The sequence below is a fragment of the Chelonia mydas genome, chromosome 2 (genome assembly GCF_015237465.2).
Source record: "Chelonia mydas isolate rCheMyd1 chromosome 2, rCheMyd1.pri.v2, whole genome shotgun sequence".
In the NCBI taxonomy this organism is placed as follows: Eukaryota; Metazoa; Chordata; order Testudines; family Cheloniidae; genus Chelonia; species Chelonia mydas.
Window position 1 is genome coordinate 222,296,043 of NC_057850.1, and position 72,089 is coordinate 222,368,131.

At 44.1% G+C, this 72,089-nt stretch overlaps 1 protein-coding gene and 1 pseudogene across 2 annotated transcripts; one reads left to right on the top strand and one right to left on the bottom strand.

The window, feature by feature from the left end:
- The first annotated feature begins 4,544 nt into the window (after positions 1-4,544).
- Positions 4,545-5,582, top strand: LOC102932645 (annotated as a pseudogene).
- An 824-nt stretch (positions 5,583-6,406) lies between these two features.
- Positions 6,407-55,999, bottom strand: ST8SIA6 (ST8 alpha-N-acetyl-neuraminide alpha-2,8-sialyltransferase 6). Of its 2 annotated transcripts, XM_007072779.4 has the most exons (9): positions 55,799-55,999; positions 55,287-55,394; positions 36,021-36,116; positions 33,811-33,897; positions 26,527-26,671; positions 21,283-21,395; positions 18,998-19,090; positions 16,289-16,761; positions 6,407-10,094 (listed from the first exon to the last, which is right to left on the bottom strand). In XM_007072779.4, the coding sequence occupies exons 1-8, from the start codon at positions 55,891-55,893 to the stop codon at positions 16,293-16,295; spliced, it is 1,206 nt and encodes a 401-aa protein (XP_007072841.2). In that variant the 5' UTR covers positions 55,894-55,999; the 3' UTR covers positions 6,407-10,094; positions 16,289-16,292. The 2 variants fall into 2 exon arrangements, with proteins under 2 accessions (XP_007072841.2, XP_043397212.1); XM_043541277.1 differs by lacking the exons at positions 33,811-33,897; positions 36,021-36,116; positions 55,287-55,394; positions 55,799-55,999 and adding an exon at positions 28,091-28,606.
- Between the last annotated feature and the right edge of the window lie 16,090 nt (positions 56,000-72,089).

Here is a 72,089-nt window from a genome sequence, read left to right on the forward strand (position 1 = left end):
TATCTAATATTCAGAAAGGGAATCTAGCACCTGCCTTCCAGATTGAAACATCCTCAAAATTCAGGAGTGCTCAAGCTCAGTTTAGGTTGCTGTTACTTCATTTCTCCCAAATCTAATATTCCAATCCACTGTAATTTGCTGTAGAAAAAGTAGGATAAAATTGAGCAACAAATGCTGGCATCGTCCCAGTGCTAACTAGGGCTGGAATTGCTATTTTCAACAGCCATTACCATTTTTTTAATTTTGCTTGTTTAAAAGGAAGACAGTAATATTGCACTGGCAAATTCCCCACAGAAATGAAGAGTGGAAAAAAAGAATAGCAAAGACACCTCAACTTTTCCTCATTTATGTAGGACAGTCTTATAATATGGATCCAGATATCCTCCAATCACACAAGCTGAAACTTGTTCCACTTTAGTGTAGTTTTGTAACCATGCGGGAACCAGTCCTGTCTGTGTTCTGTGCACATCCAGAATTCCTGCTGAATTCAGAAGTGCCTTGCTTTTGTAACCATACTACCCAATATTTTCAGCCTTTGTAAGCAAAGCAGGTTTACATTTAGTAAGTGGGTGGGAAGCCTCTCAGAAAATGTTAGGTACCGTAGGAAGTGTTGCTTATTCACTAGGTAATGTGAGACCTTCTCACAACAGTAAACCAGTGCAGCATAGAATGAACTTTGTTCCCAGAGTCTAGAATGGGGTCCTTTGCTTCTATACACAGCCCAATAAAGACAATGAAAACACTCCCACTCACTTCAACAGGCTTTGGACAGAACTGGTTATACACGGGGTAACTCCACTGTCTTTATAGGGTCCTGGTCCCACAGCAGGGGGGGGCCATGTGAGCTTGTTAGACATATTACACCGTTTTTACTTGCTTGTTGCCTAAAGATGTTTTGAAATACCTGGAAAAGAAAGAGGAACGTATGATAATAATAAAGTTATTCCATTTTAAACCCTTATTTCATTTGCACCTGTAACCCTTCTGCCCGTCAGAGTTGGCAGCAACAAGGGCCGGGTTCAGTATCTAGGGGTTCCATTCCAATAACACAATGCAAAACCGGCTCGAGCCCCCACCCAGTGACCTGGGACAAATATATACGACCCGCGCTGGGCGCCTCCAAGAGGCAATACTTCCCCTCTCGCAAGCACATAGTCTGAGTGTAGCAAAAAGCCTTTTAATAACAGAGAGAAATAATGTGGCATTATGTTGGGGAAACACCACCAACAGGATTCATAACACAACCCACGAGCAAAACCCACCCCAAGCAAATTGGGGCATGTCCTTTCCCTTTGGTTCTTGAGTCCAGCAACCCAAAATCACCCAAAGTCCCAAAAGTCCAACGACCCAAAAGTCTCTGTCCTTGGTCAGGGCAGTCCCAGAGTTCAAAAGTTTATCTGCAGAGTTTTTACCTCCCAACCTGGGTGGAGATTGGGGGGGGGGGTGTTAAGGGGCACCTTACATGGTCCAACACTGATGGCCCCACCTCTCCATGGGGCTCTGCTCTGCCAGCCGCTCTGCTCGCTGTCCCACAAACTGCTCTGCCAGCTGCTCTGCTCCGTCAGCTGCTCCGCTCACCGTGCTGCAAACGGCTCCCCCACTACTTAACACGACACTCAGCGATTTCAGCTCTTTTGTAATTTCAGCTTGTAGTAGGGGAGCCACAGTGCTGGTGCACCATTAGCCCAAAGTGAATTCAGCTCAGCAGCCTGTAACTAGACTCCTAATGGAATCAAAATTAGCTCTGATATTCCACAGTGGAGAGAGGAGGAACTGCAATTAGCATGTAAGGCCCTCAGCAGCAGGCCCATACCACCAGGTATTAATACCTGTTCCCAGCCTCTCTCAATTTACAGCGTTTTGGAACCCATGTCCCTTGCCTAGCGAGTGCTACTTAGTTGATGGTGAGTTCCTCCATCATAACAAAAGGCCAAGTACAGTTCCACTGTCCTTGATTCCCAGAAACAGGGTAATAACAATTTATTCTTCTTGCCCCAATAATAGAGACACTGGGGATCCCACAGCAGCCAAAGTGACCATTTGGGCAGCTATGGCCTCATTCTAGGTGGAGTGGGTGTGCCTATGCAAATGAGATCAGCCCCTGAAGTTCTTTTCCACAACTTGCCACACCTCACCACCAGATGTCAGGGTGGAGCTCATCCTGACTCTGCTTACACACCTAATACCCAGGATTTCCTCTTACTTTGCTAGATAAGTGACACTATGAATCAGTTTAGTGTCCCTGATAGGAAGAAAGCACAAAGACAGTGGTGCACATTCAGTCCTGAGTTACTGTGAGTGTAATGGGAATACTCGCAAGGATCTGCCCCAAGTGAAATTTGAACTGTAAAGCCGTAGAACTTTCAGGACTGTATCACGTTTCGCTCACGTGGTTAAATAATTTCAGACCCATTTACAGGCTCCAGGCTGAACAACATTTTAATTTTGGCAAAATTCTACCATCCAGTATCCAGGTGGCTCAATCTAGTGCTTTGTGCGCTACTCCATTCCATACAGGTTCTTAGAGCATGTTCATCGCCATAGTATCTGAGATAACGTGAGACATTAATGTTCATATTCTTTTTCTTCATTCTTGCCAGTCACCAACCAAAGAAAATAGCAGTGTGCTGATTTCTATAGTTAAGACTAATTTCACACAAAGAAGGGACACCAATTTTTCTTCTTTTTTAAACAGGAGCTTAGATTCTGAGGGAATCACAAACTTTGTGGGAAAACTTGTTGACATACCTACTCTTACTTCTCTCTGAGGAGACTACAGAGACCTACTGCCCCTAGATTAACAATCCATCAGGTTTCATTACCAATAAGGGAGTGTTTTCAAAGACAGGTTTTAGTTAGCAAGCAGGATTATATGTGAAAATATGCCTTAAGGTCACAACAGCTGAGAAACTGGCATTTGCATTTCTGAATATTTGGCAATGCTTTGACATCAGCATAGCAAATAGCATACCCCATGGTGCTCTTATATTTCAAAATTAGTGTATGATATCTCCAGTCAAATGGCATCTCATCAGATAAACACTTCAGCTTGCTTAAGTGCTCTAAAACATTCTAGAGAATTTTCTTTTTGATGCAGAAAGGCATATCTGATTAGCAATGCCACATATAATTGGGACCCATTATTCTCTTTGTTTCTCAGGTATGCATCTTCAGTTGTTTGCATAACAAAGAAAAGAAATGGTTTGTTTTTAAACATTGTCAGAAACTGACAAAAATGTATCCTTTCATTACTAATTCTCTGGTCTGATTCAAATATGTTTTGGCAATTGCAGTTCAGTCCCTAAGGGGCTCTAGAGAAGTGGTTCTCAAACTTTTTTCATGGACCACTTGAAAATTGCTGAGAGTCTTGGCGGACCACTTAATGATCTTTCCAAATGTTGTTTGTACTGTTAGCTAACTATTGTAAAGCACTTTGGATAAAAGAACTATATAAAAAAAACACAATAATTAGCTTTTTTGTTCTAAAAATAAAAAGCACCCAACTCATATTTTAATATCAGTAGTCTTACCTTTCTAATGCGATGGACGTGGCCTCTCTCCCCTGCCATGGCAGCCCCCGAGCTGGGCTGGGAAGAAGCGGGGGGTCTCTCCCTCTCTCCCCCACCGTGGCAGCCCTCAAGCTGGGGTGGAGGGGGGTATCTCCCCCACCACAGCAGCCACATTGCTGAGGCTGGGAAGGAGGGCCATCTTTCCCCGGCAGCTGCAGCCCTAGAGCTAGGGAAAGTCACCTCTTTCTCTGGCCGTGGCAGCCCTGCATGTCCCAAATTCCCCCCATTCCCTCTTCTCCCCCCACTGCTCCCTCCCACCTACACCCTATTCCCACCAAGGCCACCACCTCACCTTATATGTGTGTCTTCTCCAGGATCCAGGCACCTAATTAGTGGAGCCAGGCCTGCACAGCTTCACTAATTACCTGGGTGGCCCTTCATTGTCTTGCGTGCAGCCACCAAGGCGCACAACTTAGAGGGAACTATCCGCAGACCACCTGAATGGAGCTCCGTCTGCAGACTACAGTTTGAGAACCTCTGCTCTAGAGGATAAAAGTTCACATCACAAAAGCCACACCCACTACATGTACATATTTGACCTAATTTTATAAAACAGTCAGATTCTATTTGGAGAATCTCACAAATAAGTAGCATAGAAGCTAAATCACCTGCTATTCTCTTAGACTGAAAGGCAAGGAGTGTAAACTTTCCCTCTGAAATTCATCCACTTGGGGGTTGTTTTCTTGTATGTGCCAACTTAGAACTATTGTGCCCTAGATTTCTATATGATCAAAAATGACTTTAATAAAGAAGCCATACTATTGTCTTACGGTACTCACTAAATACCTTCAAACCAGGTGTTTGTCACATTTTCACTTAATTGCTGTTTTGAAAATGTTTAACCTTTCATTTTTTGAAAAGAGAAAAGCAGCAATGATTTATTTTTTAAAAATCTTTGCTTTCTTTTAACCAATCCACTAAAATAAAAAAAGGCATTTCCAAGTCGTTCAAAACAATGAAGCAAAGAAACAAAGGGTATCCCCACACAGGAATGGAAAATATTTGCTTATGGTCTGCAATTGCTGGTATTTATGGAACAGAATATATATACACATACATTTATTGACTTGAAGTACAGTCCAATTTTTCCCCCATCTCTATTTGAGAGCCTCAGTAAATATACAGACCATTGATAACCTTGCAGTAGAGGTAAGTCTAGGGCATTATTAACCTACTGCGCTAGAAGCAATGGGATTCACAGGACCACTGAAATATAACAAATGGAAGATTAAGATAACGGCTCTGCGCATATCCACTTGCTGTGTGGAGAGAACGGACTACGAGGAATTCTTTCACAGGTGCCATATGCCCGATACATTGAACTCATGGTTTCTAGTAGCCCCACTTCATGTCTGTATATGTCTGGTACGAATGAAACAGGAGGGTGAAGCTGGGAAATACATATGTCGCTATATAGTTCATTCTATGTGGGAAGATGTTGAACAGCATGGTAAGGTGATGGGGATTGATTCGGTTACTCTAAAAGAAGCATGACAGAAAATTGCTATGCAGCTCTATTTGGGTATGATGAGGGGATTTTGTCTGATGACCATGTACTGGCAGCAGCCCTTTGGAGAATCCTTTTCAATAAGCACGGAGGGCCCCAGGCAGCTAGTGGAGTATGTGCGCAAGCAGTTGCAGTACCTGGATGCTATAAATGGAGAGGACCGGCTACTGACTGGTGAAGTGGCTTGGCGCCCTCTTGTGGAGAGTAATGCCCAAAGCATCCTGAAGCCAACTTCCCCAGCGTATAATAATGAAGGACTCTGAGACCTTCAGTCAATGAACAAGGTGTTAAAAATCAGCTTGTACCTAAAAGTGAGGTTCTTATTCTGTGGGGTACCCAAGAAGGGAAGAAATAAATATTTGCTGTTGAAAGAATATATTTAAATAAATAGCCTTTTTGTATTGATTTTACATGTTGGTAACCTGACAGCAGTACTCTTTTGAATATTCTATCTGGGATTAGATGCTGCTAGTTCACTTGAGGAACGCCTGGCTGTTGCAGAAGCATAAAGTTGACCCTGTAGGTAGGTTCTGAGAGACAGCGTCCATCTTTTGAAAAACCAGATATATTACCAAAAGTGATAGCTACCTCAAGAACCGGGTTCTCTGCTCTTTAACTGGCAAGAGGGGAGCTTCTTCCACAGATACGACATTACTCTTTCTGCTCCATGAAAAGTTGCTAAGCACAAGGCTGAGTTCTGCGTGTTCTCAACATTGATATGCCTCTATCCTGGCTTTGAGGGAACATAGTCTATTTTTGCATTAAAATGCTTGGGAATTGGCTGAGAAGATCTTGAAATGATTTTTGATTAAAGCCCAGGTTAGGGTCAGACTGTGACTGGCCCTTTGCACAGATGCACAAGGAGAGGTAGGTGCAAGGAGCTGGAGCCAGGGCCAGGCATGTTCACAGTCCTTGCTAACCTCCTTGGGTACTAGCTAGCCGTAGGGTAGGACTATGGCTAAAAGTCACTTTAGAGTCCTTATTGTTTCAAAGTAGCTGTATCTTCCTGAAATGCTTATATTCTTTCTAGAGCTGTGCTCTAGTGATTGCTGCAGTACAGTAACATCTCAATGGTCTATTCATGTTCTCTAGGGGATAAAACTATGCTCTACCCACAAAGAAGAGGTTCAAGACCTTTTCTAGTTAACATTTTAACTAGTTAAGCAGGCAATTGTTACCCCAACAGTATTATTCAATGAAAACCTGCACCAAATAAATCAACAGAAAGTAGGGCTTTATTGCATAAACTAAAGGTCAACATGGAGTTTCTAGTTCAGTGACTGTGTTTTTTAATAGGTACGTCTTAAGGATAAAAAAAGCAGCCCACAGGTATGTCTAATAAGTCTTTATTTCCAAACAGAAATTGCAAAAATATTCCATTACAGAACAATATGGAACTGGTACAGTGTCCTAAGAATGCATCATAACTGTGAAACCAATGTGTGTTTGACATAAAATCATTAGGCACTTAAAATCAACTGACTGATGTCTCAACAATAAAACTTCACCTCAGTTTCCTGTTATAAAAGCAAGTGGTGATGCACACGTACAGTAGAGGGGCATTGCATGCCTCCTCCTAAATGCTACAGACAGACAGTTATACATTATACTGTAACATCTTAATATGTGAGAACAGACAATAGCAAGTGCATATCTTAAAGCATAAGAATGTACAATGATCGATTTTTAAGAGACCTTTTTGGAAATAACATTAGCAGAGCTTACACCATCAGCATCATTTTTTCTGGTGAAATGCACAGTCCTAACAGCTCAAAGAATGTGTAATAACTAGTGTGATATTCACATACAAAAGAAACAAAATAAAAGCAAACCCAAACAATACACATTTTGGAGACATTGAAACCTCAGGCAAGGGACACAAGTTTTAAACCTTTCTGAGACCATAGTTATGTGTTATGATGCATGGAATTATCTTGAAAATGAAAATGTATGTTCACTTATAACCTTATAAACTGTCATGTAGTTTAGAATCTCCCCATTTACCACTCTCCCTTAATTTCAGTCTGTGAATCACATGGACTAAAACAAAAGTAGAGATGGTCTGTAAAGAAGCTTAACTCCTAAATCTGCTTCAACCAGTATCTCAATTTGCAACCATGATTTTGCACCTATCAGTTTTGCAATTGTCTATAGGCACAATTAATCTCACCAAGATGTCTAACTGATATGTACAATCAGTTAGCTGGATTTCAAAGAGCTAGATTCTGGAACGGGATCTACCCATACACACCCCTACACCTGTGTCTATCATCTTGGATTCCGCAGTGTGTGAATTCGGGAGAAGGTCTGCAGGGGTGCACTCGGGTGATCCAGTTGCAGATTAGGATGTTAGGTGATGTTATTTGAACTCACAAACTATCCTTGCAAATGGGAGGCTAGGTTTTAAAATCTGTCCCTTAGTATGTCTGTAAGAGTTTTGTACTGGGTCATTCTGTAATAAACTGGGGGAGTCACAGGAAAGGCAAATTTTGGGGGGGAAAACCCAAAGTTTTTTCCAATGGATTAACGCCTATAAATAAAAAGGCAAATGGAAGAAAGAGTCTCTCACTTCTGAAACCACCAGGATAATGAAGTCTCTTGGTGTAACATCGGTCTTTATTTGCTCTGACTTTTCTAGAGGAAGTAAATCCAGGAAGCAATTGTTCACAATGACAGGTGAAGAGTTACTTGTTAATGCAGAATTCAATGAGATAATCTCAAAATTCTGCCATTGGGATGCATCGCTTTTTTTTCCTTCTATTTTTGGAAAAATATTTTGTAACTTCTTGGTCTCATTCTAACAGAATTTAATTTAATTAGGTATTTGATGTAATTAACATTAAGAATATAAACATAAGGGCCAAATATGAAGCAGTTATAAAAATGCACATATAAAACATGTGTAAATTACAAATATATTAAATATACTTCAATTTCACAGGAGTGTAGGAATATTTCTATAACAGATAAAATTTAAAGAAAAAACAGTAATTTTTTTTACACTTTATTTAAACAGTCTTTTCCCCAATACTTTGCTCTCAGCTAAGCTCAATGATTGGAATATTTAATGTTTAATCTAATGTAGAATGAAGAATTAGTGTTATCTGGTCAAAGATATTTAGTAAACAAATATCTGAGATTTAGCGGAATATGTACAAAGGATAAGAAAAATTATATATTTGACTTGATCATTCAATAGACTCTCCAAGAGATCATGGAGATTCTGCTGGTAGCAGAAACGGGTTATTAGAATTTTGTCCTATTCTATATTAAAATCTGTGAGTAATAATGTGCAAAGGAACATCACTTCCTGTAAATCAAAAGCACAGGAACAAAGGCTCAGTCCAACTCCCACTAACGTTAATAGGGCTCTTTCCAGTGGGGCCAACTTTGCCTCTGCTCTCGCCCCTATAATCTCCACTGGTGTTTAGGGACCATACAGGAGCCACAAGGGGCCAGGGGAGAACTGCTTCATCAGTATGACTTCATCAGAACTGCTTCATTGTGTATGACAGCCCCATACACAACCCCACCTCCACTACAATCCCTGGCATAGGGCATGTGGCTTGGGGCAGGACACTGGAAGAGCTCTACTGGGGAGTCTTAATGGAATGCATCAGACGTCCTAACTCCTTGGAAGGTTTTATGCCTGAATGTCAGTGAGTTGAGGAAGAAATGTAAAGGGTGACTGAGGTTTTGCAGTTGGTTTCTTTGGCTGACAGGTCCATTTTGTATACGGGCCGGGATGCACATCTGGGGTGGAGGAGAAATGCCCATAGTGGTGTGCACTACCAGGGTTCTGGGAGGCACAGCACAGAATTTAGCCCATTGTCCTTAGCAGGAGTTGAACTGAACTGAGAAGAGAATACAATTAACTAAACTGGTTTAAAAAAAACAAAACAAACAACCATAGGCCTCTGATCCTGCAAACACTTACACACATTCAAACAAGTAGTCCCATTACATCCATGAGTTTACTCACAGTACATAAAATTAAACACATGGGTAAGGGCTTATCTACTTGGGGAAACTGACTAGTGGTATAACACCCTAGTGTGGGTGTAACGCCAACAGATGCCCATTGTCAGCGGGCAGAATCGAACTGAGGACCTCTGGAGCTCAGTGCATGAGCGTCTACCGCTCAAGCTAAAAGCCAACTGACTGTTAGCTAAGGCTATAGAGCAGTCAGTCAATCAGTCTCTCTCTACACCCCCCCGCACCACCACTAGAGGGGACAGAACACCACGCCCAGAAGGTGTGTAGGTTACATACTTCCCCTAGCTGAGGAAGCATGTCCTGAGCTTCAGAGTCTTCTTCCGAGTTGAAATCCTGGACAAGCTCCCACTTGTAACACCAACAGACCCTGGTTGTCGGCGGGCAGGATTGAACCTGGGACCTCTGGAGCTAAATGCATGAGCCTCTACTGCATGAGCTAAAAAGCCAATTGCCTGTTAGCTAAGACTGTAGAGCAGACTCATTTTATCTCTCTCTTTAAGTGGTCTCGGTGACACTAGAGGGCACGGGCACTCTATTCCACAATCAAAATGACTTTTTTCTGCAATAATTACTCTTAATGGAGGAATTTGCAGGATCAAGGCCTTCAGTAGAAAAAGTTAATTGCCAAATGTAAACACATCAGACCGTAGAGCTAATAAATACACACTTTTGTCCACCTTGTGTGAAATGAACAAAAATGTCAAAACATTTTTAAGTTATAATAATTTGACAAGCAAAAATTACAAATGTCACATAGTGGCACCATCTTAAGATTGTGCTTTGTTAAATTTAACCAATAGTCCAAAGATTTTCCAGATAACTTTGTTTGCATAAACAATTTTGATCACAAGAAGTTCAAAAACATAGCAATCACTATGTCAAAAATCATTCACTTTTCTCCTTAAGTGTAAAATATTCCCAAATTATAATAGTGCAGTTTAATACTCACAAATCATCATCATATCAAATCCAATACCAAACTTCTGATATACACACAAATTTTCTCCTTTGGAATCACCACCCTGGAATGAAAAACAAACAAACAAACAACAACAAGTGTCACTGTTTCTTGTACATAAATAAACGGTATATTAGATTCAAAATAAGCCAATTTTTTACAGTTCTTGTAACTTAAGCCTGTTTTGCCTCACACATCTGTATTCAGCCTTATGTTAGAATAGAGTCTCAGACATTTGTTATACAACATCATAGACTCATAGAATCCTCAGGGTGTGGAAAGGACTGATAGTGAGCTATCTAGTTCAAACATCTGTTCTCTTTAGAGGAGGGCTCTAAGATCACTAGAACATCTCCAGTAGTGGTTATTCAGCAGTGCCTACAGTTAGGCCACCGCATGGTATGCCTCTATCACCTCATCAGCAGCTCCTTTCAGCTAAGCAGGGTCAGGCCAATGGGCCTGTACATGGGAGATACAAATATAAGATGGCTATCTGAATTTTCTATGTTTGTAGAGGTAACTTTCAGCGTTTCAGATTCTTGCATTTCTTCTGGAAGATGGTTCCCTCCCCTTCCTGATTAAAGTTAGCAGAAATTAATTGTAAATAAAATTGTTTCCATTTACAATTTCAGATCCATTATATCTATTCTGAGGCTTGCTAATTAGACAAGAACAATTTATCTTCACCAGCATTATCATTCCCATTGCAGCCCAGATCCAGCATAGCACTTCAGCACATGCTAACCTTTAAAGTGTGTGAGGCGTCCCACTGAGTTCAGAGAGTCGACTCATGAGCTAAAAGTTAAGCACATGCTGAAGTGCTATGCTGGATCAGGACTTATATGCAGTACTATAGCAATGGCAGCTGCTGCTAAGGTTGCATGGCTCCATAAGTTGCTACATAGTCTTCTCTAGCTTGGCTGGAAAGTCACATTATTGCTTGCCTTTTTATCAAAACTAGCTGCCTTTGGACCATCTGACTATAGCTGAAAAGCCCAACCCCAATTATTAGGCTCCACAACCACCACTGACCTCAAATATTCAAACTGAGGCTCAGATGAAGGCATATTCAGCTGTACCTTTCTGTCTGGCCCTACCTACCTAGACTTTGCTAGCATCAATGATATCCATCCCCTTCCTCGCCAAGGAGCAGCTCAACTCCATCACTCTGCTCAGCCCCTCCTCCTTTTGCCCCTCCTCTAATGGGCAGCCCAGTAATATTAACCTGCTTAGCCACCTCTCCTCCTCTTACCTCTGAGGTGGCTCAGTCCTCCCTGCTTCACTCCTGCTCAGCTTCTCTGGTCAGCCACCCACCCCAGTGAGCAGCAGCTTAATGCTATGTCAGATACCCTTCAGTGTGGAGCCAGTCTCCTTGTCTCTTTCTGGCAAGCAGAACTTCTGGCACGTTTGCTTATCCAGGTATTTGAATGAGGCTTCTGAACAATAGGATTTTTGCCAGACTAATTAATTTATCATTTGACATTTTTTCTTGAAGCCAATTCTTCTTCCTGCTATTTCTAAGCATGGAAAGGGGCTATTTTTCTCCTCTGGAACTTATGTTTATTTGAATCCTCCAGGCTTATCTGGTTTAACCAATGAGCAAACAAGACTGCTCAACCACAGAGCCATAGCAAAAATGACTTAGTTATCTAATACAAAATAATCCAGTTCAGTGATTCTCAACTTTTTTGATACCAGGGACCAGCTCACTGCCTTCCTCATCTGTGTCAGGGAGATGTCAGGGACCAGTGCCGGTCCATGGACCGGTCATTGAGAAACACTTCTAGATCATTCTTTTAATATAATTCCAGGATTCTGCTGCATCTCTCATTTTCTCTCTCTGTGACAAAGTCTGCATGTATTCTAGTGCAAATACGTGTGTGCCTAAGGACGTGCCTGCATGAGGGTGTATTTAAGTAGATGGAGCTCCCATACTGCTCTGAACTGATTCTACACATACTAGCCATCAGCTGGTGGAAAATGGTGCCGCTCCATTGACATCAGTGGATCTGTGCCAAATTACACGGCTGGAAGATTTAGCCCACAGCATGAAGTGCAATCTTCCCCTCTTCCTGGGGTTTGCCTTTATGGGTGACTCAAGCTGCAATGGAAACGTAAACCTCAGGCTAAGCTTTCTTCCTGACTACTCCTTGCGTTTCCCTGACAACACATCAGTAGCCCAAACCATAATTTCCTCTCTCTAATTTCTTTCCCTTATCGCCAGGGATGCTTTTTTTGCCTCTGTTTTCACTAACAAGGTCAGCTCCCAGACTGCTGCGCTGGGCATCACAAAATGGGGAAGAGATGGCCAGCCCTCTGTGGAGATAGAGGTGGTTAGGGACTATTTAGAAAAGCTGGACGTGCACAAGTCCATGGGGCCGGACGAGTTGCATTCGAGAGTGCTGAAGGAATTGGCGGCTGTGATTGCAGAGCCCTTGGCCATTATCTTTGAAAACTCGTGGCGAACGGGGGAAGTCCCGGATGACTGGAAAAAGGCTAATGTAGTGCCAATCTTTAAAAAAGGGAAGAAGGAGGATCCTGGGAACTACAGGCCAGTCAGCCTCACCTCAGTCCCTGGAAAAATCATGGAGCAGGTCCTCAAAGAATCAATCCTGAAGCACTTACATGAGAGGAAAGTGATCAGGAACAGTCAGCATGGATTCACCAAGGGAAGGTCATGCCTGACTAATCTAATCGCCTTTTATGATGAGATTACTGGTTCTGTGGATGAAGGGAAAGCAGTGGATGTATTGTTTCTTGACTTTAGCAAAGCTTTTGACACGGTCTCCCATAGTATTCTTGTCAGCAAGTTAAGGAAGTATGGGCTGGATGAATGCACTATAAGGTGGGTAGAAAGCTGGCTAGATTGTCGGGCTCAACGGGTAGTGATCAATGGCTCCATGTCTAGTTGGCAGCCGGTGTCAAGTGGAGTGCCCCAGGGGTCGGTCCTGGGGCCGGTTTTGTTCAATATCTTCATAAATGATCTGGAGGATGGTGTGGATTGCACTCTCAGCAAATTTGCGGATGACACTAAACTGGGAGGAGTGGTAGATACGCTGGAGGGGAGGGATAGGATACAGAAGGACCTAGACAAATTGGAGGATTGGGCCAAAAGAAATCTGATGAGGTTCAATAAGGATAAGTGCAGAGTCCTACACTTAGGATGGAAGAATCCAATGCACCGCTACAGACTAGGGACCGAATGGCTAGGCAGCAGTTCTGCGGAAAAGGACCTAGGGGTGACAGTGGACGAGAAGCTGGATATGAGTCAGCAGTGTGCCCTTGTTGCCAAGAAGGCCAATGGCATTTTGGGATGTATAAGTAGGGGCATAGTGAGCAGATCGAGGGACGTGATCATTCCCCTCTATTCGACACTTGTGAGGCCTCATCTGGAGTACTGTGTCCAGTTTTGGGCCCCACACTACAAGAAGGATGTGGATAAATTGGAGAGAGTCCAGCGAAGGGCAACAAAAATGATTAGGGGTCTAGAGCACATGACTTATGAGGAGAGGCTGAGGGAGCTGGGATTGTTTAGTCTGCAGAAGAGAAGAATGAGGGGGGATTTGATAGCTGCTTTCAACTACCTGAAAGGGGGTTCCAAAGAGGATGGCTCTAGACTGTTCTCAATGGTAGCAGATGACAGAACGAGGAGTAATGGTCTCACGTTGCAATGGGGGAGGTTTAGATTGGATATTAGGAAAAACTTTTTCACTAAGAGGGTGGTGAAACACTGGAATGCGTTACCTAGGGAGGTGGTAGAATCTCCTTCCTTAGAGGTTTTTAAGGTCAGGCTTGACAAAGCCCTGGCTGGGATGATTTAACTGGGAATTGGTCCTGCTTCGAGCAGGGGGTTGGACTAGATGACCTTCTGGGGTCCCTTCCAACCCTGATATTCTATGATTCTATGATAGGGTGGGGTTAACAAGCCACACCTGCTACAAGGATTTATCAGGAACCAGTTACCATCTCCCTGCAGGGTTCGAACACCTCCTAAAAAGGGTGGGTCAACAGGAGAATCCTGCCACTTTGCTACAGTATATGAGAGCATTGCTCAGTTGAGGTCAACAAAACACAGTGCTAATTTACAGCCGCAGAGAGAACACTGTGGGCAAGATTATGGCTGAAACCTCTGTGGGTGCCCCAAGTGGGAAGAGAGTCTAAGTAACCTGCCCCAGTTGCACACACATTCAGGGAACAGACCCAGACCTAATCCTTGTGCTCTCCAGAGTGGAATATTTTAAAAAAAATTATGAAAACATTTACAAGATCATTTTTCAATGAAAAGCTTCATTAAAAATTTCAACCATCTCTACAGGATATCTTAATAAAACATTTCACTTCTTTGTTGTTAAAGGATTAAATTCTTTCCTTTTGGAAATACAAGCCATGAAGTCAAAAAGTTTCAGTGTTACGGCAGTGCAATTTACTCCTCAGATTGTTTTTTTGCAGTTTACCATGCAAATCTGGCCACAGAAATGGTTTTCAGATCCTCAATCTGTCAAGCATTGACAGTGTTTAATTCACCCATACATATGCTTAAGCTTTTTTGTGACTCCTATGTGCTCCATTCTGATGAAAAATTCATAAATGGCTTCCTATTCATTTTCCTAGCTGGCATAGTTACTATAATTAACGTTATATGGCATAGTTATCATGATTAATATTATATGAAGTGCAAACAGGGGAAACCGCAGGATGTAAAAAGCATAGCAACTGTATGTGTGATTACAAAATATATTATGTATTTCTCAACATTCCCTATATGCCATTCCTTTTTACAATTAAAAAGTATAACCTAGTAAAGTGTGTACCTCCCCATCCCCCATTCTATTAGGTATTGTAATGTTATGTATAAGCAATCCTCATTCTGTTTTCTTCTTTTGAACATGGGAAGATCTGAAACCACTGGAAGAAAATTGTGCTTATTTGGCTTGGCCCAGCAGTCTGAAAATTTAAAAGGTAGCAATCTTATCGTTATGAAGCAACTGTGAAATATATATTTGAAAGTGCGTTTTCTAAATAGCACTGAACACCATTTTGAAATAAATTTCACAGTCTAAGCAGAAGAAAAAGTATTTCTTAGCTTTTGAACTTTCAGATTGCTGGGCAGTTTTCTTTTATATAACTTGAAAAATACTGGAGAAAGATTATATCAGTCCAATTAAAATACTATATTCAGGTCTCATTGTAACCTATTTATTGGTGTTTGGACTCCCATCTTTTGGAGAGTCAAAGTCCTAGTGACTAGGAGTCATTTTGGAGAGTCATAGTGAGTAACAGTACGAGATGTTGAGCTGGAAATTTTGACGTAGCTGAAGTATATTGTCAGGTTGTGTTTTGTCAACAGGTCAAAAGAATCTCACAACCAAATCTTTCCACAGCCAACTGTAATTTGCACTCAGTAAATTGGCTCAAGATCTGGGGCCAAGTTCTGTGCTGCATCTCTTAGGATGCAGAACAAAGAAGATGCAGCCCAGGCAAAGAGGGTGCAGTGCTTCGTGCCTCTATGATTCTGGGATGCTCTGTGGGCCAGTGCAATCCCCAAAGTAAGTTACAGCAGTCCCAAGAGCTGCTGTAACCTATGGCAGCTTCTCCACTTTCATCAACCAGCTGCTCTGCAGACCAGAACTGCAGCAACACGGAGTACTGTAGTCACTCCCTCTCCTTGTGCCAACCTGGCATAGCCACTCTGCAGGGACATGTGGGTGGGGGACACAAGGTTCCCTACACCTGTCATATGTTGCCTCTTCTCTGGGTGAATTTCTCCATGGACTGCTTGGCCCTTTTTATGGTCCTGTACACTGTTGGAGCAGTGTAGAAAGGTTTAGGCAGCACCAAAATCTTGCCTCTTCTCTTTCAGGTGGTAGAATGTGTCGGTCTTAAATAAAATAGCCCACTTTTAGTCAAAACAGGACACCTTGGGGAATCCATCACAAAACACAGAAGACTGGCGGGCACAGATCTGGGGCAATAGAACACTACTGATAGACTGAGTTGTGGCAATCATGGATGGTGCTGCCAATCCTTCATGTATGCAGCAATGCACCCTTCAGAAGTTGACAATGTGGAAGAAAAAGCTGGAGTTGACCCGAACCTTGGGTACGGTACATGTAGGCAGAGGAGTCAATCCTCCCTCTAACTCTCATAGACGCTTTGGGAATAATGTGCATATCTGGGGAACAGCACCTGGTTGCAGAAAAGGCAGTTTTGCCCTGAAACTTAAACGGAAGTGTTTTATCTTTGAGGAATCTGACGTACCTTTTTAGTCTGAGTCACATTTACCAAACTGCAGCTTCACAATGCCCTTCCCATGAAGTTGGAGAATCTGGTTGTATTCTTTGGGCATCGCGTGGAAACCCGGCTTGGGCAGCTGGTTGTCATAATAGTGGTGACTGATTGGCATCTCCTCTGTGGTTTTAGAGAAAGGCCAGAAGCCATACAACTTCACATTCTCACACAGTTCAATAGCAGCACTAGCAATCATAAAACCAGAAGATAATCGGTATGCTTTCACGCCCTTAGTTCTCCAGAACTGGGCTAGACTTTTCAGGTACCTGGGATGAAAAAATATCGCCCTCTGTTTTGCTCTGAACTCCTGTAGAGTGTGGTATACTTTGAAAGAAGCAGCTGTGTTGCTTTTGAAGGAAAACGCTGGCAATAAAAGGAAAGCATTTCCATAACTTGCAATGTTCTCCAGAAATGTCACCTTCTTTTCATTCAGCTTGTTGTATCTGTCAAATAAAATGACTAGTGAACTTATCAGTTTTAGAGGGAAAAAATGCTTGAATTCAATATTCAACAATTTATTGTTGCAGGCCAGATTTTCACAACTGCTTGAGCACGTAATCTGTGAGCACTATTACTACATGTACAGATTAAATGGCAGTAACTGTAAATGATATGATCAGTTTTGCATGTGCTATTATGAAAATCTGGCCTTATATGAATTATTTAATAATCACAAATTCACTATGCAATTTACTTAATTTCACAGGAGTTGCCATACCAAATCAGACCTGTGGTCCACCTAGTCCAGAATCATGTCTTATAAGGAAGGTGCGAGAAACCCCACACATTTAAAAATGTGCACATTAGCATATACCATAAAAATCTTTATGCAAAGTAGTCACTACACATGTGATAGCTGCTTTACAAATGTAGGCTGCAACCATGCAAAGACTTGTGCATGTGCCTAACTTTAAGTATGTGAATAGTCCTCATGGAGTTAAAGTTAAGCACACACTTAAGTCTTTGCAGAATCAGAACCGTAGCTGCTTTTTAAATACTACTGGACTGATTTTCCAAGCCGATGACACCCAAAGCTCTCACTGACTCAGCACTTTTGAAGATCAGACCATACTTCTAATGAATTGCCAGATCTCATGTCAAACTGTTGAGCCCTCCAAAATTCTGCAATATAAGAAAAATGGTCAAAGTGATTTTGCTTTGGGACTTTGTTTCAGCCCTGCAATAGTTTTTACATCTGTACTGTAAATGCCTTGAAAACACAGTTCATAACAGAATGGCTGATATAACTTCAACTACAGTGTTGTGAGAAGAGCCCCACACTTAGCTTGCTAATTAGAAGTGATTAAAATTAGAGCAGTTCTCTAGACAACCCTTTCCCTCTCCTCCTTCTAAGGCACTTACAGCTTTCCCTGAAAAATACAATCATTGAAATGGCCAAATCCCAAAGTCCTGACTCATTTTTACTGAGTCCTTATGAAGGTTGACGCTGTTAACTTCAGTCGAGATTTGCCTGAATAAAAACCGGAGTAAAAAACTTAGCAGAACATCATGATTAAGCCCAAGAGCAATAAATAGCTTCGATAGCCACCAACGAAACTACCTTCTTATGCTAAACCTCTGCTTTTGCTTTTAATTGCAACCCCACTGAAGTCAATGGGCAAAATTCACTGCTGGTATAAGCCACTAATACATCTCCATTTACATCAGTAAGGGTTGCAAGCGCATCAAAGCGGAATTTATTCTAAAGACTCCAGCTATCTCCTTGATTCAATGACAAACTTCTTTTAGAGAGACAAGATGGGGAGGTAATAGCTTTTACTGGACCAACTTCTGATGCTGAGAGACACAGAAGCTGGTCCAATAAAAGATATTACCTCACCCACCTTCTCTCTTTCTAATATCCTGGGATCGACATGGCTACAACAAAACTTCAGTTTTCTGTGTATTCAATTGTTTTCGTCTCACTTTTAAGCTAGAGTCAATTTTGTCTGGTTGGTCTGTTTGAGGAATACAGAGAAGACAAACTGTAAGATGCTGTAAGATTATTAAGCAATAAATATCAACATACCACACTGATTCATTTGGCAGATAAGCACTAGCTAGAACAGCTAATGGCCCAATGTGAAACTGAAGGTTATACAATAATTAGTAAGTTCTAATCAGACTTTTGTTGTTGTTTTCTTCCCAAGAAGGGGAAGCAAGCAAAACACGTTGGAGGAAAAAAAAGGGAGATCTACTTTCGGTTGGATTCTTTAGTGTTCAGACAATGCATTACAGAAATTTAGGCCCCAATTCAGGAAAGCACTTGAGCATATTCTTCATGATAAGTCCCACTGATGGACCCTAAATGATAGTCAATAAGCAATAAGCTCAGTTTTTTGCTTAAGGGCTTTCCTAAATCATGGCTAGAATGCCAGCTTTAGAGAATGAACTTGAGATGAGAAATGCTGCTGTTGCTCCTGGTTAGAAACATGTGGTGGGTGCAAACAGAGGCACTGCTCATCTCTGTATTGTTGACTCATTTCTGTCCAAAAGGACTTGTTTAATGGGCTTCCATTTGCTTGTATGGCTTTTACCTGGGAATTAAGGATCACTAATGAAGTAATCAGAATGCATTGCCCACCGTGATAGCTTCCCAAAGGGTTTAATAACAAAATCTAAAGCACGTCCAACAATTAAACAACATTACACAGGAACAAAAATTGGGGTGATACTTACTTCTGTGCTATGATACTTGGATTAACAGTCACGAGATTTGTTTTATTGCCAACATCTTTGCTAACACTTCCTGTGGTTGGGGGAAGGTTACACCTGAGATTTAGAAACAGTTATTTAAACAGAACCCCAGCACAAATGCCCTGCTGTTATTCTATGCAAATTCCTCGACTGCACCATAACATTTACATGTCACCTCCCTCTAAGCACCCGATAAATAAATAAATATTAATGAACCCTTACTACATGCCTGAAAATAAGTATTTAACCGGTTTTACAGATGGAGTACACTGAGGTACAGAGTGTCTCATTTTCTCCAAATTACACAAGTCAGTAGTCAAGCTAACAACAACCCAGGAAGTCCCACCTCCCAGTTCCCCTGCTCTAACCACTAGACTATATCCTGCCACTATGTCCTTCCAAGATAAAGTAATGCAGCTCCTCTAAAGGTTTTCTGTAGTTTTCTGACTAAAAACAGTGAGATTAATACTAAAGATGCAATTGGCATAGTGATATGATTGCCTGCATCAAAGATGAAAATGGAAAAGTGTCCAACTACTAATGCATTCCAACTACTGATTCAGTAGTAAATACTCAATTTCTATTAAAGGTAAAAGAAAAAAAAGTTTTAGTCTGAATTATGTTTACCAACACTTATGTTCTTTAAAAACCTGCTACATTTAGGTTTAGCATCACTTCTATTCAAGCCAATCATCTAAACTAGACATGGGAAGGCTTCTCTTTTGTCTTGTTTACAAGCACAGATGTAAGTCAAAAATAAAGAAAGGTGACAAAATCCAGTGGAGATGGGTGTGGACTCAGAGGTCTGCCTGCAAGGTTGTTGCTCGTTCACATATTGGAAAGTTTCTGGTGGAGAACAAAGTGGAATTTTACTTCCACAACCTGGAGTGAGACTCAAAAGGAATCTCTGCCACCCAAGCTCAGACCCACGGTGTCAGGTGGGCTCGAGAGCCCAAGCTGCCACCCAAGCTGCAACATCCACACTGCTATTTTTTGTGTACTAGGTCAAGCCTCACTAGCCCAGGTCTGTCTGCCCGGCCTGGGAGGCTTGCTCTCAGCTGCAGGATAGACATACCCTTAGGCACCTCAGGAGGCAGTTAGGTGCCTATAGGGATTTTCAAAAGTGCCGAGGTGCCCAACTCCCATTGGGAGTTTGAGAAGCTATTTAGGTGCCTATCTTTAGGCACCTAAAACCTTTAAAAACCTTTCCCCTAGGCCTTGCTCCACTCAGCATTGCAAGGCCTAAAAACCTTAAAAAACCTAAGCCCAAGGCCCCAATCCTGCAAAACATGTAACCATCTGCTTGACTTTATATCTGTGAGTAGTCCCCTGAATGTCAATTGGTAACATTTTTAAAAGTACCCAAAGTGACTTAGGCTCCTACAACCAGTTTTCAAAGGTATCCGAAAATGCCAGTAGGGGCCTAGGGGATTTTCAAAAGTGCTCAAGAAGGTTAAGGTGCCTGGCATGAAGACTAAGGCAAGGGCAAGCATGTAACATTTAATGCTAGCTTGGGTCACAATAAAAAAAAACAAACTCTTCTCCTGATCAAAAGAAAAATACCCCTCAACCCTAATGATGCTCAATAAGCAAAAATCGGAGCTTCTCAGAGGCTCAACCCCCAAACTAGAACACATCCAGGTTCATAGACTCAGATTTTATTGGCAGAAGGGACCATCGTGATCATCTAGTCTGACCTGCACATCGCAGGCCACAGAACCTGACCCACCCACTCCTGTAATAGACCCCTAACCTCAGGCTGAGTCACTGAAGACCTCAAATCATGATTTAAAGACTTCAAGTTACAGAGAATCCACCATTTCCATGACCTGTGCCCCATGCTGCAGAGGAAGATGAAAACCCCCCAGGGTCTCTGACAATCTGATCTGGGGAAAAATTCCTTCCCCACCCCAAATGTGGTGATCAGTTAAACCTGAGCATGCGGGCAAGACCCAGTAGTCAGACATTTGGGAAAGAATTGCTGGCATTCCCTGAAATCGCAGGTGTGTGAATACATGTGCGCTTTTCTTTGCTTCTGCTCTCTTCTTATACGCACTCAGAGTAGTGAAATTTACAGAGCAGAACATGATGCGTGGCTATTGTGTTGAAAAATGGGGCAGACAGGCTGAGAGGATGGGGAGACGGGGATGGTGGGGATGTGCATGCCAATTAACCATAGCACAGCCATTTGGTTTACTTTTTGGCCTACCAATCTTGACAGAGTCCCTTCAAGCACTCTAATCCCAATAGTGTTTAGGAGCTCTTACCTAAATACAAAGTCAGACTTATCGATTTCAGCTCCGCAGCTGGAGTTTTTCAGAATGCCCCCATTTCCAACCACTGCACAGTGCTTAAAAGGATAGTCCAAAAGGGGTGGGGACTGAAAAGAACAAAAAGAGCATGAACAGAGTTTGGGGTGGGGTGTTTTGTTTTTGTTTTTTTTGGCAGTTCTAGTGATATGGAATCAGAACGAGAACTACTTGCAGGCTAACGCCAGTAAATTACAAAGAACGCACACAGAATGCGGTACATGTCTGCCACAGGTAACAGAGAGGTGCAATGAGCAAGAATGGACTGTGAGCTTATCTTTGCTTTCAACAGTTTGGGGAAGTCACTTTGCATTGTTAAAATTGAAAAAAAAAAAAAAAAAAAAAGATAAATAACTTGCTTTGTGTCTTTCCTCAGAACATATTTGATATATGTTTACCATATAACACTCCTGTTATGGACAGCATCCCCTGAGGGACACAGGGTATGTCTACCCTGCAATGTAAGCCCAGGGTTAGCGGGACTCAGGGTTAGTGGGACTTGAGTCTACTGACCTGTTAAGGAATCCTGGGTTTAAGCATCTACACTGTTTTTAAAACTATGTTAAGACTTTTCTAATCCATGCTTCAAATTGGGGCTCTGGCATCCACACAGCTACGCACAGACCTGAGCCAAACCAACCATATCCCAGAGTCACAAGTGCTGCTCTAGTCCTCTGACCGTGGGAAAAAACTTTACTGCCCACCCTTCCTCTTACAGGAAGTCTGAACAGCCTGAGCCTGTCGAGCAGTCATTGTGGTTTGTGCATTCCTAATGACTGGAGCCAGTGGCATGGAGGAGACGCCTTCTGAAGAACTTCTCTTGCTTGTAACTTTCACTTTTGTGACTGGCAAACCATCCATGAGGCACTGGTGGACATTTCAGCAGCATTTTCTGTCCCACCAAAGGTACCGGACGGATTTGCTGATGGAGTAGCAGGAGGAGTACCCTGGCATTGCAGACTCACACTGGCTGCTGCTGCTTGGTACAACTGGCATAGCCACTGATGCCCCATATGTAGACCAGAGTTTCTGGCACAGGGCCATGAGCACATTGTCATGAAGACCTGGGAGGACCAGCAGTGGGTCCAAAACTTTTGCATGAAGCAAGCTACATTTCTGGAGCTTTGTGAACAGCTTACCCCAACCCTCCTGTGTAAAGAGACAACTGAAGTCATCCTTGCTGGTCCAGAAGCAGGCTTCTATAACTGTCTGGAAGCTGGCTATTCCAGACTGCTACAGGTCCGCTGCCAACCAGTTTGGGGTTGGAAAGTTGACTGTGGGTAAAGTGGAAGCAGAGATCTCTGAGGCAATCAGATGTGGGGCTCTTTGGTGGAGGAGAGGGTTTCAGCGAGGAAGCAGACACTTGCAAAGCGGCTCCTGGAACAGGAGCGGCAGCTAAGGGAGGACAGAGCTCAGAGAATGGTTTCAGCAATTCCTCCTGCCTTTCAGCATGCCGCTGCTCCAGGCTTCCATCCCTCTTCTTCTGGTACTGGATCTGCTGGTCTGCTGTGTCAAGAACATTGATCATAACTTATCATGGAAATGCTTTGTTTGGAATGGCCCGTGAGCAATTCCTGATGAACAGCAGGCAGTAGAGGTGGAGTGGCCTGAAATAGGACAAGAAACAGAGGGATACTGTCTAAAGTAGCTCAGTGGAGGAGCACAGAATTAATTCTTGTGGAATCGCAAGGACATAAAACAATATATTTCGAAACTGAACCGACATGTATTGTGAAGGGGATGCTTCAGTCTACATTCTCTCTGGCCACAGCCTGGTTATTTGCAGTTACAGCACCATGGTTAAAATTACAATCGGTTTTCTGTTTTATAAACATTTTATAACAAGTGGCATATGGAGCACATATGTGGGGGAGGATAGTGCCCTTGCTGCTAGGCTTCCCCCATCATTTCAGGCCTTTCACACTTCGGAGGACATAAAACTCCTCTTGTGGTGCCCTATTGCCACAGGGAGATGTTATTCCAAGCTGCTGGTGGGAAACCTGTAGTGTATGCAGCAGAAGTAGTCAAATCTACAGTGACGGAACAGCACATCTGTGAGTGGAGTGGGCTAGTCAGCTGCTGAGGTGGCCCTGGAAAATATACCCTTCCCACAGTGTAACTGCATATCTGGAGTTCCTGCTTCAGGAAAAAAGTTATCAGTAACCAGGACTGGGTCTGAATCCATGAGGGAATTAACAGGATGCTGTGTTAGCTCACACATGGCTGTGCCCGGTTATTGCTGCATGCAAGCATGCGGAACTCCACAGCATTCTGCCTCCCTGCACCCACCACAGTTCTGGACAAAAACTGACATCCCACTTGTACTTGGGAGAAATAATTTGGTGACCACAGACTGCACTGACTACCTATGACTGAAATGGACTAGATTTGGAAATAGAATACTATTTCTCTCTCTCTCTCTCTCTCTCACACACACACACACAGTTTTCACTGTTTCCAGGTGGCTCCACAGAGCAAGGAGGAATGATTACGGAATGGCAAATTTCAAGCCCTTACTACTGAAAGGAAAAACATGCATGACCCTGACAAACATCTGTGACTACAGTGAAAATACCCTTTACAGCTGTTTATGACTGACTGTTTGAAATTCCCAGTCTCCATTTTGAACTCCACCTGATTGGAGGGGGCAGGGGAGAGAAAGGGGACACCAAGGCGCTGTGATACAATCCACCATTAGTGAACACACACTGGTAGCCAGGGCTGATCATAACTTGTGCATTGCTTCTAGAGCAGAAATCCCGCCCAATACTGTAATAAACTGTAAATCAGAGTCAAACTTACCAGGCTCCAGGGTAGCTTCTGTCTCCACCGGGTTTGCTGTAGACTCAGCAGTGGACTGTTCTCAGAGGGGGAGAAATCAAACAGCTCTTCTGAGTTGGGATCTTGAATTTGCTGTTGATCCTGATACACAGCTTCCTCTGGGATTGGTTTCATAAACAGTCACTTTATGCACCTCTCTTGAAGCCTGCTACTGGCTCTCATCAGTCCCCATCCTGGATTCAGGGGCCAGCAGGGCACCATCCCAGCTCACCAGATTATCATTCATGGTTGGCTCCATGCTGGGTGCAGTGCCCCACACACGGTCAAACTCCTCATAAGACATCCATGATGTTAGCAAGTTGCCTGAGGTGTGGTTCTTGTCTCTGGTCTTCCAGTACTTGCTCTTAAGCCTCTTACTACGCTCCCTGCACTGAGCATCCATCTAAAGCTGCCAGCTTTTTTAACGCTATCTGCTGGTACACATGGTCATTCCTGGTACATTTGCTGAAGTTCACCGTTTTACTGGCCTTGCACCAGAGAGTCACCAAAATTGGGCTGTGCTCCCGTGACTATGAAGCAGCACGATTTACAAAAGTCTTGCCCTGCTCAGTCTCCATTGCAAACCCAGGAGGCTCTCTGACAGTGTGCTGGGAGCTTGGTGTTCAGAAGAGAAGGGGTTAACGCTGACCTGAGCTGCTACCGTACGCCAAGCGGGGTGATTTCCATTTTCAATAGAGTCGACTGGAAATTGTTGAGATAGCAAGGACTACGGAGGTTGGCCCATAGAATTGTGGGACACTTCTGGCGGACTCCCAGGACAAGACTGAAGCAAGGCTGCAGCTACATTGCAAAGCAATAGAGCTTGAACCTGGGGTCCTGGCTTGACTTGTGCTCAGACCCTGCAGCCCTGAGGGTCCTGGGACCCTAGGTCCGTGCAATTGCAGTGTAGATGCAAGGGTGGTGTGTTACATTTGATCCTGAGCTTAAGCATGGAATTGCAGTGCAGATATACCCTTAGTGGGACCATGTATCTAGGGAGACCTCCAGGAACTGCTACTGCCAGGGGAAACTCAGGTGCCTAATGTTATCCTTCCCCTTTTCTCAGACTGGCTATGTGCGCTGGGAGGGAGAAGGAGAGAAACAGGAGAGGCTGCCATACAGGAAAGTAAGAAAGTGTGTGAAAGCTGGTAAATGCCAGTCCCTACAGAAGTTTCACTCAAGACAACACAATAAAAGGGCTTTGTCTGGAGAACAAAGGCACCTCTTTGATGTTGGAGAAAGAATTTGTTTTTTGTCACTCAGTTTCACTGCAGAAACACATCATATTTGCAGGAGACAGACCCGAGGCTAAACTAGTCTGTCTGGGATAGCCAGTGCATGTATCTCTCTGGTATCTGCAGATATGTACAAGGCCTGATTATCCTCTCACTTACAGTGGTGTAAAACTAGGGTAACTATCTACTTTAATGGAATTACTCCTGATTTACATCAGTATGAGAGGAGGATCAGGTCCATAGTACTTGAGCATACATAAGAAGAAGGTGAAGAGGTGTCAAGAGGAACCATTTTGTCAGATACACTCAGGAAGGGAGAGGCACATGTAATCCAATGGGCAATGTTCCTTTCTGTGCTCCATCCACAGAGGATGAGTGTCTCTAGCAGTCTCTTTAGCTCAACCTGTAACAGTCATGTTTTCAGTTCTAGAGAGGTCTGGTTCAGTTCCTGAGATCTATCACACAGTAACCAGGATTAGCATGGAATAAAAGAATACAAACCATCTATTGAAGACTGAAACTTTTCATAATCACCTGAAACTAGGCGTGAGAAGAGCAATGTTAATTTGCACAATGGCCTTCAGTCCATAGACCTGATCTGTTGCCCCTGGACTGAAAGTACTGCCGAGGCACATCTGGCTGCTGAGAGAGGTTGCAATTTGCAGTGTTCTGCAGTAACCCCTGCGGGCTGAGCTACCAGCGGAGTTCATAGATACTAAAGGTACGTCTACACTGCCTCTGGCAGCGAGCCTCCCAGGCCAGGTCCACTAGCGGGACTTGTGCAAGCGTGCTAAAAATAGCTGCATAGACACTGTGGCTTGGGCTCTGAAGTCTGTGGGGGCTGAGTGGGCTTGAGAGCCCACGCTCCAGCCCAAGCTGCAACCTCTACACAGCTATTTTTAAATGCACTGGTGCAAGCCCTGCTAGTACAAACATGTGGACCTGAGCTGTGAGGCTCTCTTCCTGGTTCAGTGTAGACATATCCTAATGGGAGTTCCAGCCAGCCCCTCTCCTTTGCACAAGAAAGTTATCAAGAAATAAGGAGAGAGTGTGCGTGTGTGTGTGGTGGGTCCATGCTCTGAAGAGCCAAATAAAACAGCTCTAGTTCTGAAAGATTAAAAAAACAAAAACAAAAAACTGTTCTTACCTCAGGCAGCATCCTAAAAATGTCCTCTGTGATGAGGAGAGTCTTTTTATTGTCCACCTCATAACTCATGTTACTTCCCAGCGCAGTATTGTTTTGAGAAGCAATAAAGTTGTGAACAGCATCACAGCAGGAAGCTAGTTCTAACCTGCAAAAGACCAGTGTAGCTAATGAACGATAAGGAGGTGGCAGAGAACTAGAAAATAAAGTCTGTTTTTAATTAATTTAGTTACCAATAAAGCTGTGTGAACCTTTCAGAATGATTTTTCCCCCGACTTGTTTTGTAACCAGTACAAAACAGCTCAGCTTTGTCAACAACGATTTTATGGTTTGTGGCAAACCCAGGAACCCCTTCTCTTTCCTTGTTTTTCCACTCCCTCCACCCTCCAGGAAAAATAGGCCACAATCACCCTTATTATTGTTATAAATTAGTACTACAGAAGCACTGCGGCCCCATCAGAGACCATGGCCCCACTGTGCAAGGTGCTGTACAAACATATAATAAGAGTTAGTCTCTGCCTGAAGAGTTAATCAGATTTCAGCAAAAATGTAAGAGGTGGGTGTAACAATCAGAAGGGATGGAGAGAGAGGATGTGGGAACAGTGAAAGGAGACACCTGGTTACGTAGCTCAGTTATGAGAACAGCTAGATGGTTGAGCTAATTAATGAATGATTAATGTCTTCCACCACTCAGCACAGTTCTGCTGTGCAAGATTTAGCAGATGTTAAATAAATTAGAAGATACACATAAATAAGATAGATATCTTCCGTGTTTGGTGGGTGTGTGTGTGTGAGAGAGAGAAATAGAAAGATAAGCCAACACGGTCCGCAAAAAACATCTAATCCATAAGGCAGCCTCCATTTAAATGCCTTCTAGAAGGATGGTCTCTTGATTGTCCAACTCATAACTCAGTTTATTTCTTCAAGGGGCGTGTGTAAATGCTAAGCAGTATTATTTTGAAAAGCAGTAAAGTTGTGAACAGCACCATCAGGACTCTGAAATCTGCCATTGATCCTGCTGCCCTTTGTCTTATTCTGGGATCTGATACACTTCACAATGTCCATGATACTGGGGAATCATTTTGGCCCAGAACTTCAAAAGATACTTCGGAGCCTAATTCCCACCGACGGTCTGGGCCTTTATCTCTAAACACTTTTACCTCACACTTGCAGACTGTCCGCCTGTGGTCAGCAGTGACAGCCTTGGAATGTCAGACTGAAGGACTAGCGGATGCTGCACCTGGACACAACGTGGGCTTCTCCCAAGCAGTAGAGGCAGCATTGATGTTTGTTGCTGACTGAGAAGGAACTTGGGCAGGAAGCACAGATTTTAAAGCCTGGGGTCTTCAGCACAGTCCCGTACCCCATGCATGCGTACGGGGGGGGGGGGCGTTTATAAGTAAACAGATTCCCCCAAAAGTCCCAAATCAACTCTAAATAATTACTAAAATGAGTAAAAAACTATGTAAAAACAGTAAAACAGCTAAATACTATAATAAAAACTACACACAATTACACTCTTTTTAAAAAGGTGCATCACACGCAAGAGAACACTAGTAGTTCTGACCTGGATCATGCAGGAGTGAAAAGGAACTGGAGACGTGGTCGGTCTGCTCCACCCTTTATCGCCTCGGACGAAACCATGAGGCGAGACAAGGGCGCATTCATGAATCAACGGACACTACTTTCAAGTTCTCCAGCTCTGGACGCATGGTGCGCATGCGTCAACCTTCAATGGAATACTATAGGGACCATCACTCAAAGAAGAATTAGGTGAACAGTTCTCTGGTGTGCTCTTAGAGCACCACTACCCTTACTCAGAGCAGATAGTATGGTTACAAAATAGTCTGATATTGTCTAAAAAGAGTTATTAATCCTAGTGTAGAGAATCTCTACAAGACCTTGTGCGCTGCTTAAGCCTGACTTAGCCCTATGTTCATGGTCTAAGCAGTGAAAGGGGTTTTATTGGCCTCTCTGCAACAGGATGATTTGGTTTTTTGAAAACAGTTTATAATTGGAAATTTGAAACACTTATCTAGAGTTGGACTGTTGGATCAATATAATTAACTGTATTCTCTAAGGGAAATTATGAACACAATTAAATATTTTGCTGCTTTTAAAAATATATTATTTTGTATTTTTAAATTGAAAGACCAGCTGATATATTTACTTTTAAAAGTCTGATTTTTTCTAAGTTATCTGTCAATTGTTGCTAGCTGCTGACCCCCCTACAAAATGCTGGTTGCAGTTGTCTACAACCTACCTGGATGCAGATTATCTTTCTGTGGAGAAAGCAGGAAGTGGGAGGGGGAAAACCAGGACATGTGAGGAGGCAGTGCCCTCACAAACAGAACTGTAGCTCAGGGAAGGACAGGGTCCTGATGAGGAACAAGAAAGAAAGTAAGTTGCCAGGAAAAGGGCCACATGTAGGGAAAGATATGGAAGGGAGGGCCAGAGGCCCAGAGTGGGTGCACAAAAATGGTGGAGAAGGCCGAAGTGGCTGTGAGGGAGAAGACATATAAGAACTCCATGGAAGGAAAAGTCTCTCAGTGGCAAAGCTGAAGGATACAGCGATCAATATGGAGACGAACCAGGCTGCATCTGCAGTGCTAAGGCCTGATTGCTGATGAAGGATAAAGGTCTGCAGCTTGAATTCCATTGGCACAAATGAATAAAGCCTAAAATCACTAAAGCAAAGAAATTGTGAAGCTGCATCTTGCTCAAAAGAAATGTGTAGGTATGAAAACCAATTATAGCTGTGGAGGTACCCAGCTGGGTTCTGTAGCTTGTTGTACTAACAATATACCTCTTACATGAAAAATCTTTGAAGAATGTTAATGTAGTAGTTAATATTCAGGTTACCTAGGGAACCTGAGACTAAAAACTCTAGATAGAGAAGCCTGTGGGGCAGAAGCAATCCACCCTACAGTAGTTTCCAAAGCTTTAGGAATGAGCCTTCTGGAAAAAAGCAAGGCTCTTTCACCCATCTTTTTAATGTTTGCTGTTTCACTGTAATATCCAAGAAGAGTGAAGTCTTGATTTGGTTAGAACAAGCGTAGATTGATGTAAATCTGTTAAAAGCAGGAAGAATTCAGGTGGGCTTTAAAGCAGAGAGGTTAAGAGTTAGGCTAGTGGAGTTGCCATGCTTATGTTTTGATTGGTGATAAAGAACAAGGGGAATAAGGCTGAATTTTGAGACGAATGGTCTCATGGGAAAATATTTCTGATCAAAATTCATATGTAGTACTAAGTATTGGAAACAGTAGCAGTTTAGACACACTTTTCCTTATTTCCTCAGTCACCTGTCATCTGCATTCCATTCAGTTGTGGTAAAACTGTATCACAAGATACTACAGCTGTTGGTATCTCTCTGCCATAGTGAGCTGGAAGACAGAATAAGAAGTAGGAACAGCTCTGGGGATGGATGATATACCCAAGCATGTGACACAATATGCCCCCCATTGGATGCACAAAGGCAATAACCAGAAGACAAGTGCCAGGTGTGCCGTGCACTCCAGTGGACAGTTTGAAGTTGGTGGAAGTGTTGTTAGCACAGTGTAGACAGACACCCTGAAATGGAGAGAAAGAACACAACACTTTTATTTACCTCTGAGGCCTGGGCAAAAATTCATCATACAAAGGTAGGTAGGTAGGGGTGTGTGCGTGTTTGGATTTGTTTAGTGGCAGTCATTGACTTTGAGAGATGTGAGGGAAAGACAATTCATCACACAGCTGTCGGAACACTGACCACTGGTTGAGAACCAGACAAAGCTGTAGGTAAAAGTCACCACTGAGCTCTATACAGTATGAGCACTCACTGGGACAATGCTGGAGGAAAACATTTGGACAGGGGGGAAAGACAAGAGTAGTAGCAAGAAGACTCATATTGCCTGTCAGTTTTGCACAAGCTGAGGCAGGTAGTGGATAGCCAGCTTATACCCTGTGTTCAGATCTGCAGCATAGAATTGCCAGCTGTTACCTTTTCGCCAAACACTTAAGTAAATATTTCTTCCTTCGATCCATACCTGTTCCTTGTACTAATTCACTCCCCTGCCCTCTTGTTTGTCTTTGGGTCCGCTAGGCTGGAGTCATCTGTGGAAGGCAGTAGAGCTATGATACTAGGAGAGATGCTTGCTCAACATTAGGCAGGGCTGTTTTCTAGCAACGGAGGAATTGTTGTACTGGAACCGAGCAGTGATTTATCTACTCTAGTACCAGTCTCTGATAGTCGCCAGTACTAGATGCTTCAGAGGAAGGTGCAACAAAGCTCAGAGCTCAGTTATGGAATAAGCTATGCATGGGGGAAGATTTTTTCAAATCTCATTAACTCAAGAGTAGTTTATGCCTGGAAGCATAAAGATTTACATCTCTTATAAAAATTTTATCTATTCTATTCTTCAAAGCTGCAGGGAAGTGAAGTGATCCTGTACAACAATACTAAACATGCCTGTGAGGTTGGTAAGCACTATTTCCATTTTACAGATGGGCAAACACAGACACAGAGAAGTTCAGTAGTTCGCCTGTGGATACTGTGGTCTGGCCATTAAAGGACTCCAGTGGATTAGGCACGTGAATGGCAATTTTAATCCTCCTCCTGACAGTAAGTAGCTGCATGACCTGATTCATGTCACATACCTCTCTAAACTGAGTTTCATCATCTGTGAAATAGGTGTGACTGTATTTACCTAGCTCATAGGGAGGCAGAACAGAGCAGTATTTGTAACATACGACACAAGTGTCATGTACTATTCTGATAGAAGCAGAACTCAGTAGTTCCTTGCTCCCAGCCCTGTGCTCAGTGCATTGGGCCAGTAGCCTATAAAGCAGGAACACGTGGACAAACAGAAATATTAATTTAGAGGTAGAAATAGACAAATGTGAATTTATAAGCAAAAGCAGAACTTTGACTTGTCATATACTTCAGCATGAAAAATTTCCACTGTCCCCAAATTCTGTGAAAAGTCTAAATACCAGAGTGCAACTCCTTTCCTATCCAACATTACACAATGTGGTGCTATTCCTCCCCTTCCTGGCTCAAAAAACATTTCAATAATCTCTTAGAGCTCTGTTCCCCACACAACTCTGCCAGTACATCATCATTTCTAAGCTGCTATTCTAGTTCCAGGTCTCTTGCTCAGTGATTGATAAATATACCAAAAAGTATGTGGTGGGTTTTTAAGGTGCACACATTTAGTTAGGAAGCAATGTACTGAATCTTAAAGGAAAGCATATTTCCTCTGATGTGCTAAGGGATCAGAACTTCTGCAAGATTCTGAAGTGCTGGAAGAGCAGGATATCTATAAAATTTTAATATCCGGTTTCTTGAAAAGAACAGAAAGGAGAAGAGATTGAGATAAAGAGAGAGAGTTACTTGAACACATACACCCCACGCATGATAATCATCCAGCCACCAAAACAAGTTAATTTATAGGTCAGTGATCACATTTTATTTTGTTTGTGTATATTATATATAAATTAGATAGGGGGAAGGGAACTTATTTCCTAAGCTTTTAGGAATTAATACAACTGTTACAGTAAAAGTCAATGTGCCCAAATTTCAGTAAGCCTACCCTAACCTAGCACTAGGGTAGAAGGCCATATAATTACCTTAAGTTTCCTAGAACGCTAGTGCATCCCAGAGTTTGCACCTCTGCATACTTCTGCCCTGATCTTTGCAAGCATGACAAAACTTGTGAGCCTTTGCTGCTCATTGTACATACTTCTGGTCAGGAGAAAAAAAAAAAAAAAAAAGACTGCTAGAGCAACAGTGAGGATGCTCATAGACTCCTCTCATGCTGTAACAAAATGACTGGATAGAAGGTACCATGCTAGATTCTTCTGGAACTTATTCCATTTAAGGGCTAGAACAGGTGTGGAACGGGAGGTTCTGTTTGAGACAAGCCTGGAACAGGGAGAGGTTGCTCTGGGGATACATCTGCCTCACTGGCAGGGCAGAAATAGCTCGTAGAGTGGCAACTGGGCTGCTCTGAAGCGGCTCTCTAGGTAGTAGGCCGTAAGAGAAAAGCATCAGAGCACAGCAGCCCTGACTGTGGCTGGGGAAACAGCAGATTACCACAGCCTCCCCTCCAGCTTGTTCTGCAGGCATATTATTTCTGCCCACCCTGAGTTATGACTGAAAGGGTCTGAAATTAGCATGGCTGATTTTGCCTAGAGATGTGAACTTACATAGCTCCTTATTATGCTCTAACATCTTTGTGCCTGAGGGGCCTGATTTAAACCCAACTAGAATCAATGCAAAGACTCTCACTGGACTTCAGTGGTCTTTGGTCAGGGCCTTAGCACCGTACATTGTATTGGCTCAGCTACAAGAACAGTGTTGGTTAGTTAACCAATGCTTCACGACCAGCCATGGGAGCATACCATTTCAAATTCTCCACAAAAGGACATTTCCACCCCACACACCCAACAATTTTTCCTTAGCATGATGCAATTGACTTTAGTCAAACTGGATATTAAAATCCCAGAGCTACCTAATTCTAAACAGCTGTAAGGGAGGTCAAATTTTTAATCATCTTGCCACATCATTGTAGAATAATGTGATTCAAGAGAGTTTTTCCTTCTTGAAAAATCAGTATTAGCAGAATGAAGTTGTGCTTCACTAAACCTGAAGTTGTGCATTTCTAACTATAAGATCTTTGGGGCAGGGATTGTTGCTCACTGGCCCTGATTCAGGAGAACACTTGCGCACATGCTTACTTACATGCAGTCTTGAACAGGGATGGATTTAGGCATGGGTTTACTTGGACTCTGGCTACAATGGGAACCCTAATCTAGCATCAGTCCTGATGGGGGTCCTCCAAGCATTTCTACAATAGAAACTATAAATAATAGTCTAGAACCTTGAATTAAGAAATGTATTGCACATTTACAAAGCCTCTCAGATACCAGAGCGTCAGGCACATTAGAGATGTCTAAATAGATATCACTATGCAACCGCTTTTCATTTAAAATTGTCAATTTTCTTTCTGGAGCTGGGAATTCTTTATTTGGCTAATTCTAGTAAATTATCCAATTGTTCACTCCCAAAATGTAGAGAAAATGGGAGAAACTAGATGTGTTTAGCTCTTAGAATATTTCTGTGTAATGTATTGCACTGAGCACAAAGACAGTCCAAGCTCCAGAGAGATAACAGAATCTTACAACAATGTACTACGTACAAGAGGCACTGGTTTATTTGGTATCAATTTCCTGGGGAAGATCTGCACCACACATTTATAAAGCAAACCCTCAACAGATTGCTTTTTTAAATTAATAAAATTAAGTTACCTAAATTTTGTATATTCTTCTGGTCTTCTTTTCCATGTGCAGTTCTGTATTTTTGTCACTATCTGAAGATAATAATCTTCAGAATACCTTTAAAAAAAAAGTATCAGAGGCTAGGATATATATAATATGTATTTAGTTACAGCTATAAACTCAATTTCTCAAACATTCAAATGATATAGGTATTAATAATTTTTTATAGTGCATATAAACAAATAAATCCCTTTGAGTTTCCATGACCCATTTTACCTCTTTGTAATACTTTTGTATTACAAAATAATCTTTGTAATCCTCATTTAATTATTGTGGCCTATTAAACCATCTTCTTTTACCTCTTTGATACATTATTGAACTTCTATTTTCAGAATTTTTCAATACATCTACAGGTTTAGAACTTGCATATTTTAGGTTCATTGGACCAATCAAAGTGATCTCAACTCAGCAGTCCAAATTAATATATAAATCTCTGCTTGTATTATGCCTGAAAGCCTCTTTTTCTTGTATTCAAATGCTTTATACTTCAGTGATGTTTTCAGACGTAGCTGTTGCAAACCAAGAAGTAGCCTTGCAATTCTCCTTTTATTCATTTATTTACTTCATAGATTTTTCCAAGATTAATTATCCAAGACTATCAATATTTAAACATGAAAGTTTGTTTGTAAAAATCTTTTAAGTAAAAATATCAAATCTGTATTGTATACACCACAGAATTAACACTACCAGAGCATATGGAAGCAGAGGTTTTTGCATACGGTAAGGAACCTTTTAAAAAAAGAGATTTAAGTTAGTTCACAGATGAAACACTGCAGAACATTTTATCAAAAGAAAGGAGAAATTTTCTTCTGTTATGGATCTCTGCTAGGACAGATTCCATTTGTGCTTTTTTTATGTACCTGGAACCTAACGGAGTTGTGTATATTTATTCCCTAAAAACAAATCTGATTTATGGTTTGTGGTTTTTTGGTTTGTTTGTGTGTTTGTAATGTGACTACTAATTTCACAGGCCTTATATCTCCAGAAAACCTGTACCCAGTGTTTTTAGTGAAAAGGATTATTTTTGGAATCACAAAGGATAATTAGAGTGCCACAGTTTTTATATGCAAACGTTTCTGAAAATTGCATCTTTCCTTTTGTTTGCTTGAGAAAGGAACAGAAGTTGTTTACTGTGTAACGTTAAACTTTCTGGTCAGGTTTGCCAGACTTCTAATTACTACCTATTTGCAAATGGAAAAAGAAAATGCAATCATTTAGGGCCCAATCCAAAGACCCACTGAGGTTTGACTTCATTAGGCTTTGGATCAGGTCTTTAAACATACACAGTGTAGCATACGTGGTCTTGAAATAAACATTTAAGTGCAATGAAACATGACATGTTTACCAGAGCCCCAACTTATTAGCATATTTTCATATCATTTGTCCTCCGTGAACAAATAAAAGGCCACGACCATGATCTTGCAGCTATTTAAGCATATGCTTTCATAGTATGTAATAGTATGGGGAGTGGGAGAGGGGTGGAGAGATGGCATATGCAAAATTAATAGGCTACTTCATTTTCTGCACAAAGAGGGGCAGAGGGGCCAGGAGGAACCTGAGCCAGGTTGATGTCAGAGTCTATACTCCAGAGTCCACAGTGTCTACACTAGGAAAATATATAAGGTTTTTCTCTGCACTGGTGCAGTTTCACCAGTGGCAGCCAATGATGAAAGCTGTAATGAGGAGGAGATGCTGGTGTCTGTCTATACAATGGAACAACTAGTCTCCTATGGGCAATACTACAGTCACTATAGGTAATTCAGTTTTTATAGTAGCTCATTTCTAGACCTTTTCTGAAGAGAATCCACTTGTTGTGATTGTGTATTGGTTTGTAAGAATGTGAACTAATCAGGAAAGAAAACCCCAAAGGAAAATCTGCTTCTCAGATTCTGTCAAGCAGATTTAAAAAAAAAAAAAAAAAAAGCCCTAGATTGAAGAAGTCTCCCTCTCATTTTTAGCTGTGAATGAGAAATCTTCTTGTCTTACTAATTTTTGTTTTCTTTAATTTAGACCAAGAATAAATCCAGTGGATGCTAAAACAGCCAAACACTAGTTGCACATTTTCAGTTTGCGGTTTTATGGTTTTGCATTAATGTCAATGAGAATTATGTGCAAAAGATGAGCAGACGCTTCGTCTTCTATTTAAACCAAACATAGCAGAGAGCAAACCAAACACCTACCTTTTCTTCTTGATAGATGAAGACCAAATGTAGTCCTGCATCTCCTTACATTTTGAAGCCAGTTGAAGTTGGTAAATTGCATTTTTGTGAGTTGTTCTGTTGGGGAAAAATAAAAAAAGATGAAAATCTTCAAAAGACAGAAAACACTCTTAGCAACCCCACAGTTAATTTGCTGTGACAATGAGATTAATAACTGCCACAGATTCTGGAAAAACATTACCAATGAAGTCTGAATAACTTCTATTGTGAGGTTTCTCTGCAGAAGGGGAGGTGGTTGTTCTCACCAGCAACAAATTTGATTTAACATAATCTCAGTTCATATCAGTTGCCTTGTGCCAATTCCAGTGTAAATCAGAAATGTAATTAAAAAAAATTAATGGGACTCGGAAGCAGCTTGAACATTACATTTTGAAGATATATTAAAATATTTTTACAATAAATATTTAACAGAGGCTGGTTTTCCAAAGCTGTTGCTAAAATGCAATACTCAGGAACAGCCTACAATTCAAAGAAAACTGGGTAACTCGGGGAGGCTACGTAACTGGATGTGAAAACTTTCACCCCTAGGTCGCTAGTTTTAATCTAGTGACCCAAGATTGTTTTCCTCTTTATTTTATAGGGTAAGATGATGTATAAAGAAAAGGTAGTCACATGAACAACATTTAGTCACCTTAAATAACTGTTCTCCCTCCCCTCCGCCCCTGAACGTCTAAGTATGCCTCTTGCTCCCATGTTCCTGATGGACGACAGATCCGTTGGTTATTAAGCCTCTTTGGGTACGGCTACACTGTGTTTTAACACCCACGGCAGTGAGTCTCGAACATAGATGCTGGAACTAGGGGTACTGGGGATTCAGCACCATCCTTGGCTTGAAGTGGTTTCCATCATATACAGCGTTTACAGTTCTATTCAATGACTTTCAGCACCCCCACTATAAAAATCGTTCCAGCACCTATGGTCTCAGAGCCTGGCCCTTCAGATTCAGACTATGGCACTAAAAAGAGCTGCGCAGACGTTCGGACTCAGGCTCTGAAAATCATCCCTGGCTTCAGAGCCCAAGTTCCGGCCCATGTCTGAAGGTCTACACAAGCTGCTTTTAGTGCCATAGCTGTAGGCCTGGGCTCTGAGACTCGCGGTCATGGGTTTTCAAATGCAGTATAGACGTATCCTTTGAGAAAAGTATCTTCTATTTCTCTTAGCTTCACTCTGGTATCCATGTTTTATATCAAACAGTATCCTCCTCTCTATCATCTCTTGCAACATTTTTCTTCCCTCTGACATGAGGTTTTTTGCTCCACTGACCATAATTTCTCATTCTCTGCACCTACTCTTCCTCTTTACTGATTCAGTTCATACACTCAACTGACCAACATTAAGTTAACAGGCTTTTGTAGCCAAACATTTCAAAACTGACTCTGTAAATTCACTTTCTGGCGTGCTGGGCCCTAAATTATCCCCTTTAATGATACTAAACACATTTGCTAGACCTAGGTGAAGATATTCTTATTCCAGCATAGAAAACCAGCCTAAACAAAAATGACTCTTCTTAAAGAGTTCCCTTCTGTCACAGGAAAGGCCAAGACCCTGTCTCAATAGGCAACTGGAAGGAGAAAGTATCCTCCGTGCTTATTGATACTGTATGAATTAAATTATATGAACACCCTTTTTAACAATCAGGTAGCGTGGGCCAGATCCTTAGTTGTAAATCTGGCCCTTTGAATGCACAATTTGTTCACCCCCTACACCAAAACTCACACTGTGCAAGAGTGGCTTCATTTCTGGAGACTGTGTAGCTCTGACACTCGGAGCATACTTGCACAAATCATGGTTAAAGGTGTGTAGCTTGTGCACAGATGTGGTGTCATTTGTTCATGACTGCTTATGTGCGGGTGCTCTCCTGAGCAACCCAATCCAGCTCTCAGAGTCACAGCAGCCAGACCACTGCAGTGCATACATACTCATATTCCAGTGATTAGGATGTCAAGGGCTTTGTACATTTCAGCCTCAAGGCTGATGAGCCAGGAGCGCTGATGCTGTTCCTGCACCTGTGTCACCATCACTGGGATGTGCAGGGGCCCAATCCTGTCCTTGGGTGCACACCAGGCTCACAGTGAAGTCCCTGGAAGGCCTGCGCCCACATATCGAAATAGAATTTGGCACACAAATACTGAATTAGGGGCCAATCCTGCAGTTCGTATTCAGGCAGGACTTACTCAGGTAAGAACTGCAGACCAGCCCTTACCAGACTAAGCAGGAGCAAACAACCAGTAACAACATTTTGGTACTAGGCTATGACAAGCACTTCCATGGCCAGGCAGTAGACAGAGAGGGAGTAAGAAGCCTTTCCTCCCCCAGGACAGGGCACATAAGGGCTGGGCAGAATTGCAACCGTTTGCTTGGAGACCACAGGAACAACTCACCAAGAAAGCTGCTGTGATGGGGAGAGGGAACATACGGCATCCCTAAGAGGAAAGTCACAGACTGCACTTCTCCCTGGACAGAGAGAGGGTGTTCCCCCAGGAGTACATCCAGGGTTCTCCTTGGGGAGCTGCAGCTCTGCACACACTTTGTGGCATTTTGCCACAGCCCCCAATAATCTAGCTCTTAGATGTCCTGTATAGCTAAAAAAACACAAGCAAAAAAACCCCAAAAAAACCCAAAACCCACAGACAACAGCTGGTATTACTTGTATCAGCTCAGTGGCCGATTTTGGATACGGTTTCTTAGGTTAATACTTCTTTTGGAAGAGTGGCATACAAATATAAGGGCAGCAGGTTTTCAGGGCACTGAACTCAGTACAGCATGTATATAATTGACAATAAACGTTCTGTCAATACAGTTCTCACACACACACAGGTTTACAAGTGGGTTGAAGGTACAAAAGAACTAAAATGAGGTCCCTTTTTTCCTGGCTCTCATAAGAGCTCTGCACACATGTGCTTCAGCAGATTTTGGTTAGCCCAGATTTATAGGTGTAGATATTTCTTTAAAAAAAAAAAAAAAAAAAAAAAAGACAACCAGAATGACACCACGAAAAAATAAGTGAATACACTGTTCTTCTCTTTTGTTTCTGTTCCTGCTCTGGTTGCTAAAAATTACTCTTATATTGCAGGAGTTCAAAGCACAAATGGGAACACAGTCTAAGATTAATTATATAAAAACCATCTTGAAAAGAAAAATATTATCAGCCAAACGCATGCTACTGGTGCAAACAGTCATGGCTTATAACCAGAGATATGGGACTGGATGGAAGAGTGAAAAGGAACTGTGCTAAGGACAGATCTTGGAATATTCAATAAAACCTTGTGATTCATCTACTTGCTTGGATGTTATCAACAGGAAAGAACACAGTCAGAAGTGTTAGGACACTTACAGCATATGAGGGAGGAAAAGCTGCTTCTCCAGAAAGAATGAAGGGGAAACATATATTGCAACTGGGAGATGTAGTCTCCGGCTTGAGTAGACATACATGAGCTAGGTCTGCTCAAGCTAGTGTACTAAAATTAGCAGTGTGGCCAACTCAGCACAGGTGGCAGCTTGGGCTAGCCACTCAGGTAGGTACCCAGGGGGGTCAGGCAGGGTTGTACTCAGGCAGGCTAGCTAATGCCACTACCTATGTAGCCATGGCCACACTGCTATTTTTAGCGCACTAGCTCGATCAAAGCTAGTGCAGGTATGTCTACCTGAGCTGGAAATTACACCCCCGGCTGCAACGTAGACTTGCCCTGAGTTGTTACTCTACCTCTGTAAGGGAGCACTTTTTAGGAAGACATCCTCAAAAGTCAGCCAAGGAGAACTGAAGACATAGGTGCCACTTGTCATTTCAGTTAAGCTGGTGTAAATCAGAACCTCTTCCATTTATGTACATGGAGTTTAAGTCTGATCAGCCTAATCAGGCCCATGTCTGTTATATACCGACTATTTGTATCCACAGGCACACAAAGCATTAGCCCCAGCAGCCTCGGAGTTCAAAACAGGACAAAAGTGATCTCCAAATACAGAAACACACACAGCCACAGAGGATCCAACAGCAGCTGTTCGTTTTTACACAGAGACCCTCCTCATCACCTGCTGACAGTGGTTTTTCAGAGATACACAAAAGCCAATGGTAATAATCAGTCATACTTTGCATTAGTTGGTTTCCACATAAAGTAAGGCTGGTTCAAAGTTACAAACTCAGTTGATACACTACCATTGGCTTGTGGCTAGTACTTAAATGCTTGTTTGAAGCCTGTTCAAACAAGTTCTGAAAGCTGGCCTGCTAGGTTTCCTGTCGAGAAGAAATCACCTTCTGCCAGGAAGAGCCAGTCAGAAAATAGATCTGATACGGCATTGTTTCAGGTAGACTGACCATCTGAGGCACATCCCATCATAACATTAACACATCACTATGCAAGAACTGATGTTCTTTCAAGGAGTGAACTTCAGCTCTATACAGAGCACCAGCATGAGGGCCTGGGCCCTATTTGGTCCCACTTAAGCCTTGAGGCCTTTGTGCTGAGCCTCTGCACAGGAGTGATTTTCACATTTGAGTGAGAAGCCACGCACACAAAACCAACTTCAGTTTCCATATTGCTACATTTCCTGGTGCTAGTGGATATACTGCATGAAGTTCATTGGTCCCAGCAAGAGCCTTTTGACTAGATCATTGGCCTCCTTTTAGTTTATAGCACTTGGACCAACAGAAAGAAATTGCCTCTAAATGACAGCATGAGGCTTTTACTTTTTAATCCTTATAATCCACACCCACATTAGGCCACCAAAGATACCTCTTCTGCATATATTTTGTTTATAAAGCATGCATTCAAAGCTCATGGTGCTATACAAAATTTTAAAACAATGGAAGTCTATAGGTCCCAAAGCCAATTTTAGTATTATTGCTTGTATAGCAGTGACTCCTAGTCACGGAATGGCTAAAATTACTCCTGTTTTGCCATTAGAGATATCTTAATTCCCAAAATAGTAGGGGGTTTACACTGGAATAACTAAGGTCTGCAGGTGGCATTTCAAGATTCTATTGCACTATCCAGAGATGTGCAGATTTCTGACTTGAACAAATAATTTATCCAGTCAGTAAATGTTTCATGGTGTGACTAACAGAGATGATCTAAAAATTGTTTGGCCTAGTGAACAGACATCTCTGGCTAATACTTAGAACTGTGCAAAACCAACTTTTCTGATGAATTGGAAACTAAGCAACAATCAAGCTGGTTTCATCCAGGACTAAGGCCAAGTTCCACAAACGTTTCAACTGAAACTGTGGCTTAGGGCAGAAACCATGCAATATCCAGAGGTTTTAACCTTAAACCAGAGGAAACTTGACCATTTCATCTGAGCTTCCCTTTGAGCTTTTAGGGGTGTTCAAACCTTATAGCAAACCTCAAATCTAAATTCAATCGGCATAAACCTAAACCATTTATATAATCATATAACAGTTTTCCTAGAGCTTTCAGACCAAATTCTTCCTGCCATTACACTAGGGATGAACTTGACCCCGTCTATTTTAAATTATAAACCCATTAGGAGATTAGCATCACATATGCTGTATTTTTTGGTGGTTTCCTCATCCATGTCTCTCTCACAGAAGACAGACAACGGCTGCTTCTTAGGCCTTGTCTACACTACAGGGGAAATTCAATCTAAGCTACACAATTTTAGTTACGTTAAGAGCGTAACTCAAATCGACATAGCTTAGATCTACTTACCGCGGGGACCACACTACGTGATGTTGACGGGAGACACTCTCCCCTTGACTCCCCCTACTCTTCTCAATCTAGTGGAGTACAGGAGTCGACGGGAGAGTGATCTGCGGTCAATTTAGCGGGTCTCCACTAGACCCACTAAATCGACCGCCAATGCATCCATCGCTGCTCATGGATCCCACAGTAAATGTAGACAAGCCCTTAGACTGCAAGGTCTTTAAGGCATGGACTGTCTACACTTTTGTACAATGCCTCGCACCCTGGAAAGCTCATCCTGATAGATTATATTATGTTAGTACCTCAAGGCCCCTATAACAAAGATTTAAAACTGAATCAACTCTAGTGGAACTAGGCTAAGCCAGTGTTTCCCAACCTAGGGGGGTACCTCACTTTCTGCAGGAGGGTGTTGAGCTGGTAGGAGGAACAGCAGGGTTGGGAAAAGCTAAGTGGATCCTAGATTGCTCAATAAAAGTCTGCTCCTACAACTGTGGATAAAGGCATCTGCCCTCTTCTCTTTTAGGCCCCTAAAATGGCAGGCCACAGATGCAGTTTGCGTGTACAGGTCCCTGGCCCAAGCAAGAGCACAGACAGCCTTAGCCCACAGTGGGCATCCTACCTCAGTCAACATGTAGCCTTTGAGTGAGTTGGGGGGGGGCAGGAGCAGGGAGAGAAGGTGGGAGACATAAGGCATGGGGGAAGGAAGAGGAAAATCAAGAAGTAAAAAATAAAATTAAGATAATAAATAAATAATAGCAAGGAAAGGACACGAGAGAAAATGGACAGGAAAAAGGAAATCTGGTAGCAAATGTACCATAGCATAGTGTGACAAGAACTGAAGGTATGGGCTGGCCCATCTGCAAATCCACTCCAAGGAAAGGCTTCAATACAAAATGGTTGGAAACAACTGGGATAAACAGTAATGAAACTGGGTGGGAGCCTGTCCCCGCCTCCCTCCACCCCTCTCCAGGAGCCAGGGCCGGGAGCAGGGCCATGGCTTTGGGCAGGTCAGGGGCTGGGAATAGAGCTGGAAGCGAGGATGGGAGAGGAGCCACAGCTGAGCTGCGGTGGGGGCTAGTAGCTGGGCCCATAGCTGGGTACCGAGGCGAGGCTGGGGACGGGGCCAGGGCTGCAACTGGGTGGCACTCCCTTTCTGCCTCCCTTGGGGGCTGGCCTGGGCCTGGCAGTGCCCCCTTTAACCTTCCTCCACAATTTGGGGACCTCTGGTCTAACCTGGTCTTTAAAATATCCAATAATGGGGATGCCACAACCTCCCTTGGAAGCTTAGTCCAGTATTTAACTATCCTTGTAGTTAAAAAGAAAGATTTTCCATTATCTAACCTAAATCTCCCTTGCTGAAGATTAAGCCGGTTATTATGGAGGATGTGAATATGGAGCATAATTGATCAGTCCTCTTTTTAACAGCTCTTAACACATACGGACACATATCAAGTCATCCCTTAGTCTTTTCTCAAGACTAAACAGCAGCAGTTTTTTTAACCTTTCCACATAAGTCAGATTTTCTAAACTTATCATTTCTGTTGCTCTTCTGTGGACTCTCCAATTTGTCCACATCTTTCCTGAAATGTGGAGCCCAGACATGGACACAGTATTCCAGCAGAGGCCTCACCTGTGCCAATTATAGCAGGACAGTTACGTCCTTGGTCTCACATACATCATTCCTGCTAAGACACCCGAGAATATTAGCCTTTTTTGCAATTGCACCAGACGGTTGATTCATATTCAGTTTTTTGTTCACTTAAACCCCCCAGATCTTTTCCAGCAGTACTACCACCTAGCCAGTTATTCCCCACATTGTATTTGATTTTTCCTTCCTAAGTGTAGTAGTTTCCACTTGTCTTTATGGACTTTCATCTTGTTGATTTCAGAACAATTCTCCAATTGGTCAAGATTATTTTGTAGTCCAATCGTGTCATCCAAAGTGCTTGCGAGCCCTCCAAGCTTTTATAAGCATACTCTCCCCACTCCATTATCCAAATTAATGAAAACATTCAACGGTACAATATACATCAGAAAGCCCTGCAGAACACCACTACATATGTCCTCCCAGACTGACCGCAAACCATTGGAAAAGTACAGACTTTCAATAAGTTGTGCTCCCATCGAATAATAATTTCATCTAGACTACATTTGTCTGGTTTGCTTATGAGAATGTCATGTGCCATTTTGTCAAACACTTTACTAAAAATCAAGCTAGATCATGTCTACAGTTTCCTCCCATCCACTAGGCCAGTAACCCTATCAAAGAAGAAAATTAGGTTGGTTTGGCATGATTTGATCTTCAAAAAACTATAGTGGTTATTTATCACCCTATTATTCTCTAGGTGATTACATATTGACAGTTTAATAATTTTTTCCAATATCTTTACAGGTATCAAAGTTAGGCTGACTGGTTTATAACTCCCTAGGTCCTCCTCATTCCCCTTCTCCAATCCTCTGGGACCTCATTCATCCTCCAGGCTTTCTTGAAGATTGTCAGGGTTCCCTCCCCACTCTGAACTCTAGGGTACAGATGTGGGGACCCGCATGAAAGACCCCCGAAGCTTATTTCTACCAGCTTAGATTAAAACTTCCCCAAGGCACAAACTCTTTGCCCTTGGACAGTATGCTACCACCACCAAGCGATTTAACAAAGAATCAGGGAAAGGACTACTTGGAGTTCCTATTCCCCCAAAATACCCCCCCTCCCCAAGCCCTTACAGCCCCTTTCCTGGGGAGGCTCGAGAATAATATCCTAACCAATTGGTTACCAAGTGATCACAGACCCAAACCCCTGGGTCTCAGGACAGATAATCACTAATGGTTCCGAGATTGCTTCAGATTGTTTTTTTTAAAATACCGTAGGGAGAATTTCATTTGGCCCTGCTGACTTGAATATATCTAACTTGCCTATGCATTCTTTAACCTCTTCTTTTCCTATTCTAGCTTGTGCTCCTTCCCCCTTATTGTTAATATTATTTGTGTTAAGTGCCTGGCCACACCTTTCTCGTGAAAGGCTGAAGCAAACGGGCATTAAACACCTCAGCCGTCTTGATATCGTCAGTTATTAGCTCTCCTCCCCACCACCCCCCCCCCCCCGAGTAGTGAACCTACATTTTCCTTCATCTTTCTCTTGCTCTTAACATACTTACAGAGCCTCTTCTTACCACCTTTTATACCCCTTGCTAGGTATAACTCATTTTGTGCCTCAGCCCTTCTGATTTGCTCCCTGCATGGTTGCACTATTCTTTTGACCTTATCCTTAGCAATCCATCCAGGTTTCCACTTTTTGTAGATTCCTATTTTCAGGTTATTAAAGAAGCTCCCGATGGAGTCGTATTGGCCTCTTACCATTATATCTATCTTTCCTTTGCATCAGGATAATTTGCTCTTGTGCCTTTAATATTGCCTCTGAGAACTATGAACTCCTTTATCTCTTGATTTTCTTCCCATAGCAATTTACCCAGCACTTCTCTGAGCCCTGGTCTACACTACAGGGTTAGGTCAAATTTAGCTGCGTTAGGTTGATTTCATAATGAATGCATCGACACAAGCAACCCCATTCCATCAGCCTAAAGGGCTCTTAAAATCGACTTCTGTACTCCTCCCCAGCGAGGGGAGTAGCGCTAAAATCGACCTTGCTGGGTTGAAATTGGGGTAGTGCGGACGCAAATTGACCTTACTGGGCTCCGGGAGCTATCCCAGAGTGTTCCAATGTGACTGCTCTGGACAGCACTTTTAACTCCGATGCACTAGCCAAGTACACAGGAAAAGCCCTGGGAACTTTTGAATTTCATTTCCTGTTTGGTCAGTGTGGCGAGCTCAGTAGCACAGGTGACCATACACTCCCCCCAGAATCGCAAACGAGCTTCATCGTGGAGCTAATAGGAGACACTGGATCTGATTGCTGTATGGGGAGAAGAATCTGTGCAGGCAGAACTCCGATCAAAAAGAAGAAATGCTAATATTATATATATATGCGCCAAAAATCGCACAGGGCATGATGGACAGAGGCTACAACAGGGACACACATCAGTGCCGCATGAAAGTCAAGGAGCTCAGGCAAGCCTACCAAAAGGCAAACAGTCACTTTGGGTCAGAGCCCCATACATGCCGCTTCTATGATCAGCTGCATGGCATTATAGGGGAGGAGAGGACCCAACCACTACCCCACCACTGTCTGTGGACACCTGCAAGGGGAGGGCGGGAGGGAGAGTCTCACGCAACATGGAGGAGGATTTTGTGGATGAGGAGGAGGAGGAGAAGAATACGCAGCAGGCAAGCGGTGAATCCGTTCTCCCCAGCAGCCAGGACCTTTTCATCACCCTGGAGCCAATATCCTCCCAAGGCGGGATCCCCGACCCTGAAGGCGGAGAAGGCACCTCTCGTAGTGCACATTTGTAACTACAGTACAGGGTTTAAAAGCAATAGTGTTGAATGTTTGATTTTCCCTGAAGACTTGGGATGCAGTTGCGGCCAGTAGAGCTACTGGATAAGTCTGTTACTGTGTCTGGGGATGGAGTGGGAATCCTCCAGGGACATCTCCATGAAGCTCTCATGGAAGTACTCAGAAAGCCTTTGCAGAAAGTTTCTGGGGAGGGCTCCTTATTTCGTCCTCCATGGTAGGACACTTTACCACACCAAGCCAGTAGCAAATTGTGCTGCAATGATTCCAGACTAAGCATGGCAGCAAATGGTCCTGGGTTTTGGTCACATTCAGTCTATATCTTTCTGTGTTAGCCTCAGGAGAGTGATATCATTCATGGTCACCTGGTTGAAATAGGGGAATTTTTGTAAGGGAACAGTAAAAGGACCCCATTCATGCTGGGCTGTTTGCACTTGGCTAAAAGGGATCATCCCTGAGAATAGCCACGCGGCGGGGGAGGGGGTGAAGGGATCATCCCAAATAGCCATGCGGAGGGGTGGCAGGGAGACGTATGCTGCACATCCACCCGAAAACCGCAGCCCCTCCTTTTAAATGGCAAACTCAACTGGCATTGCTTGCTATGGGAAAAGAGGGTGCTGCAGTTTGAAAAAAAATTCCCACACATTATGAAGGCGTTAGGAGCCAAACCCGCGTACCCTTTGGCTTACCATGGCTGCCTGGAAACCGAATTCTGTTGCCCAGCTGTGTGTAATGTGTCACCATACCGGCAGGTGCTCAATATAAAAGGCAAAATGTGACCTTGTACCTAAAGCACATGTGCTGTCTGCTGTGAATTGCTTGTTTCACTGTGAAAGAGTCTCCCTTTTGTTCTCAGAAATGTATCATCTTAAATTTTACTCTCCCTTTTTATCCCCCCGCGGTACAAATGTTTCTATGCTCCCCCATCATCACCATCCCTGAGGTTATCGCAGATTAGAAGGTGAAAAAAACCGCACTCACAATGACATGTTTTCCTAGCTCATGCAGTCCTCCCGCACTGATAGGGCACAGCTGAATGCATGGAGGCATTCAGTGGCAGAGTCCAGGAGAGCATTAAGTGAGCACGATGAGAAGAGGCAGGATGCAATGCTGAGGCTAATGGGGGAGCAAATGGACTTGCTCAGGCGTCTGGTGGAGTTGCAGAAAAGCCAACAAGAGCACAGACCGCCGCTGCATCCACTGTACAACCACCTGTCGACCTCCCCAAGTTCCATATCCTCCTCACCCAGATGCCCAAGAAGGTGGGGTGGGAGGCTCCAGGCACCCAGCCACTCCACTCCAGAGGATTGCCCAAGCAACAGAAGGCTGTCATTCAAACAGTTTTGATTTGTAGTATGGCTACAATAAGCAATGTGGCCTTGTCCTTCCCTCCTCCCCCACCCTACCCAGGCTACCTTATCAGTTATCTATCCCCCTGCCCCCCGGGCTTTTTTTTTTTTTAAATTAAGAAAAAATGCATGATTTCAAAATAATAGTGATTTTATTTCCTTTGCCAGCTGTGATCGAAGAGGGGGAGGGTGGTTGGCTTACAGGGAATTAAAATCAACAAAGGGGGTGGGTTTGCAGCAAGGAGAAACACACACAGCTGTCACACCTTAGCCTGGCCAGTCATGAAACTGGTTTTCAAAGCCTCTGATGCACAGCACGCCTACCTGTGCTCTTCTAATGGCCCTGGTGCCTGGCTGTTCAAAATTGGCAGCCAGGCAATTTGCCTCAACCTCCCACCCCCACCATAAACCTCTTCCCCTTACTCTCACAGATATTATGGAGCACATAGCAAGCAGTAATAACAATGGGAATATTGGTTGCGCTGAGGTCTAACCTAGGCAGCAAACAGTGCCAGCGAGCCTTTAAACATCCAAAGGCACATTCTACCACCATTCTTCACTTGCTCAGCCTATAGTTGAACTGCTCCTTACTACTGTCCAGGCAGCCTGTGTATGGCTTCATGAGCCATGGGAGCAAGGGGTAAGCTGGGTCTCCAAGGATAACTATTGGCATTTCAACATCCCCAGCAGTAATTTTCTGGTCTGGGAAGTAAGTCCCTTCTTGCAGCTGCTCAAACCACCCGGAGTTCCTAAAGATGAGAGCGTCATGCACCTTTCCCGGCCATCCCACGTTGATGTCAGTGAAACGTCCCTTGTGATCCACCAGTGCTTGCAGCACCATTGAGAAGTACCCCTTGCGGTTTACATACTGGTTGGCAAGGTGGTCCAGTGCCAAGATAGGGATATGCGTTCCGTCTATCGCCCACCACAGTTAGGGAACTCCATTGAATCATAGAATCATAGAATATCAGGGTTGGAAGGGACCCCAGAAGGTCATCTAGTCCAACCCCCTGCTCAAAGCAGGACCAAGTCCCAGTTAAATCATCCCAGCCAGGGCTTTGTCAAGCCTGACCTTAAAAACCTCTAAGGAAGGAGATTCTACCACCTCCCTAGGTAACGCATTCCAGTGTTTCACCACCCTCCTAGTGAAAAAGTTTTTCCTAATATCCAATCTAAACCTCCCCCATTGCACCAAAGCCATCCACTATGACCTGCACATTTCCCAGAGTCACTACCCTTGATAACAGATCATCAGTGATTGCATTGGCTACTTGGATCACAGCAGTCCCCACAGTAGACTTGCCCACTGCAGATTGATTACCGACTGACCGGTAGCAGTCAGGTGTTGCAAGCTTACACAGGGCTATCGCCACTCGCTTCTCAATGGTCAGGGCAGCTCTCATCTTGGTATTCCTGCATGTCAGGGCAGGGAAAAGCAACTCAGAGTTCCAGGAAAGTGGCCATACGCATGCGAAAGTTTCACAGCCACTGGGAATCATCCCATACCTGCAAGACTATGCGGTCCCACCAGTCTATGCTTGTTTGCCAGGCCCAGAATTGGCATTCCACTGTATCAACCAGCCCCACTGCTGCCATGTCGTCCCAGTTGCCACATCCCATGCTTTCAGGAACATCTGTGTCCATGTCCTCCTCACAATCGTCCTCGTGCTGCCGTCTCTTAGCCAGGTTCTGCACATACTGCAGTATAATGCGTGAGGTGTTTACAATGCTCGCAACAGCAGCGGTGAGCTGAGCGGGCTCCATGTTTGCCATGCTATGGTGTCTGCACAGGTAACCCAGGAAAAAAAAGGCGCAAAATGATTGTCCGCAGTTGCTTTTGCAGCGGGAGGGATGGAGGGGAGACTGAAGACATCCGCCCGTGACAATGTTTTTGCCCCCTCAGGCATTGGAAGCTTAACCCAGAATTCCAATGGGCAGCGGAGACTGCGTGAACTGTGGGATAGCTTCCCACAGTGCATTGCTCCAGGAGTCGATGCTAGCCACGGTAGTGAGGACGCACTCCGCTGACTTAATATGCTTAGTGGGGACATACACAATCGACTGTATAAAGTTGATTTCTAAAAATCAACTTCTATAAAAATTGACCTAATTTCATAGTATAGACATATCCTTAGTTTGTTAAAGTCTGCTTTTTTGAAATCCATTGTCCTTATTCTGCTGCTCTCACTCCTTCCTTTTCTTAGCATCATGAAATCTATCATTTCATGATCAGTTTCAAGCTAGTTGCCTTCCACCTTCAGATTCACAAACTATTCCTCCCTGTTGGACAAAAATAAGTCTAAAATGGCTGCCTTCGTAGTTACTTCCTCCACCTCCTGAAACAAGAAGTTGTCCCCAATACGGTTGCAAAAAACTTACTGGACATTTTGTGTTTTGCCATATTACTTTGTCAACAGATATCTGGATAGTTAAAGTCCCTCATTACTACAGGTCATGTGTTTTGCAATTCTGTTATCCAGAAATGCTTCATCCACCTCTTCCTCTTGGTTTGATGGTCTATAGTAGACCTCTGCCAGGATGTCACCCTGTTTTTCTCCACTTTTATCTTCACTCAGATTTTCCACTGGTCTACTTCTTACCTCCTTCTGAACCTCAGAATGAGCATATATATTCTTGATGCACAATGCAATATCTCCTCCCTTTTTTCCCCTTTCTGTCTTCCTTGAACAAGCTGTACTCCTCTATACCAGTATTTTCCAACCAAGTCTCTGTGATGCCAATTAAGTCAATTTATCTTATGTACTAATACTTCCACTCCTTCACATTTCTTCCCCAAAATGCAAGGAGTATGGGGAATAAACAGACACCATTCACACCAAGTGGATCCTCCTGCCACATTCCCAGCAAGTTAAGACCACGGTCAAGACTCCTAGCTGACTAGGTCCCCCCCAGGTGCAGGCAGAGGAATAGTTAGCAGTAGCATTGGCAATGTGCCATTTTTCTCCCATTGCAGGTTCTCCCTTGTAGAGTACCAAGTTAAGGGGGAGAAAACAAACCCATCTACCCACACTCTCTCCATCTGCTGGGAGCTCAGCTGGCTAACTCCTTTAGTCTCCCATTTGCCTTCATCTTATCAGCAACTGGCAACATCTGTGCTTTTTAAGGCCAGTCCCCCTCCCACCCCACCCCCACAGCTGGAATGGGTGACTCACCCCTTCTCACTCAGCCCCTGCTGATCAGTGGCCTATCCAAAAAACTCCACAGCTCTGACTTCAAACAGGCCTACTCAAAATCAGATGCTCACCCACCTAACTGCAGGGCAACCTAGCCTAAACAGCCAGCAACTAAGCCTAGATTTCACATACACCAAACACAGCAAACCAGCCCAGTGTCCTACCAAACTCAATGGCATGTTCCCAGTCTCTCCCTTACCCAGGTCTGTATAGCACAGAGACTTATTAACTAGATGTAGTTATTTATTCCCCTAAATCAATCAATAGCAATAAGAGAAGTGCTCCTGAGATAGTCAGCTGGTGAGTAACTCCCTTAGTCTCTCAGGTGCCTTTGTCTTCATATTACTGTATATGTGCCTCTTTCTACCAGATTTGGCTACTAAAAACTGGCAGCCTGTTTGTGAATATTCGTGTGTCTTATCTTCTCCCTAGTAGACACATTTAATTTTGAATCTTTCACGGTGTGTTAGTTGGGGATATTAGAAACCAATAATCCACTCTTCCATAATAAGGGTGTTATTAAACTGTTAACTCTGCCACCAATTTAAGTGAATTTGATAATGAGAATACATTGATGTTTTTAAGGTTCATGACACTTTGATTAATAAGGCAATACACGATGTAAATGCTTTGTGAAATGGACTGTAAAAAACACTTTATCAAACCACAGGAGCAACTATTTGCCTTAGAATATTAATAATGGTAACTGTGTGAGAGGCTGATCTTTCACTCCTTTCTCAAGCAAAATTCCCATGAAACTTTAGCTTAGATAAGTAATGTTACAGCAGGTCCTAAATAGCCTTTAACTCAATGGCACTTTGAAATTTGGTAGTCCTTCTGTTGCATATGAACCAGTGTCATATTTAGTATCAATATTTTCTCTTTATAAAATCCATAAACTAGTCAGAGAACATGGCAAACAATATTTGCAGTCTACTAGACTAGTGAAGAGAATATAATAAGGTAATAATACTGAAATGGTATTATAGCAATACACACTCGACAGAATGACAGACAACAATTTCACTTTGGCTAGGTGGACTGGAAGAGGCTGAGAAACCCTTCGGTGTCAGAACATAAATGTGTCCTGGCAGTAGCTTACAATAGAGCTTCTATTCATTTAGACATAGCAGATATACTAAGTATGTCCTGGAAATACACTTCTCAAGTGTTTCTGCACATATCATTGAAGGGGGAAGTTACAGAACATTAAGACAGCAGAAAAATTAGTCAGCAAGGGTGGGAGCTCTACTTATCTAAACTGCAGCTTATTATTTGTATTACTAGGTTACAATTCATAACCTTGGTAATCAGCCTATCCCACCCTACACCCCACTGATACAATAGTTTGACAGAAGAACATACTGGATTCTATAGCATAGTTCATTATTATCACAATATAGTTATTTATTCCCTAGTCATGCAAAACAATCCGTTATTGTAGAAGGAAAAAAAATTGAGAAAACAAGGCTGTGATATGATGTATTAATTAATTCTAACTTATCCTCACTGCAAACCTCCTTTCTCCTTACTCACAGCTCTTTTAACACCTTCACCAATTATCCGACCAACCCAACAATGCAGGTCAGGTTTGTAACAAAACAGACTTTTCTGTCAAAAAGATAACGATGCTCAAGAAAATATTAAGAGGTGCTTTAAAATTTGTGCCACGTAGCAAGTGGTGGCTGGCCAGCTCTTTGCTGCCCTGTTATCATTTCTATTAACCTAAATCTCTGCATTAGTTGGGTTTTGAGAAAGCTGTCTTCCCCTCCTCCTGCCTGGGCTGATCTTATTTATCTGCTTCTTATTCTAGTTGGTCTTTAAAGCAAGATTGTTGCTACCAAGAAGGGAAGAGGTTGGTGTGAGACAGTGGGCGTGGGGAAGGGATGTCTGATTAATAGCAATGGAATGATAACTTTAATAATGGAGAATCATAAGGAAGATTTCCCTGATGTTCTTCTAACAGTGAGATGTATTAGGCTCTGAAATAATCTTCCAAGAGAAGTGGCAGAGACTGCATTGCCTGAGACTGCAAAAACTAGACCAGGCAAAGCACTAGAAAATGTCCTGTAGGGAATAATTCTGCATTTTTTAGGGAGATTGACTAAGTGATCTAATAGGTCTTTTCCATATCTACCTTCTATACAGGGTTGGCCAAAACTTACTGGCCCTCCAAGCCACATATGACAATCTTCAGAAGTTTGTGCCTGCTGGGGCTTGGAGCTTCAGCCCTGTGGGAGATACCAACCAGGACTCAGGGATTCAACCCTGCTCCTGCTGAAGCCCCGAGCCCTGGCAGGTGTGCCCCACTGGGCAGCAGCCCTGAGACACCCCCCCCGCGACCCTGCTGGACAGAAGCCCCTACCCCACCACCCTGCTGCATGAGCTCCCCCACCCCCCTGGGTAGGTGAAGAATGGGGGTGGGGGGAGATGTGGAGGGAACCACGAGCTGCACTTTAGTGGTAAAAGAGCCACATGTGGCTCACTAGCCACAGTTTGGCCACCCCTCTAGAAAGTGGGGTGGGAAGGTGAGTCCACCGTAACAGAGTACACTGGCCCTTTAAAACTGAGGAGGGGAGTCTCCAGGGACTGTACTGCAAAGACTGTACTGTTGTGAATCTCCCCCAGAGACAGTGATAATCCGCATGGCTGCTTTGGGCTGTGCCTGCTGCATTTCTGTGAAGAGTCTGGATTCCCAGCAGGAATATGTGCAAGGAACAAACCCCAGGGAGAGGTCATGTTCTGTTTTTGGGGTTTGATTCAATACTTTAGTTTGGTTGCCTTTTTGACTTTGCCACCAGACTTCCGGGGAGGAGTTCTCCAGAAGTATGCCGAGGAAAGAGACACATGCCACTTCGGGGAGAGGCCATAATGTTTGTTTTTAGAAGAACTCCATCATCATGGCGCTCTAGGAACCAGCGGTTGGCTGCATCCAGCATCCATGAGGTCCCTAACAATGATTTGACTATCAACACTTGCCTTACAACTGAGATTAAAAACCTGTCACTGGTCTTCCCACATGCCTCCTGTCCCCTCTATTTCTTTGCTCTGGTTGTGACTGTGCTAATAGCAGGTTAAAATTGACTAGATTCCCATTTGCTGAAGCACTCCGAGTCTGCCATCACTTCGAATTCAATGTGACTCCATTGCTTAGCACACAGAGCTGAGTGGCAGGAAAGCACAACACAGAAACTAGCAGGGAAGAGGAAGAAAGCAACATAAGGAGTTAAGAGGGGGGAAAAAGAAAACAAAAAACACAACAGAGTACATAAAGTGGAGAAGAGATAGAAGCAACAAATACATAAACCTCAACAGAACAGAGAACATGCTGAGAAACCACTTACTAGTAATTGAGAGCAGGAAGGAATGAGAAAGCAGACAGAGAGGGAAAGAACACAGAAAAGGGAAACAGATGACAAGAACACAAAAGGTGTTCACACAGACTGACCAGATGCTCCACATTGTCAGCATTACATATTTTGTTGCATCTAAACTTTAAAAAACTTAAGACATTTGGAACATCTAAATTCTGGGGGGGAGATAAGGGAGGGGGGTTCCTTGGCAAGAAATACTGAATGAATAGTAGGACTATCTCCATTTGTATTGACTGGGGGAAAAGCATTTGTAGTTTGAACCAAAAATTTCAGTTAGACTCTTTGGGTGGAATCCTGGCCCCACTGAAGTCAATGGGAGTTTTGCCACTGACTTCAATAGGGCCAAAATTTCACACTTCAAGCTTAAAAGGCAATTGCTAAACTCTCTCTAAATCATTGCGTGGCTCTTTAGTCACTGTACCTGTTGATTTATTTTTTTTAATATATATATGCGCTAATTAGAACACCTGTAATGTTAATATGGATAAATTAAGCAAAAAGAAATCATGAAAAAAAAATTCTAGATAGTACCAGCTTTTGAATGACTAATATATCAATTCTGCTACCCTTACCCATGGTGAGTAGTACCTTATGCTGTGAGCAGTCTGGAATGACACCAAGTGACAAAATATGGTTCTTGGTTATAAAAACCATTCAAGCCCTGCACTTATTAAATGACTTCCCCCCTCCCCCACAGTTTATTTTATTGACTATACCCTTATCAAGCATTGTGATATAAATTAATGGGCATGATAACAAGGATCCACAAAATGATTCAGAAAGAGCATGGCACTTGGGACTAAACCACGAGACTACGTTTGGAAGAAGATGCTACTCAGTGTGAGTAAGGGCTTTCAGAATCTGGCTCTAAACTTATGTATTTTAAAGGAGAAATCCACATTATGAACAAAGTGTGTGAAGATGATTTTTAAAAAAAATTAAATGAACAACCCTCAGACAGACCCACATTTTTGAAGAAAAAAAAATATGCTCAGAACAAATTATAAAGCACTCTTTGCTTTGCTACACAAAACCAGCCACAGATTGACATTTGATGATACCTAGTATGGAGTAGTCCTTTTATTACACTGCAAGCCAATTTTCTTGTTCTAATATGCTTTAAACATCTTTCGATCAAGGCCTTATAAAAGCAAATGGTAACTGTAGGGAATTATTTCTGTATAGAGCAGTAATACCACAATCATAAATAATAGGACTACTAAATAAGAAATAAATAGCCTGTACCTGTTCTCGGTTTGAGTCGCAAGCTGGACAGATGTTAAAGGGGACCTGAGTTTTCTCAACCCTTTAGGTGTGATATCAGTAGCTGATTTTGTCTCCTTCTCCCAGCTCCTAGTAAGCAAGAAGGAAAATAAAGTTGTCAAACACTGTAATGAAACGTTACCGTGCGTGAACCGTTCCCTCTCCATGAATCATTAATACACTGCAAAGCCTCAGAGCCAAAATAGCTCAGGAAAAGCCGAGCGAAGGCTGTTCTGCTGTTGTTGTGGCTAGTGTATAAAGGGGATGATGAAGTCAGACTCCTTTTTCCCCCCAGCTGCATTTCAGAGGCGAGAGTATCTGCTCTCTGGAATCCCACCTCCTCCTGGCATGGAGCCCACCTTCCAGCCAGGTATCAATATCATCCCCGCTGCTGCCTGCCTCCAGCCAAAGCCAAACTCTGCCCCACCTACACCTGGGAGCTGGCTTTCAACGCCCGGGTTCTTTTGGATTCACCCCGCTGCAAGCCTCTCTACCTGGTGCTGAGGGACCCGTCTGCCGTGAGCCAAAGGAGGCACAAGAAGAGAAGCAGGCTGCTGAGCATAGCGATTAAGGCGATGACTGCCCGCATCTTGTGACTGCTCGGAGCAGCTGCACGGCGAGTCTGAGCGGGAGCAGCGCCCGCTGCAGCTAAGCCGACCCCATAGTATTTAAGGGAGGCAGAAGAGGGAGGCGGTGATAGCAACCACAGGGTCTCTCTGCTCCGCCCCACCCAGTTCCGGTGTGTGGGGCCCAGTGCCGCCACCTCCCGCAGCCACTGAGCTCAGCCCACCCGCCTGAAGCAGCCTCCTTTCTCCCCCGCAGTCACCAGGGGCTGCACCGCAGACCCGCTGGGGGTAACAGGGAGTGACCGCATCCTGTCCCTGCCCTGCTTCAGCTCCCCTGGGCAAGCTCAGCCCCCCTCTCGGGAGGGGCGGTAGCTCCCAGGCAGGGGTCCGTGCACCTGCCAGCATGGGGAGCTGGGGTAGGGGGATGCCAGATAGCCACAGCAAAAGGCCAGGCTGTCAGGGCGCCTTCCCACAGGGCACTGGCAGGGTAGGAGAGCTGCCCCTGGCAACCTGAGTGCCGGGCTTGCATGTCTCGCTGCCCTCTTCCAGCATGGCGAGGAGAAGGGCAACTTGCACCTAAAGGTGCTTCATGTCAGGTGCTGGGTAATAACATGAAAGGACGCTAAAGGCCTGGCCTCCTCCCAGGTGCCCCCTCAGGGCAGTCCTGCAAGTGGCCCCTCCCCTCAGTCTCTCTTCAGTCTTCAAACAAATTCAGGGTATATAAACAGCCCTGTGTGCAGGGTTAGTTTATTAGCAAAATGCTCACTACCATCGACCAGAATGCCCCCAGCACACTCTAAATGGTGTATTCAGCCCACCAGTCCAATACCAAACACAATGCCAGCATCTCTCACCACACCTCTCCCCAACCCCTCTAGTTGAGGTATTTCTCTACCCTGCTTCCTTCTGGGGTAGGATTCCAGCTCTTGCCTGGAGACAACAGCTGGCCCACCCCACAATCTTTCTTCCTTCACTGATCTCAGCTCTCTGGCCTGGCAAAGTTTGTAGGTGACCCCCTGACTGCCTTCCACTTTCACCAGCCTGAGCTGGCTCCACTGCCCACCCAGTGAATTCTCACCCCTCCCTCCTTCAGGGGCATCCCTTCCCTGTAGCTCTCAGCCCAGCTCTACTCTTTGTCTCAGCTCTCTTTATTCTCATTTGCAATCCCCAGAGTCAGCCCCACCCTCCTCATTGTACCAAACAAGGGCGCTCCTGGTGTGGAAGAGGAGAACTGAGCCCAATTTCATGTATTGGGCCCGCTTCTCAATTACAGATGCCATGTGTCTAAAATTAAAGTGGTTCTTCATTAAAATAACTTTACAGAAGTGCTTTAACTGCTACTAGCACTTAAGCCATTGACATGCAAACTTATTTCCTCGTACCCTCCTGCAACCTGATGTTCTTCTCCCCAGGTTCCATGCGGATTGTTATTAGGGCTGTCAAGTGATTAAAAACAATTAATCGCACTGTTAAAGAATAGATTACCATTTATTTAAATATTTTTGGATGTTTTCTACATTTTCAAATATATTGATTTAAATTACCACACAGAATACAAAGTGTATGGCGCTCGCTTTCTATTTTTATCTCTTTACCATGAAAATTGAACTTACAAATGTAGAATTTTGTACAAAAAGTAACTGCACTCAAAAACCAAAACAATGTAAAACTTTAGAGTCTACAAGTCCACTCAGTCCTACTTCTTGTTCAGCTAGTCACTCAGACAAACAAGTTTGTTTACATTTGCAACAGGTGTTTGCACTGTTGTAGCTAAAGATTCATATGCCCCTTCATGCTTCAACCACCCTTCCAAAGGCCATGTGTCCATGCTGATGACAAGTTCTGCTTGATAATGACCCAAAACAGTGTGGATTGATGCATGTTCATTTTCATCACTTGAGTCAGATGCCACCAGCAGAAGGTTGATTTTCTTTTTTGGTGGTTCAGTTCTGTAGTTTCTGAATTGGAGTGTTGCTCTTTTAAGACTTCTGAAATCATGCTCCACCTCATCCCTCTCAGATTTTGAAAGACAATTCAGATTCTTAAACCTTGGGTTGAGTGCTGTAGCTATCTTTAGAAATCTAATATTGGTACCTTCTTTCACTTCAGATTTGACAAAACACAAAGTGTTCTTAAAACAAACATGTGCTGGGTCATAATCCGAGATTGCTATAACATGAAATATATGGCAAAATGCGGGTAAAACAGAGCAGGAGACATACAATTCTCCCCCAAGGAGTTCAGTCACAAATTTAATTAATGCTTTTTTTAATTTTTTTTTTAAATGATCATCATCAGCATGGAAGCATGTCCTTTGGAATGGTGGCTGAAACATGAAGGGGCATATGAATGTTTAGCATATCTGGCACATAAATACTACAACAGTGCCATGCGAACACCTGTTCTCACTTTCAGGTGACATTGTAAATAAGAAGTGGGCAGCATTATGTTCCTAAATGTAAACAAACTTGTTTGTCTTAGTGATTGACTGAACAAGAATTAGGACTGCGTCGACTTGTAGGCGCTAAAGTTTTACGTTGTTTTTGGGTTTTAAGTGCAGTTATGTAATCAAAAAAAATTCTACATTTGTAAGTTGCACTCTCACAATAATGAGATTGCACTACAGTACTTGTATGAGGTGAATTGAAAACACGAAATAGTATCATTTTTACAGTGCAAATATTTGTAATAAAAATATAAAGCGAGCACTGTACACGTTGTATTCTGTGTTGTAATTGAAATCAATATATTTGAAAATGTAGAAAAAATCTGAAAACGTTTAATAAATTGCAACTGGTATTCTATTCTTTAACAGTGCAATTAAGAGTGATTAATCACGATTAATTTTTTTGAGTTAATTGTGTGAGTTAACTGCGGTTGACAGCCCTAATTATTATCTTTTTCATTTTAACTGTTGTTGTGCATTTTGTGCAGGCATTTGGTGACTTGTGGAGGCCAGAAGTTACTAGTAGGTAGCCCACTGTTACAGTGTCCAGTTTTCGACCGGAAAGTTTGGTCGAAAAGGGGACCTGACAGTGTTCGGTCAGACCTACAGACCAGACACTCAAAGTCCAGTTACTGTGGGCGGGGGAGGCAGGGAGGTGCCAGGTCATCACCCATGCCAGCTCCCACTGCAGCCTCCTACCAGTGTCGGGCAGCTGTAGCTCCCAGCCCCAGCTCCACAGGTGAGTCCCTCCTGACTGGGCAGGGGGATAGGAGAGGAAAAGCAGAGAGCGATAGGGGGAGGAGCCTTGGGAGGAAGAGGCGGGGTAGGGCCTCCGAGGGGTTGGGAGGGAAGAGGTGGGGCAAGGGATGTTCCTGCACCCTTGCTGGAGTGTCCATTCTTTAAATATTACCAAGTTGGCAACCCTACCCATCATAGTGACATGTCCTTTACTGCCAACCCATTGTGGCCTATTAGGCCTCTTAGTCCTTCAAGCGTGCAGGTCTCCCATTTCTTGTTTGTGTTATTGCTGTTGGTAGGAGATTTACTTCCATCCTGTAGCCTTTTATTTTATTTAAAGGGAATTTTGTAATGTGGTATTATACCACCATGGGTATATGATTATATATGACATAACATGTTAGCTAATCATAATGTAACCCCCAAGGAGATTACCTAGATTCCTGGGGCTCTGTCTGCTGGCAGCTCAGGGAGAGGCACACTGTCCTGGGTAGGGAGGGGGAGCCAAGACAGACTCAGAGTAGGTAGTGAAATGCCCTTCCCAGGGAGTTCAGGAAAGGGGAGAAGCCATTTTTGAGTCAGTTTGGAGCCAGCCAGGGCAAGAGCAGGACTGGCTGTGTGGGGAGCTGGTGAGTCCCAGGCCTGCATTCAGGGTTCCCCCTGAGAACTGGCCTCTAGGGACCTGAAAGCAAGATCCCTCAGCTGGGCTTGTCCTTCTCCATTAACGATTCCGTTTGTAGAGTTTTGCTAGGAAACTTCCCCAGCTAGGCTGAGTTGGCCCTCCAGCTCCCTAGGTGAGACCAGCCACCACATGGTCAGCGCTGCTCTGTCTGCTAATCCAGGGCTGTTGCCTGCTCTGTGTGTGTGTGTGTGTGTGTGTGTATATATACACGCTGGGCTAGGAAACTATAGTTTGGATTTTAGTACAGTTGTGTAATCTGCACCTTGAGTCCTGCACCCCTTTGTGAGGAGGGGAAATCCTGGGACTGAAGCAGCCTGATTCCTGCCTGAAGAGGATCCCTGCCAGCAGAGATCAGCCCCTCTGCTTGTGACTGAGTAGTCCAGAGTCATCTCTGAACCTGAGGATCATTCATGGAGTTTGGGAGTGCACCATCTTTTAGTCAGTCAGGGAATTTGTTTTGGGGACTCCCTACTCCCTGAACTGTGTCCTCAAGCCAGGGAGTAAGGGTTTGGGGATTTTTATAACCTGCTGCATATTAAGCCTGTGGACTGAAATTCCACTTGTGAGTCCTTTGGGCTGTACTGAACCCAGTCAGCCACACTGCTAAACCACTGCAGAGAAAAACTTTGTGGTTATAGTTCATTAAGGGCCCCAACAAATTACAGGTACCAATGGGACACTAATTTTACATTTGCAACATCAAGTCACGTGCCTGGGGAAAGTCACGGGTATTATCAGTGTGGGCACCGGTGACCCTAAACATAGTGTTTTACCCTGTAATGTTATATTTGTTTCTTGTTTAATATAATTATTTGTTGAATATATTATATGTGTTTGTGTTATTTCTTGGAAGTCTCCAACTATCTGGCAAGTAAGTGGGGATTAACCTGTGGTTGGAATTTTCCTCCCAAGCTGCCCTGGTGACCCTGCCAGGAAGGAGCAAGCAGGGTGGAGGCACTGCCAAATAAATTCATAGGGAAAAATAAAGAAGATACACCCTGCTGAGTGGGTGGCAGGATCCAGAAGAACCCAGACCTGTCCATCAGAACCTGTAAGCAGATTGGCATTAAAGAAGGTAACCGGGTGGAGAGGGGGCGCTACATTGGAGGTATTGCTGGGATCCCATCTTTTAAACTCAGACCTTATATACACCCCTGCTGCCTTCCTGGGAAATTAAGTATCTGTAATTTCTCAGTATGGATTACCAGAAGAGGCTTGTAACTTGGTGTGAGCTGGAGGGAGCTGACCCTGAACGCCACTTCCCACTCACTAATGTACCCACTGAATGGGAAGTTTGGCAATCTCATCTTCAATTTGTCTGTGTCAGAGAGTGGGGAACCTGTGTGGTTCAGAGACAGATGCAAGCAAAAGGGGAAGCTACTTTATCCCTCCTTGTAGAGAGCAAGATTATACTGTCTACTGTAGTGACCCTCCATGTAATTCTGCCAGATGGAGAGAAGGAAGCATGAAAGGTGGCCATACAAGCACAATCATGTTTTCCCTCCCCATCTCCCCCACCATCTGAAACTATCAATTTTCAGTTCAAATTGGGGGACTTCCTTAGGCAGTAGGGGAAGACTGAATGACTGAATTAAGGACTGTTTTGGGAAGTAGTCCTATGCCTCCTCGCAGTTCTACAGACCAAATAATTTTTGCTATGGGACAAGCAATAGGGGAGTCCATAAAGACAGCATATGAATCGGGCCCTTACAGAAAGTTAAAGTTCTCTTCAGGCATTAAACCAGTGCCTGTAGGGGAAGATGACTGACATTTGGAGGCATCAACTAAATCAGATGCAGGAATGGCAGTGTAGTGAGGCTGAAAAGAGGAAACGTGGCAGAACGCCTGCAAGGACCTGCAGGCTATGTAATCTGTGCATTAAAAGCCATCAAGCTGGTTGCCACTGTTGATGACTATCGGCGATGGAGGATGCCTTTGGGAGCCTAGAGACAGGGGAAGACCTCTACTTTCAATTTCGGTCCTGTTGCCAACAGCCAGGTAAAAAAATCTTCCTATCTTCACAGATTGGAACCATCCCTTCAACTGTGCATCTGCCATAAAGGCGCTGAGAGGAGCCAGGAACACAGAGTATGACTAGAACAGGTCATATGAGGTGCCATTTATGACAACTTTATAATTATGAAATTGAAACTTGTAGACTGATTGGACAGTCCTCCAGAATTCCATCAATTGCTGCAAGAAGTCCGGGGGCGGTGGGGGGAAGAAAAAACAAACAAACAAACTGTTAGAGAGAGGAATAAGAATGCAGTGAGCAGGACCATTGCTCCTAACAAACTGAAGAATGACCCTTTTCTGTCCACCACCGAGGACCTCCAACAACAGCTTAAAACCCTGACAGCACAGCTCACTGAATTTATGACAAGTAAGGTGCCTCAGGGGTCACCTGGCGAAATTCTTCCACCAACTTTGATGGAAAGGAAGTACCCTCCTTTTCACCCAGGGAGAGGGGACCCCAACAGAGAACCTCTAAATAAAATCTTGGCGACCTTCCCAAGGAGCAAGAAATTCTGCTACTGATGTGGTGAGGATGGGCACATTTCCACCCAGTCTGACAACCCAAGAAACGAAGAGAAGGTAACACAACGAAAAAGGGAGCTACAGGGAAACTCCAAAGGATCCCAGTAATGGAGCATACTGGGAGCCATTACAGTCAAAGCTCCACTACGTTGTGTTATGAACAGCCTTCCTGAAGCCTATTCCCAGAGGGATTGATAGGCCCAGCAGCGGTAGTTAATGTGATGGTAGAAGGGATTCCTTGTAGGGCCCTTGCTGGACAGTGGATCTCAGGTCACCATCATTACTAGAGAATTCCATTGGCAATTTCTGCCTCAAGTGAAGATCTATCCTCTAGAGGAATTGGCAATATGGGGCTTCAGCAATGCTAGTTACCCGTACGATGGCTATGAACTAGTGACTCTAAATTTTCCTGCAGAACTGGCTGGATGTCTCCAGGATTGATATACTCTGGCTTTGATTTGTCCTGAGATGCAAAATTCTGATGGCATTTCCATATTGATTAAAACCAACAGCAACATGTTCCAGTCATTGGCCACTGTTTGTGGTCGTTTGGGTCAGAAGACCCCAGGCATGGTTTGCCCTCCATGGCAAGAGCTGACTCTGGGCTCATCCATGACACATTATGACCAGGATAGCTCTGCCAATAAGTCACTAGGAAAAGTTGTAAAAGTATTCAAAGCTGTTTTGTCCATACCCCACATAGTGAGATTGACTTGAAAGAAAAACTTAAGCAGCACAGTAGTAGCCTTCCTCATACAGCGATGATGGAGAACCTTTCTTAACCATCAGACCACTAGGGAGGTTTATTGTCCTTACTACAGATGGAGAAAGCTTGCAATAAAACCAACCATCCCATAGCCATCAGGAAAGAAATGGTGTTGGCACAATTTTATAGGGTAGAAAGTCTCGTGAGCCCTGCAACTGCTGCCAGAAAGCCCTGTAAGGCATTGGATCCTGATCTTTTTGATTTTGGTGATTCTCCTGCATCTCCCAGTTGGAAAAACCAGTTGAAAAAAATAGCTAAGTAAAAGACCTAATGTGTTTTCCACTGAGGAATGGGATGTGCCATTAATGTGGAACACACCATTCATTTGGCAGATGACAGGCCTTTCAGGGAGAGGTCCTGAAGACTGGCACCTGCAAACACTGAGAATGTGAAAAAGCATATCCAAGAACTATTGAAAGCAGAAATAATTTCTGAATCCCATAGCCCCTATGCATCCCCCATTGTGGTGGTGCAGACTGTGCGCATGTGTGTTGACTATCTCACACTGAATAAAAGAACCATCCCAGATCAATACACTGTACCCAGGGTAGATGATGCCTTAGCTTGCCTAGCAAGAAGCAGATGGTTCTCTGTCTTAGATTTACAAAGTGGCTACTACCAGATCCCAATGAGCTCTGAAGAAAAAAAGAAGAGAGCTTTCATTTGCCCTTTGGGATTCTACCAGTTTGAGAGGATGCCCCAAGGTATCTCAGGAGCTCCTGCTACATTCCAGTGTTTGATGGAGAAAACAGAGGGGGGGTTTAAATTTGTTAGAAGTGCTGGTGTATTTGGACGACTTAATTGTTTTGGGGAAAAATCTGGAAGAGCATGAAGCTCGACTAACAAAAGTGTTAGACCGCCTGGAAGCTAGTGGGTTAAAACTGTTACTTGATAAATGTCAATTTTGTCAAAACCGAGTAAAATATATAGGCCATGTTGTGTCAGCAGAAGGTGTGGCAGCTGACTCCAAGAAGATTAAGGCATTAACCAGCTGGCCTATACCCAAAGACCTGAAAGCCTTACAATCTTTCCTAGGCTTCTGTGAATATTACCGCTGATTTGTAAAAAAATTACTCCTCTATTGTGAGACCGTTCACCAATTTGACAATGGGATACCGCCGCGGCCCCCCCACCCGCCAACGTGGAAGAAATCACCCCAGCATAAGCTTGTGAGTCCTCCTGAGAGGTATTTCAAGGTAAATGAACCCTTTGGTGACCCTTGAACTGAGAAATGCAACAACACGTTCCATGCCCTTATTAAAAAACTCACCACTGCACCAGTGTTAACCTTTGCAGACCCTACCAAGCCCTATGAACTGCACATAGATGCTAGTCTTGATGGATTAGGAGCACTTCTCTATCAAAATTATGAGAATCAATGAAATCCCGTGGCCTTTGTCAGTCGAGGGCTGGCTGCATCTGAAAGACACTATCCCGTGCACAAACTTACGTTTTTAGCTCTCGAATGGGCTGTTGGGAACAAACTTCATAGTTATCTATACGAAGCAATCTTTGTAGTAAAAACAGATAACAACCCACTTACTTATGTGCAGACCACAGCTAAACTAGATGCTACTGGTCAGCGATGAATGGCTGCGTTGGCTGCTTATAACTAAGCTGCAGTACTGTTCGGGTCACACCAATGCAAATGCAGATGCATTTTCCCGTCGCCTTCATAACCCACTCGAGGAAAAGTCTGAGTGGATAAAAATGTCTTCTCCTGCTATTCGTGCCACCTGCAAGACCATAATAAAAACAACTGCAGTCCCCTTCTGTAAATGAGGAAAAATATGCCGACACACTGGGGTTATCTGACAAGGCTATACCTACAATTTATGCAAACCTCGTTGGGCTAAAACTTTTGAATTGCCCCAGTTAACTCCGTCTGAATTGAGAAGAGCTCAGTGAAAAAATTCAAACATTGGTCCCATGATGGAAGCTGGGGAAAAGGGTGAAAAACCCATCTCCAAGGCTAACTCTCCCCCCGACACAATTCTTCTCTTAAAAGAGTGGGATCGTTTAGTAATCAACAAAGGCTTGTTATTCCAAACCATCCAGACTATAAGGGGCCAGGTGTGAAAACTGGTCTTACATCAAGAATACCAGGAGACGGTGTTGAAGTCTTTGCACAATGACCATGGTCACTTGGGGGTTGTCATAAATATAAAGGCAAGGGTAAACACCTTTAAAATCCCTCCTGGCCAGAGGAAAAACCCTTTCACCTGTAAAGGGTTAAGAAGCTAGGATAACCTCACTGGCACCTGACCAAAATGACCAATGAGGAGACAAGATACTTTCAAAGCTGGGGGTGGGGGTGGGGGGAGAAACAAAGGCTCTCTCTCTGCCTGTGTGATGTTTTTGCCGGGAACAGAAAAGGAATGGACTCTTAGAACTTAGTAAGTAATCTAGCTAGATATGCATTAGATTCTGTTTTGTTTAAATGGCTGATAAAATAAGCTGTGCTGAATGGAATGTATATTCCTGTGTCTTTTTGTAACATAAGGTTTTGCCTAGAGGGATTCTCTGTGTTTTGAATCAGATTACCCTGTAAGGTATTTACCATCCTGATTTTACAGAGGTGATTCTTTTACTTTTTCAGTAATTAAAATTCTTCTTTTAAGAACCTGATTGTTTTTTCATTGTTCTTAAGATCCAAGGGTTTGGGTCTGTGTTCCCCTATGCAAATTGGTGAGGATTTTTATCAAGCCTTCCCCAGGAAAGGGGGTGTAGGGTTTGGGGAGTAACTGGTAGTTACTAACCATTTTACAAGGTATTCCCAAGCATATCCCACAAAAGACCAAAAAGCCAGTACAGCGGCCAAAATTTTATGGGATAAATTCTTTATACATTATGGTTTCCCTGGCCAAATCCATTCTGACCAGGGAAGAGATTTTAAAAGCAGACTAATTCACAAACTAACAAAAACCCTGGAAATAGGGAAGTCCAGAACCACTCCTTACCATCCTCAGGGAGATCCACAACCTGAGAAATTCAACCGGACTTTGCTAAAAATGTTGGAAACTGCCTCCATCCCAAAAGACCAGATGGAGTGAGCAGGTCAGTTACCTTGTGCATGCCTGTAGCGAGGTGACAACTCACCGGTGTGGCACCTCCTCCTGGTTATCTTGGGAACTAGCTCTTTCCAGCCTCAGAGCTCCCTTTTCAGGTCAGTGTCTTGCCTGCCGCTGGCCCCCGTGTCCTCTTCCAGACCCCAGTGCCCTGTACCTCGGGTGCTGCCCCACCAATACCCCACCACACTCTAGGTCTCCCCTCCTAGGGGAACCCCTAACCCTCTCACCCACCTTGCCTCAGTGGCTACTGCCAGTTGTCATCTAGCCCCCGCTCACTGGGGCAAACTGCAGTCTGTCATGGCCATTCATCATTGGCAAGGAGGTTGGACCAGCTGCCTCTGCTTATTCCCGGGCTGTATCAAAGGTACTGGGCTACAGAGATAGGCCTTCATCCTGGGGAGCTTACCAGGCTGGAGCTCCCCAGCTCCCTTTTCCAGCACTGCTCCATCTCAGGTACCCTCCTCTCCCAGGCAGCCAGGTCCTTCTCTCTCCAGCTAGAGAGAGACTCTCTCAGTTCCTGGCTCACAGCCCTTTTATAGGGCCAGCTGTGGCATGATTGGCGCATGGCCCCAGCTGTGGCTGCTTCCTCAATCAGCCTCGCCTTTCACAGTCTCTGAGAGAGTGTATTGCAATGGTCCTACATTGCCTGGTCATATTGGAAAACCCGGGAAGTGGGTGGGCGCAAGCCCACCCACTGCTAAAGGCCCCTCCCCCAGCCTAGCGGGAGGGACCACTGGACCCAGGGACCAACTGATTATGGGGGACAACTAATGAAAAACAGGGACGGGAGTGAGGGTCAAAGGTTCAAATTAAGGATGCCGGATGAGGACACCGAGCAGAGAACCCCCGACAGCGCCCATTGCTCCTCAAAGCTGTCGAGGGAGCTAGCGGACGCTGCCCAGTGGAACTCTGCCCCAATGCGTGAAACTAGGGAGGAACGAAAATAGGCCCCACAGTCGCAGAGCACCCCCTCGTTCAACATCCTCCTCCTGGTATTGTAGATGAAGACTTTGGCCAGAGCCAGGACGAGGTTGACGAGGAGGTCTCCCGACTTCATGGGGCCACGGATAGGGTGTGCAAAAAGGAACAAGTGTGGGGAAAAGTGCAGCCAGAACCTCAACAAGAGGTTCTGGAGGAGCCGGAATAGGGGCTGCAACCTGGCGCATTCGAGATAGGCATGCGCCAGGTTCTCCCTCACGCCGCAAAAGGGACAGGCCTCAGGTGTAGGGGTGAACCGCGCCAGGTGCACGCCCGTGCTCACGGCTCCATGAAGGAGCCACCAACTAATGTCCCCGGCGGGCCGTGGGACCAAGGTGGAATAAAGGTTGGCTCACCAGGGCTCCTCACCCTCTTTAGGTGGAAGATAGTCCCGCCATTTGGTGTCGGGGCGGGACCCGAGGGTGAGGAAATGTAACGTATGGAGCACGAGCGTGTACAGATGGTTTCTGGGCGCGGTTCGAAACTGGACCGGCTGCAGGGTGTGCAGCCGGCTCGGGGTGTGGGAGCGGGGATGCCGGGGGGCTCGGGAACAGGTGCCCGAGAAAAATGTCCGGAGGGCCAGGGGTGAGAGGTGGGCGGGGAACGCCCTCTCGCAGGGCTCGCCACGGGAAAGCGAGAGAATTGGGTGACAAGGCGGCCGTCGCCTCCTGGAGTATGCGCCTAGGGGTCAGAAGGGTGGAAAGCCCCATGCGTCGTCCGAGCACGGGGCTCCACCCAATCCCCACTGTCATAGTCCAGGAGGTCTCCGACTCTGGTGGTTTCTGCCAGGACCAACCCCCGACACACTGCGGGAGACTCCGCCACCTGCACACGGAGATCAAGGTTGTGTAGCAGGGGCTCCGCGAGGAGGTCCGCTCCCTCAGTGGCCACAAATGACCTGGTCGCCGAAAAAAGCTTCCAGGTCCGGAGGAGGTCCTGGTAGAAGACCGGCAGCTCGGAGAGGTCTCGCGGAAGGCCTCTCAGATGGAGAAAAAAGAGCTGCAGGTCTTAGCGGAGCCCTCAGAGGCGGCGGAGGAAGGCGTGCGCCAACGTACTCCACACCGGACTACCTGCACTATAAAGGAGCCTCTGCAGGGCCTGGAGGCGGAAGACATGGTTGCCTGGTAGGGACTTCTTCCTGTTTGTTTTTCCTTTGCCATTGGTCTCTTATCTGTCTTTACTGCTGCCTCTGCCTTCCCATTGCTTTGGGGGTACCCAGGAGAAGAAGTCTTGTGTTTTATTTCCCATTTAGTGCTGGATCATTTGAGTTTTGCTGCAGTATACTGTGGTCCATTGTCTGGGCATAGTTTGTCAGGTATGCTAAACCTTGCAAAAAGAAGCCTTCAGTTTCCTGATCACAGTTCTTGCCTGAGTATCCTCCAGATAGTCCACCTTCCAGAAATTAGAGTAGTAATCATAGGACTGGAAGGTATCTCAAGAGGTCATCTAGTCCAGTCCCCTGCACTCATGGCAGGACTACGTATTATCTAGACCATCCCTGACAGGTGTTTGTCTAACCTGCTCTTAAAAATCTCCAATGATGGAGATTCCACAACCTCCTTAGGCAATTTATTCCAGTGTTTAACCCCCCTCACAGTTCGGAAGTTTTTCCTAGTGTTCAACCTAAACCTCCCTTGCTGCAATTTAAGCCCATTGCTTCTTCACCTATCCTCAGAGGTTAAGAAGAATAATTTTTCTCCCTTTTCCTTGTAACAATCTTTTATGTACTTAAAAACTGTTATCATGTCCCATCTCAGTCTTCTCTTCTCCAGACTAAACAAACCCAATTTTTTCAATCTTGCCTCATATATCATGTTTTCTAGACCTTTAATCTACTGAGCACATGTAATTCTTGTGATGAACAGTGAACAGATCTGTTCTGAACTTTTTCCAATGTTGGGCTGGGATTTCATGGGGCTGTAGAGCCTCCTAAATTTGTTGTTGACCACTGTAGTCTCTGCATACCTCACACTGTTTCATGTATGCTCTCAGTTGGGCAATCTTGCCTGACTAGTAGGTACACTTCTTGGCTCATCTCAGGATTGCCTCTATATCTAGTTGTGAAGCATGGATCTGTCTCATGATGTCAACTCTTAAATCTGGGGGATTACTGCTCAGTCCACTTTAAACAAAATCCCATCTTGCACACACAGCTCATCCCTCATGTGGTGGTAGGGGGTCACCTCCTGTGGCACTCGCTCCTAGCAGTCTGGTCAGCTCTGGAGTATGAATCGTTTTACTGCCTGTTGTGTCCCGTCTTGTTCAGTGCTTTGTTGGATTGCCTGGCGCCTCCCAACAGAGATGCCAAGGCATTGTCGCATGTTGATAGATGCTATTTCCTGTTCCACAGACCCATCTGTGTTGTACTCGGGAAGGTATGCCCTGCTCAGTGTATCTGCCACCAGCAGAGAGAGACTGTCTGGGCAGTATCTTACGCCCATATCATGGTGCTGCAGTCTCAGTAGCACACATGATAGTGTCTTGGGTACACTCAGCGGTGGCTTGGGTGCACTCAGCAGTGGCTTCTAAAGGCTTGTGATCAGACTGCACATCCACCCTGCGCCCAGAGGTGAACGGATGGAATCATTCCAGGCCAAAGAGCACAGTCAGTAGCTCTCTTTCTAGTTAAGCATTTCCCCTTTCTGTGCCTGTCAAGAGCTTTACTAGAAAATGCTATGAGCTGCCGGCGACACATCAGTGCTGCTCCTAAGCTTCCTTCTGAGCATTACACGGTAGCTCTAGCTGCTCCATAGGGCATATTTAGGACTGGTGCCTTGCTTATGATTTTTTTTTTACTCCTTTCAAATGCCTATTCTTAGGTCTCTGACTATTCCCATGCTGCTTCACCGGGTGTTAACTGTCAGAGAGGTTTACAGGCTGCTAACAGGTATGTGCAGAATATGGAAAGATCCCATCCCTGGACTCTCTTCACATCCTTTGGTCTGGGCATTTCCTTAATATCTCTCAGTTTATCAAGATCCTACCAGAGTCCCTCAAAAGTCAACAGATGTCCAGCATAGGGAACCTTAGGTCTCCTCAGCTTCCGCTTGCCTGCATTCAGCCTAATATGCTGCTCCCAACACCTGGTTAGCTGTTGTCACAACTTGATATCATGGTCCTGGATTGTCTCTTCCTTGCCATCATTTTAACAGGGTGGTATTTTTTTTTGAAGCAAAAGATGTTTTTATTTGCATAACACACTTACAAAGTAAAAGCAGCATATGCAATGTGTAACACAGCAACTAATCACAATTGTTTTCTCATTAGCTTCAGGGGAGGGAAGTGTTCAAGCTTGCCTGGGCCCAGAGCGGGGGGCTTCCTCGACTCTCGTGGTCTTCCACCCTTCCGAGTTACCTGGTGGCCCAGAGCGAGGGGGCTTCATCGACTCTCGTGGTTTTCCACCCCCTCGAGTTACCTGGCACCACGCCCGAGTGTCACCAACAATTCCCTCCTCTGAAAGCACCCAACAAGAGGGGCAGACTGTGGGGTAGACAATCCGGGGGTGGGGGTGTCACGTGCACCCATGTGTGAAAGGATCCCTCTAGGGTGGTGGTGTCCGCAGCAGCAATGGCTGGGGCTGGGGTCCCTTACTTTCTCCCCCAATCAAAGGGTCAGACAAAGGGACCCCGATGGGGACACTGAGCAGAGAACCTCAGACAGTGCCCACTGCTCCTCAAAAGCATCAAGGGAGTCGGTGGATGCCGCCCAGAGGAACTCCACCCAGATACATGAACGGAACGAGGATCAGAAAACAGCCCCACAGTCATAGGAAACTCCATCGGGCCAAACAGGGTGGTATTCCCCCTAAAGGCCAACAGCCCTGAGGCCAGCCAGCCCTGTTTGATTATCAGACCCATCTGGGAAGGATTCAGAGAGTTCAATTGGGAGGAAAGTTATAGAAGGCAGGTTGACTCCTGTGGCAGGCTGGGGGATAGTGTGAGGAGAAAGGCCTTGGGAACCCTGCAGAAGACCCTGGCCCAGGTTAAAAGATTGGGTTTATATGTGAAGCTTTTGCTGAACAACTTTATTATGTTTGAAGAATAAACTGTGTCCTGAAGGAAGGGCCTGAACAGACTTTGGGTGTTGGTTTTAGGGCTTCTTATGTAAGGACGAGTGAAATAGGCCACCAGGCCTACAATCTCCTCCTACAATTTGTCATCAACTACAATTGTGATGCCTGAAGTCCCTCTAATGCCTGGCACAGTACTCAAAGACTTACCAGCTGTTCAGTGTTTCAGGTAATTATTCCTGGCAACAGCATCTCATTATCTTATCATCCTTTTTCCTCATGAGAGAGTAAAAAAGGCTTTACCTTCCTTTTCTCATCTTCATCCCCTATACTCAGCTCTGTATACAGACTCAATTCTTACTTCTGTGCTTGTGCAAGGTTCTTTGTCTGGCAATCTAGCATATGATTTCTGGTGGTCTGAGTCCCTCCCTATTGCCTGTTTGCTCTGCTTATAGGTACTGTTTATTTGCCTGTTAATCAAACTCTCTACCTTGCCGTGAGTCTCTGACCACTGCCACAATGTTTTGTATACTACATACTGGGTAATACCAGGAAGACTCCATGCTTGTAATACTAATTTACCTCTCTATTAAGAGAACTATTTACAGAGGTGCTGCAGCTGGCATTGAAGCCATGTGCAAACAGAGTGACGTCTTGTTGCTCCTCTAAACTTCTCCCTTCTGCAACCTGTGCTCCTCCCTTCAAGTTCCATGCAGGTTGCTCAAGAAAATATCTCTGGGGCAGATACAACACCAGTTCCATTCCTGGTATCTTCCTATGGGTTGGGACACAGAGATGGCCCCTCATCCGCCCACTTCCCCTGCTCTTCCTCACATCTGTGATCATCCTCCACATGCTCCCCTCCCACACAGTTGCTAACCCCAATTCCATCCCTCCACCACTTAACTATCACTCCTCTATTCCTGCTCAGAATGACTTCAAATTGCACCTCCCTTCAGTGAGCTGGGAGTGTTTTGGAAGATGGAGAGTG

Bases quoted from the DNA above. Each gene is read 5' to 3' on its own strand.
- ST8SIA6 (XM_007072779.4), bottom strand. From the start codon at position 55,893: ATGCGGGCAGTCATCGCCTTAATCGCTATGCTCAGCAGCCTGCTTCTC. The intron at 55,395-55,798 runs GTAGAGAGGCTT...CTTGCTTACTAG, and splicing joins GACGGGTCCCTCAGCACCAG to GAGCTGGGAGAAGGAGACAA. The intron at 33,898-36,020 runs GTAGGTGTTTGG...TTTTTTTTAAAG, and splicing joins TCATCTATCAAGAAGAAAAG to GTATTCTGAAGATTATTATC.